Source organism: Eleutherodactylus coqui, chromosome 3 (genome assembly GCF_035609145.1).
Source record: "Eleutherodactylus coqui strain aEleCoq1 chromosome 3, aEleCoq1.hap1, whole genome shotgun sequence".
In the NCBI taxonomy this organism is placed as follows: Eukaryota; Metazoa; Chordata; class Amphibia; order Anura; family Eleutherodactylidae; genus Eleutherodactylus; species Eleutherodactylus coqui.
In genome coordinates, this window is record NC_089839.1 from 146,842,714 (window position 1) to 146,914,802 (window position 72,089).

The following is a 72,089-nucleotide window of genomic DNA, read 5'->3' on the forward strand; positions in this document are numbered from 1 at the left end:
AATGAGATGTATTTGTCTGCATCGTTTGTGCATCTCGCGACGCACAAAACTTGCACAATTTTCTCGCCTGTGTGAATACACTCATAGGCTGCCTTTATATGGGCATCAAATTTGCGCAAGATTTGGGCGTTCATGTTTTGAATGGGGTCATACACATGAGCGATGTTTTCCTGCATGGCACTGCGATGCAATGCTATACAGGAAACAAATCGCGGCATGTCCTATATCGTGATTTCACGGTAAATTGCGATTTTAACATTACAAGTCCCATAGACCCTTACAGAAAAAAAAAGCGCTGCGAATTTCGCAGTGAAAAAAAACTATAGTGGGTAGTCACCCTTAGGGTGCCTTTCCACTAGCCTTTTTTTATCGCTGCGTTGTTTTGTTTTTTTTCACGCGATTGTCAATGGGACTTTCTAATGTTAAAAACGCAACGCAACACAGTGCACCAAAAACTCAAGTTGTGCTGCGTTGCGTTTTTAACATTAAAGTCCCATTGACAATCGCGTGAAAAAAAATGCAATGATAAAAAAAGGCTAGTGGAAAGGCACCCTTACTGTTACAGATAAGGAGCAACTTGTGCCTGTAGCCTGGTGTTGTTGTCCAGCCTTAGGGCTTGAACACATGAATGTGTTGTAGTCCTGTTATGCGGCGGTGATTATTATGGCTGCATTACAGGACAAAGTGAAACCACTAATTTTAATTAATTTCAGTAACTTCATTTTGACTATTGGAATTTGCGCACGTAGTATTAAATATCTTCCTGTTATTTTTTTCAAACTCCTATGCTGTGGCGCGGAGTCTGAAAAGCCTGAGGAGGGGGGTGGGGGAAGCTGGAAAGGTGTCCACGCGCAACTGTGCTCCAAATCGGCGATGGGTAATTGCGCAGATGCCAACTGAAACCACCCTCAATCTCTCTGTATCTTGTATTATGTATCTGTTGTTAAATCTTACTGGGAAACACACAATGTGGATGCTGCCTGCACATCTGAACAAATTCAGCAAAACATGTGGGTGTCGAATTCCTGTTGTTGTCTCCCTATTGCAGAAGTCAAAAGTTAGCTGCTGAAATTGTCTACTGTGGCATTGACCTGAGGGGATACATGGACCTGGGGAGAACACAAGGTGTATTTGTGTGGGAAAAAACATCCAAAAGGCTGATTAAATTCGTGAGGATAGGCAAGAAATCTAGGGTGTATCTATCACCATGTCAAGGAAACTAGAAAACCATCTATATCTCTTCAGGGACTAAAGTCAAATTCCATTTCTGCCCATACATTCGTGGACAGTCGATGGAGCAGTTCCAGAATATAGTTGCATATAGCAGCTTTTCGATATATAATACAAAATCTGGTGGACTTACACCCCTATACTGCTTGCTCACTTCCTTTTATTCAACCTGGATTCCGTGGTAACTAATCAAAGCCACTCAAGACCTAAACAAATGAATTGCCCAGGGGACACTTCCTTCTTAATATAGGATTAGTCCTATTACTATAAAGCTGTCTGTCCACGGCCGTTATTGAATTGCGTTCCCCACGGCAATAAACCGGCCGCGGCGAACGCAATGCACGCTTTCCATAGCGTTGCTATAGAAAGCGCCACCCCCCTGTCAACGAGCGGAGAATCACTGTGATTCTCCGCTCGCGGCCAGCAATTTGCGGCGTGCTGCGAATTGCCACGATTCTCCGCGGTCTGACAGCGGAGATCCGTCTGGCAGCTCCTGCTCCCAGGCAGCGGCTCTCGCGGCGCAGATCTGTTGTGTGATACCGCAACACCCGTAGACAGGCAGCCTAACTTTAGCAATCCCTCCCCTACTCTCCTACCCCCATAATTTTCCTTCCGACCTTTTGTTTCATTCTTACAGTTAATGCAAATGTAAGTAACAAAATTTGATGTCTGTGAGCCTTCTGTATACTTGTTTACAAAACAATTGTCATATGCCCTTTTACTACCAAAAGAGTTCTGCTACAATTGCATAACATGCCTTGTCTTGCAAACTTTCAATAGAAACCTTTTGAACCAAAATGGAGACTGACTAATATTGTATGGCTGATTGGGCGATTGTGTAGAAATAATGCTGTGTGTAAAGCTTCTGAGGGCGATCACATCACAAAGGGGCCCCAACTGCCAGGCAGCCATTGCCCAGAATTAGTCAGTCAATTATACCGACAGACATACTTTGCAGCTGTGCCATCCTATGCAGGTGAAGAGTAATTGGCGGAGGATGCACAAGCAGGGCTATATTTACACCTCATGCTGCCCTGGATACTAACCTTATGCACCCCCAGTAAGGGTATGTTCACATGTGGCAGACTCTGCGCAGGGGATTTTAGTGCAAATCCGCATCAAAATCCACATCTAAATCTGTACCATTTAATGCAGATTTTGACGTGGATTTGTACCAGATTTCACCCTCTCAGTTTTAGGAGTGAAGTCTGCTGTAGATCCATGTCAAAATCTGCCCCAATGGTGCAGAATTTGACGTGGATTCTGATGCGCATTTTCCACTGTAGGTCCTTAAGGTTCATTTATTGAGCCCCCAGCAGCTCATAGTGTCCTTTCAAGTTCTTCCCTTCCCCACAAAATCATTGATTTCAACGGTTTTATTTTCACTTGCCCTATCTTTCTTGCACACTGTTAATACGATGTGCAAAAAAACTAGGGTAGGACCTATCTTCCCGCTTTTTTTTTTCAAACTCGTGTGGAATAGCGCGGATTTTGAAGGGTCAAAAAAAGATTTTTTTACCCCAAGGGGACTTCAAAGTAATGTAAAAAAAAAAAATCAATCAAGTTTTTTTAATTGTAAAAAAAAAAAAGTTGTAAAAGTTTAAATCACCCCCCTTTAGCCATATCTATTATTAAAAAATCTAAATCATACAATGAAAATATGTATTTGGTATCGCTGCGTCCGTAAGTAGCGCATTATTTTTCCCACACGGTGAACGTCGTCCGAAAAATAAAATAAAGAACGCCAGAAATGCACTTTTTTAGTTACCCTGTCTCCCAGAAAAAATGCAATAAAAAGTGATCAAAAAGTCGTATGTATTCCAAATTGGTACTATCAGAAACTACAGAACATCCCGAAAAAAATGAGCCCTTGCTCAACTACATCGACGGAAAAATAAAAAAGTTATTGTGCGTACAAAATGACCGCAGAAAATAATTGAAAAAAATTAAATGTCTTTGAAAAAAAAAGAGTTGTATAGTAAAAAAAAAACTATACAAGTTTGGTATCGTAGTAATCGTACCGACCCATAGAATAAAGTTATGTCGCTTTTGTTGCCATTTGTGCGCCGTAGAAACAAGACGCACTGAAAGATGGCGAAATGTGTTTTTTTTAATTTTACTCCACTTAGAATTTTTTTAAAGTTTTTCAGTACATTATATGGTACTTTAAATAGCACTATTGAAAAATACAACTCGTCCAGCAAAAAACAAGCCCTCATACAGCGACGTCGATGGATAAATAAAGGAGTTACGATTTTTTTTGAAGAGGGGAGGAAAAACGAAAATGGAAAAAGAAAAAGGGGGCGCATCATTAATAAAAAGCTGATGTGTGGTTTCTGTTAGTGCATGTGGTTGTATAGGAGAAGACCCTAGGTAACATAGAGATGGAACAGCCACAGTACAGCAGGCTCAAACTCAGCAATTGATTGCAGTGTTAAATTAGTAATGATGGATGATATTGCTTTGCTGTTAGCCATTTAGCAAGTAATATCTCATTTCAGTTAGGCCGCCTGCAGACGAGCGGAAATCCTGCCGCGGGATTGCCCGCGGGATTTCCGCCGCTGAAAGTCTGCATAGGAGTGCATTACAATACGCACTCCTATGCAGACGGCCGCGAAATCTCGCGCGGCAAACAAACCGCAGCATGTTCTAATTTTCTGCGGGGCACGCACTCACATGGCCGCCGGCTCCGGTCTGCGCATGCGCCGGCTGCGCGGCAGCCGGCACATCAAAGAGCCGGGGCCGCCAGGCGCGGGTGAGTACGCGCTCGTCCCTGCAGGCTCTGGGGTCGGATCGCGCGGCGAGATTTCTCGCTGCCGGATCCGACCCGCTCGTCTGCAGGCGGCCTTATGGAGATCAGTTTGCATTCATAACATTTCCCCCCCTTTAGCATCTTCAGCTTGTCAAGATAACACAAGCCTTCTTGTAAAGAGCTGCCATGTTGTTGATGATGACTGCTACTGTTCCTTTTTCATAAATTGACCTGTTACTGTAAAGTATATAAGTCTGTGCCCCCTAAATGCTGGTAAGGGCAACCCGTGCCTGGTGCAATGCGCCAATTTTCCTTGTTGCTTTATTAACTAGGGTGTGTGATATAAAGGGAGTGCCTGCCCTGTGCTACTGTGCTTCCCCAAAAAATAAGCCCAACCCTGATTTTTCACGATTTTTGGGGAAGCCTGAAATATAACCCCCACCCCCAAAATTAGACCTACCCCTAAAATAAGTCCTAGCTGCATTACAAAAGGAAAAAAGGAATACATTATCTTGAAGGCTCATCCAGGTCCCTTCCACTGCTCTCCGGAGCTCCACGCGGGTCCCGTAGTCCTCAGAGCTCATACAACCTCACTTCATCACTTTCTGGTGATGAAATTCATAAATCCCGCCTCCAGGAATTGATGGCTGTGATTGGTTCTTCAAGCTCAATCACAGCCATCACTTCATGCATTTACTGTATGAATTAGCTGAGCGGGGGTGAGTAATCGCTGCGGCTCAGCCAGTTCAAAAATCCCTCCCCCACACAGCGATGGCGGGCGATCAGCCAATAACAGCCATTGAACGCATACAAACCGGCGCTCAGTCAATGCAAAATAAGACATCCCCTGAAAATAAGCCTTAGCGCATCTTTCGGGGCTAAAATTAATATAAGACACTTATTGAGGGGGAAACAGGATATTAGGGGATTTAGGCCACCCTAAGGGCTCAGTCAGACAGGCTAATTTTTCACACATTATCGGCGCGGGAAACAAATGGCACATTGCGTGTACAAAAAAAGCACGTGACTGGGAACTCACATGTCCTAGATTTTGCAGGTGCGAATTTTATTTGCATGTAAAAAACGTACATGTGACCGCTTTCATTTGAAAGCATTGGTTCTTATAGATGCGAATCGCAAACGCGCCTAATATGCGTGCACAATAACGCTCGTCTGACTGAGCTCTAAGGCTTACCAAATTACACGTTCAAAACCGCAGCGTTCTATTGTGATTTTTGCAAAGTGTTTTCGAACACATTCTACTGCGTTTGACAGTGTTTTTTATCGCGTCCCATCATTGTGATGGGCGATGAAGTGCGTTAAAAAAACACTGTCAAATGCACAAAAATAGAGAAACCGGCGCTTGAAAATTGTGGCATTAGAAATGCTGTGTTCGAGGGCTCGTCTGTAAAGCCCCATTGAAATCAATGAGGGTGTTGTTCTGCGGGGCAGCGCTTGAAATCCCACGCTAAGGCTGCCTGCAGACGGCCGGGTCGGATCTGGCTGCGAGCGCCTGCAGAGAGCAGCACGGAACTCACCCGCTCCCGCAGCTCCGGCTCTTTCATGTGCCGGCTGCCGGGCAGAATTAGAGCATGCCGCGGTTAGTTTTCTGCACGTGATTTCACGCAGACAAACCGCGGCCGTCTGCATAGGATTGCGTGTTGTAATGCAATCCTATGCAGGCGTGTACGGGCGGAAATTCTGCGGGGAATCCCGCCCGTCTGCAGGCGGCCTAATTGTGGTAAAAAGGGCGCTGTGTGAGAGCCGCCTTACATTCACCGCTATTTACAGTGTTCAGGACGACGCTTCAAATGCCGCCCTAAAAGCTGTTAAATGCCTCCATTGATTTCATGATTTGACCTCTAAGACTAGCGATTGAACATGGCGTTTCTAACGCTGCGATTTTGAAACGCCGTTTGCTGTATTTTGGTGCGTTTTAGCGCTCCTCATCACCAATCACAATAATGGGGTGTGTTTTAAAAAACACGCTGTAGAATACGTTCAAAAACTTTCAAAATCACGGCGAAACGCAGCGTTTTACCAGCGGTTTTGCGCAGCTTGTCTATAAACACATAAGCTTTTATTATTTTTGAAGAAAAATCCTAAAAAACTGCTTTATTCTAGGAGGAGGGGGGGCAGGGCTTTGTGTGCTGCAAGTAGACTTGTGTTGCCACGAATATGGAAACCTTATTACTAAACAGTTTCCAAAAAGCCGTATAGTGTCCGCTGCGGGGAGAAGAGACGCGTGAGGTAACCTAGAGCGCGCGGGCTGCAGCACTACGGACAGCTGAGCGCGCGCATGACGCGGCGACAACCAATCAACTTCCTTTCCACGCAGAGCCTTTCCTCCAGATGCCCGCGATACAAGCTGCTCGCTGATTGGCTGTCGGCTTCCTGCGTCGCACCGACCCAGTCAGAAGTGTGCGGGCGCCAAAACATGACTGGAAAAGTCTGACAGACGTGCAGGCCGGACCCTGATCCACCGAGCCGGGGCGCTCTGACAGGTACCGGGGCCGTCCTGCAGCCATTCTGCCTCTGGCTATAGAGGGTTTTATTAAATATGTATTTTCAGTTCCTTCTGACAGGAAAGCATGTTGAGGGCCATGTGTGGAAGATATGAGGTGATGCTGTGGTGACCTGTGTGCGGCGCCAGGAGCACTGCCTGTACAGGCAGCTCTGGACCTACCGCAGTATGTGCCCACTGGTGCCCTAAACCCAACAGAAGACAGCCAGTTGTGTGCCCACCAGCTGCCCGCCCTGCCAGTAGATTGAATGGGATGCAGCCGCAAGTGTAGTTAGTGCGTAGTTCACTCACGTAATACACGGTGATGGCCGTCGTACATTGGGTGTCAGTGATGCAGTTACACTTGTGTTAGTGCCCCGTTGTTGTCTTTGGGTGCGTACGACATGCACAATGACATGTATGTCGTACAAGTAGATAGGGGAAAATAAGAATGTTAAAAAAACATGACATCAGGAACCCAATGCATGACCGGGTGCATGAGATACCGGCCGCGTGCGGTCTTTACTGTAAGAGCAGTGGGACCATGGAACTCTCTGCCTGAGGACGTGGTGATGGCAGAATGATACCCCCTGATCAGCTTTGGTGATGACCAGGGCAGATTTAAACGTGTATATCTCCAGAGGCACCGCACTCTTTTTACATCTAGGCCTCTTCCCCCCCCCCCCCCTAATTACTTTGAGGCCATCTTGCTCTTGGGGATCGTACCCTGAGAATGGTCCCTGATGAACCTTGTCATCTTAAAAGGGAAACTGAGTACAGCTCAAAATTCTTTTGGAATCCCAAAGGAACCTTGACGTCTTGAAATGTTACTGCATGGATTATGTATGTTGACAGATGGGGGGCTACCAGCGGCTTACTCAGTTCTGGTTCTGGTGTATTATGTCGCCACCAGAAGTAAGGGGTGGTGACATAATACAGCTGTCAAACAACATTTTCACACCCCTAACTTCTGATTGGCTGGGGGCGTGTTTAATTCCCCCGAATAAAGTTCTGATATGGCACGAGATAGTGGCGATACTGGGAGCCACAGTGCTGTTCAGAGGCTGCCAGCCGTGGCTCTTGAGCACAGCGGCCAATGCCATTTAAAGGCTGGGATCGGCGGCGCCAGAGGACAGTGCCATTCTGAGGCCTGGCAGAGGCGCCTGAGGACACCGATGAGGCTGGGGAGGATCGGCAGAGGCAGCGGAGCAGTGCGTGAGGCTGGAAGCAGCGTTCTGCTCCATTTCCCACGCAGGACAGCGCCCAGACTGTGAGCAATTGGAGGGCAGAAACGAGCAGACAGCTGCTACAGCGTCTGCAACAATGTGCTGGCACACAGCACTGAGGGAGTGCAAGGTCTATTACTTTTGTGGCTGCTCTGGAGGGTTAGGGCTCGTTTTCCTATTAGGCTTACATATGTAGCAAGGTATGCAAGCAAGTGGTATGCTTGCATACCTGCTCCAGGACCGAATCATCGCTCCTGTCAAATATGAACAGGTTTTCTTCATGGGACAGTCCCTTTAAGTGGAGAGTAGCAGTCTGCTGTCAGATAGCAGCAGCACAGCCAGCTATATTCAGGAGTTACAGACCCTACAACAGAAAAATAGTAGGAACGTTTTTAAAGCAAACCATTTAGAAAGTTGCATAATTTTCTATTAAGGCTGCCTGTCCACGGACAGGTTTTCATTGCGTTCCCCGCGGTGATAATCCTGCCGCAGGGAATGCAGTGAAAGCTCTCCATAGCATTGCTATGGAGAGTGCTTCCCCCCTGTCCATGAGCAGAGAATCATTGCTGCGAATTTACCACGATTCTCCGCGGTCAGCCTATCTGTCAGATAGGCTGATGGCGGAGATCCGCTGCCGACTCCTGCTACCGGGTGGCGGTATCCCGCGTCGGATCTCTGCCACGGAATACCGCAACGCCCGTGGACAGGCAGCAAAAATAAATTGGTGCAAAGGTGCCCAAAGTCTTTTGAAGAATTTTTACTTTGATCCAGTGTCTTCAGTAAAGTTGCACCAAAGTTGAATTTTTTTCAGATTTTTATAGTTTAAACTTTCTGCTCTGCTTATTCTTACAGGGGATCAGCTGGCACATTATGTCAATAAACCTCCTGCTTGCAGCAAAGAAAAGGGACCTCTCTGCGTTGTACCCTGTAAATAGGTTTAATGACAGCTCCCACCCTGCAGTATACCAATGTGTCCATTCTTCCTGCTGTGATCAAGGAAAATATCCTCCATCAAAGAGATACTGTTCAGTGAACATTACTGAGTCTAAAGCTATGGAGGACAGTTTTGCTGACGGGGAAGAATTCACAGCTGAGGATTTGGAGGAAATTGACATTATAGCTTCTCAGGCTTATACACAGGACCCTGGGACTCCAAACAGTCGTACAAATCATGTCCAAAGCAATGTGATGTTAAACAATCGACAAACCTTTCTACAGCCGCAAAGACCTGCACCGCCAAAGCGAGGAAGAGATACCTTGAGTATATAATTACAAATTGTTTATGTGCATGTTGATCTGGTGTAATCATCTGTTTTTTGTTTTTTTTTCCACGATGGGTTATAAATCCCCCCCTCCCCCACCCACCCATCGTTCTCTGTACATGTATAGTGGGTGTCGTATAGAGCAGACTTGGAACCTCAGACCACTCTGTGCTGTAGGTGTCAACTGTCCTTGAGCGCCAACACCCAGCCACAAGTGCCATAATCGGAGATAACACCTATCACAATTGTTAATCCTTAATATGCCACTGTAGTTCTGATTAAATGTCTGTGGTGAGAGTTGACAATGATTGCAGTTGTTGCACGTGGGTGTCAGCTGTTGAACATACACACACAGTATGGAGCGTGCTTTGCTCCTAAGCCCGCTTCATACATCCTCCACACACTCCATGATGATGTGTTTGTTATACAGTCACAAAGGGGTTAACCTTGTGACCTTTTCTCACAAACGTTGGGAAACCTATAAGAAATGGGCTGTGGTTGTATTAATTATATTGAAAGCATCCCATTATATTTAGGTGCTACAAATCCTGTTTTCATAGACTCGTGTAGTGATGATGACAACTCTGCTACTGATGTGTTACGGGCTCAACATGAAGATCTAAAACAGAAGGTAAGCATCCTTTTTTAACGATTGCTCTTCAAGTATTGCTTTACGGACACTTATTCTAGTGACATGATGTGCATAGGATCAGTTTACTGTTATATTAGCAGGAGATGCTAACGGCTTTGTTTAGAAATCTTTCTAAGGGCTCATGCCCACGGACGGAGCGGGATACGCCTGTGGATTTACACCAGGGGGAGTCCCCGATGGTGATCGCAGAAAAAACTTGCTTTTTTTTCTGCGGTCTCCATTAATACAACATCGATGGAGACCATTCGCAGCAGAATTGCGCATGTAAGCACAGACAGGCAGAAAAGCTATTGGGTTCAATAGAACCTAATAGCTGCGTTATTCCGCCGCGAGGATTGTGGCAGAAATTCGTCTGTGGGCATTAGCCCTAAAGGAGAACAAGCAGAAGAAAATTAAAAAGCTGCTCCTTTTTGCTAAATGAGTGTAAGGCCAGGCTCAATTTTACTGCTTATTACAGTGTAATGGAGTCAATGAAATTATATTGAATTTTATTGATCCATTCACACTTGCGAATATTCATTGAATATACTACGCATGTAGAAAAGAACGCAGCATGTCTTATTTCGCCGTGTATTACGTTCCGTAGAACCAATTGTTCTCTTGGCGCTCAATCAACACTGTACATACGCGCATAATTACATTGCACATGGGCAGCGTTTATACATGCCGTTGCAAAGCGACAGTGGGAAATTTAAACAAAAAAAGAAACCAGCAAGACTGCACACGAGAGGCTGGTATTGGGCTTAGTGGTTGGTGTAAAAACTGCAGGATATTAGTTGTTTTTTTAAATCATGTTTACAATACATTATTTGCACCAAAAATTAGAAAAAAGTCAACAATAATTCTTAAAAAATGTTTAACATTCAGGCCCAATGTCCACGTGCAGATTTTATTTATAAAATTTGCACGTTTTGCTGCCTATAGGGATGCATTAGCAGCTAAAAGCATGCGAATGTGATTTCTTCCCGGTGTGTGGGTCGCACGCACGGGAAGAAATTGCAGCATGCTCCATTTTCCTGAGGATCTCCAGAGAGATCGAGAGAGCAGGAGTTTAAAAAAAAAAAAAAAAAGTGTGCACGGCACACTGTCGGAGTGCCGAGCAAATCCGCCGGCCAGAAAAAAGAAGATCCGTCAGCGACTGAGTGGAGAGCCGCAGCATCCAGACAGGTGAGTATAATTACCTTTTGCTCCCCCTGTTCCCATGCACGCAGGGATTCTGCTGCGGAAATTCATCCTCGGATTTTCTGTGTGCAAGTGGACTTTAGGCCTTATACTTGATTTACCGTATATACCGGCGTATAAGACGACTTTTGAACCGCGAAAAATCTGCTCTGCAGTCGGGGGTCGTCTTATGCGCCGGTAACACAAAAAAATAAAAGTGTAAAAAAAAAAAATTTATTACTCACCTCCCACGGCGTTCTGTCGCGCTCCGGCAGGATGTCGCTCGCTCCTCGTCCCCGGCGCAGCATAGCTTTCTGAATGCGGGGCTTGAAATCCCCGCTTCCAGAAAGCTAATACACACGCCGGCAGCCATGACATCATTGAATGGCTGTGATTGGCTAAAGCACACGTGGCTTCAGCCAATCACACTATTCAATGACATCATTGAATGGCTGTGATTGGCTGAAGGCGCACGTGTTAGCAATCACACCCATTCAATGATGTCATTGAATAGTGTGATTGGCTGAAGCCACGTGTGCTTTAGCCAATCACAGCCATTCAATGATGTCATGGCTGCCGGCGTGTGTATTAGCTTTCTGGAAGCGGGGATTTCAAGCCCCGCATTCAGAAAGCTATGCTGCGCCGGGGCGAGGAGCGAGCGACAGCCTGCCGGAGCGCGACAGAACGCCGGGGGAGGTGAGTAATGATTTTTTTTTTTTTCTCCACTGTATACCGGCGTATAAGGTGACAGTTGGGGGGTCGTCTTATACGCCCCGTCGCCTTATACGCCGGTATATACGGTATACAGTTGGTCATCTTCTGATAAATTTCCTTTAAAGAAGTTCAGGACTTTCTCAATGCCTGTCTTGAGCTTTTTCTACAAACTGGACATGGATTGTGGGAAGAAGGCAGCCTGAGTTTTGTTCTTTGTTTTCTTTGTTAGTTTTATTTATTTTTTTACTTGCAGTTGAAGGTGCTGCAGGATGAGATTATACTCAGGAATGGAGAGATTAAAGTTTTGCGCGATGTCTTGCGTCAGACAGAGTCTAGTCTTGAACAGCAAAGAATTGCTCATGCGGTGTTAGAAAAAGAGAAGACTCAAATGCAATGTGAGAAAAACAAAGAAACGTTGAAAAAGGTAAGTGTTTTCTTTAGAAAGTAACAATGATGTGCTCATATCTTTTGTATTTAAAAAGTACTAAACCCATTGTAAATAAAATAAAAAGCACCTAGAAGGAGTTGTCGGAATTAAATAGAACTTTGTATGTGTGATTGTAACGTTAATATAAGTGATTACTATAATGTTAGAGCAAAAACATAATTTATAGCCGCAAACGGAACACTTAAAGAGAGGCTCTAGGACCCTGTTGGGACTGCCTTTAGCTTGGATTCAAGATGTGATATGGGCCAGCATGGAGGCATACAGGTTCCGTATGGTATCCTGCCGTGTATCGGTCTGCATTGACTGTAACTGAGCCTGTAGATCACACAAACTCATAGGCTGTCGAAGTTGGTCTCATACATGTTCTATTGGCAATAAATTTGGTCACCGGGCAGGCCATGGAAGCGTGGCAATTCTGTGGGGCATTCATTTAAGTAAGACTTGCACATGAAGTTAAAAGCGCTGGTTACTACACTGAAGTCGGAGCAGAGACTTCTGCTCCGATCCCTGTGTAATTGAGGTGCTGACTGCGGGTGCAATCAGCTAATCAGTCAGAGTCCTGAGCGACAGACCCCAGCCAATCAATGATTGATGGCCTATTTTCCTCGGTAAACCTTTAAAATTGATCCAGTGATTGGCTGCAGCAGTCACATGTCCTGGTCAGCAACAATCAGGAAGTAATGGGGAAAACCCATTTTAAACAGTTTTGTGTTTTGTTTTTTTTAAATTTTGATACCATTGCAAGTAATTTTTGCTCATGTTGTCAGGCATAGTCCACATTTTGTTTTTTTGAATATTAATCATTTTATATTGACTTAATTTAATATTACAGTGTTTAGCTTTTTTTTTTTTTTCTTACAGATTCAGTCTTTGCAATCGGAGCTGGAATTTAAAGATGCAGAGATGATTGAATTAAAGACAAAACTGCAGAGCTGTGAGCAGCGAACAGTGCTAACACAGATTAGGTATGTACATTTTAATACCATATGTTAAGGTAAGAAATGTGATTGACACTGTGTTTAATAGTTAAAAAGAACATTTCTCTTCTAAAGATACTTTTACACTGGCAGACGATTTTCTTGTTTGTCAGATGATCAGCGGCGCCTTCAAACAGGCAGATCAATAGAATGAACATTCAGACGAAGGTTCTGTATCTTCTCTTCATATAAAAGGACCATTATTCAGTACAATGCACACTAGCCTGGGTTAGTATTGCAGGCTGAGTCCTATTGAAGTAAATGACTTGGCCTGCAGTGCCAACCCAGGCCAGTGTGCAGTGTACAGAGGTGTCTGCTTCCTGCAGAAAAAGTAGCGCAACCCTTCTAAGCAGAAGACAAATCCATTGGTCTAATGAATATCTGTATTATTGGTCCGTTTTGGATGGAGACATAATATGACTGCTATAATGGTCCATGAGTCCTCTGTTGTATGAATTGGAGAAAAAAGCTGCTCTGCTCCTTCACACCTTGTATGTACACAAGTATACTTTTCTAGCAGCATTGCTTTTATGGGAAAATATTTCAGTACACACAGCCTATATGTTGGAGCTGAGACTGTGTGGCTTTGTACCAAGGAGCCATGCAAATTCCTTGCACTGAGCTCTGATCTGATGTGTATGAACCCTTATTTATAAGAACCAACAACTGGCCATGTTTCTTGTACCAATTGCTGTACAGCTTAATGTTTTTTAACTAGTTCAAGAAATGAAAGCTGAGCTCTGGTTGCTAGTATTCCTGTTTTTTGTTCTGTTTTTTTATTGATACTCGCTGTGCCTGAGCCTTTGGTTTGAAACTATGGTATGCTAGTGCATTGAAATATATTTTGCACTGTCTCAAGGTACCGTATTTTCCTGCATATAAGACGACCCCTGACTTTTTGTTTTATATGCCGGGAATACAGTGTGAGGGGGGGGGGGGATCAATACTCCCCTCCCGTGGCGGTGAATGGCTGTGATTCACTAACGGCAGACTAAATTAGCCAATCAGAGCAATAGCTTTCTGGAGGCGGGGCATTCAAGCCCCACTTGCATAAAGCAATGCTCTGCCGGCGTGCACGAGTGAGCAACAGCCTGCAGCAGCGCTGCGGGAGGTGAGTATTGATTTTTATTTTTTTTTCTCACACTGTATGCCCGGCGTGTAAGACGACCCCCTCCAACAGCAGAGCAGATTTTTCGTAATTTATTTTACCTTGTAAGCTTCATCACAATGATTATTTCTGCCGCTCATCCTCTAAAGATAGCATGTAGAAAATGCTGATCATTATTGTTTGCTCATTGTTGATTTCATGCAAGCACGAAAGTCATCGTTGGCTCGTTTGCTAAACGTTCGATTCAAACACCGATCATTTAGTCATTCTAATTCACTGGTACAGTAAACTATTTAAAAAGAAAATAAACAATTGATCTTTTGTGTTTAAACTGAATGCACGGGCAAACTGTCATGATTTGCTTATTTGTTCAGGCAAATTATTTCTTGCTCCATGTAAAAGTACCCTAGGCAAGCGTGCATGTTCATGGTGGCTGACAGCTCAACTATATGACCAGCTATTAGTGATTTCATTTGCAGACTGCACCCTAAAATGTAAGTAGGGGATGCAAAGCCTTGTACCAGGGGCGTACCTAAAGGCTAAGGGGCTCGGGTGCAAAAGTTCCGCTGGGCCCCCCCTCCATCTGTACCCGTACCTATGCCTAAACCATGCTAATTTACAAACCTGATGTAGCCCCTTGGTGTGCAAGCCTTCTCATCATGACTCCTTTCCTTGACTACGTAAAAATCTGTTGGTAATGTCCTAGGCCGCTTTCACACAGCCGCGTAAATTGTGCGAGATTTGTGCGTTGCAAGACACACAAATCACACATGAATATGACCCCATTGTTTTGAATGCGATCATACACAGGAGCGTTTTTTTTTTTTTTTTTCCCCATCTGCATTGCACGAGAATATGATGATGTGATGTAAGCTGGTTTTAACACAACAACCCCTCACATCCGTGTGCACAGAACACGTTGGCGAGTGTGATATGGGCATAGTTTCACGGCCCAATATCAGACTCACTCGTGTGAAAGTAGCCTAAGGCCGGCTGCACACGACTGGATTTGCATTGCGGAATATGGAGCGGGCATCTGCCTACGGATTCTGCAGAATCTACTGCCTATAGTATGCTATGGAAAAGCATTTTTCCTCTACACGAGCAGAAATCAATTGCGGTTTTCCGCTCACGGAGGAAAAATCATGGCATGCTCTATTTCAGTGCAAATTCTGCACGGACGGCCTCTGTTGAACTCAATGTAAGCCGTGCGACACACCGCCCTGACATTGCGGAAAAGTCGCAGGCACCCGCGTCATCTCCTAGCGACTGCAATGGAAAGTCAGTGATTAAAAGAAAAAAAACTGTACTGCGCGGGTCCGACGGCTCACCTTGCGGACCATTCGCAGTACAGAAAAAAGAAAGAAATTACAGCTATGCGCGGATGCCAGCGGGGCATAGGGTTGGATTCCGCTGCGGGCTCCCGCATGCAGAATCCGACCCGGTTGTGTGCAGCCGGCCTAAGACTGTGTGCATGGATTTTGTTGCATTTCTGAACCACAATTAAAATCCCATCCAAAAACCGCATGCAGTATTATAAACCGCGCGTGGATTCAAGCAATACATGTGGTTTTTAAACGGCATGCAGGTTTATGATGAGTTTTTCCGTTGTGTGTAAAGTGTTAAAATATACAGTATATACCAAAGCTATACCAGCTGTACATATATAATTATATACGGTATATACCCAGGTTATACCAGCTGTACATATATAATTATATACGGTATATACCCAGGTTATACCAGCTGTACATATATAATTATATACAGTATATACCCAGGTTATACCAGCTGTACATATATAATTATATACAGGAGATCTCCAGGTTACACCAGCATGGGACATACAGGAGATGTATAAGTATATACATCTCCTGTATACAGTGATATCGGCCATGCTGGTGTAAGGCCGGTCTCACGTCTGCGTCGGGATCACAGATCCGGCACCAAATATGGAGTCTTTCCGGCGCTATTCGGTTCTGTCCACAGACGGATCGTTCTTCCGCAGGGATTCTCCTTTCCTGCTCCCCAAACGGAACAGGAAAGCGGACTTCCCCAGTGCAGATGTGAAACCTCCCAAGATTGGATATCTTCTCTATATATTTATACATGTACAGCTGATATAAGTTATACATTCTGTATATAGTAATATAGAGCATGCTGATATAAACTGGGCCAGGTTACACCAGCATGGTCTATATCACTATATACAGGGGATGTATAACTTATACCAGCTGCACATATATAATTATATACAGCAGACACCCAGGTTATACCAGCATGCTCTATATCACTATATACAGTAGATGTATAACTTACACCAGGTGCACATATATAATTATTTACAGGTTACACCAGCATGGTACATATCACTATATACAGGATGTATATCCCCCTGTATATAGTGGTATGTTCCATACTGGTTGTGTGTGTGTGTATATATATGTGTGTGTATATATATATATATATATATATATATATATATATATATATATATATATATATATATATATATATATATATATATATATACACACACATTATACATACACACAGCTGCTATAACTTATACAAGCTATACATATATAATTACAAATCCTCCTCTACTCGCCTCTGCAGCAGTGTCCGGGCAGCCTATAATGGAAAGTCCCGACTTTTGATCACATGACCAGAGCCTGGTCATGTGATCTGCAGCCACAGGTCCTACTGAAGTGTCTTGTCCCGACTGCATGGATCGCTCGTGAGGCGAGTAGAGCCGCACTAGCCCCTCCCCCTGGTAATCGCTGGTCGGCAGAGACTGATAGACTGCAGCTGTGACCACTCACAGCTGCAGCTGTGACCACTCGCAGCTGTGACCACTCACAGCTGCAGCCTATCAGTGGGAGGGCCGCGCGCCGTGGGAGTCTGCAGCCTGTAATTGGCTGCCGACTCCACGTGTAACAGCTCTCCCCTCTGCTCTTGCCGACCTGCGGCGCTGCCTCCCGTCTCTCCTATGCTCTCCCTTCTCAGCCATCATGCGGCCGACAGCGCCGCACTGTGCACGTTGAATATGGCGGGGCCCCTGGGGCCCCCTCAGTGCAAGGGCCGGTTCGCCGTTGCGACCCCTGCTTCCCCTCACCGTACGCCAGTGACTTGTACTTCTGCAGCTAAAAAGCTATCACCAGTGTCTGCAGAACGGTAATGCAAGTAACAAAACAAAATTGAGAAAATCTAAACATAAATGAAAACGCATTTTTAAGCTGGCTGTTAGCAACCCAAAGACTGTCCATTCCTTGGATTTATGGCTTCTCCTATTTTGTGCTGATGATGTGATCCACAATGAAACCCTGCAACATGTAAGTTGATGCGGTTTCAAATTGAGTGCGATGCGATATCGCTGCAATTTTATAGCAGCGATGCCATGTCGTTCATGTGAACGAGGCCTTGGAAACATGGTGTTGCAAGTATGTAGCAGTCAACTAGCAAACTGCTTTTAACTGCACCCAATTTAGAAACTGTGCCAACTTGCATGTTGGTGCAGTTTCTGCTGTAATGTGTGAACCCAGCCTGAAAGCAGTACTTTGCTAAAATGTGCTACATAAAAGAAAATTCTTTTTAAATCCTCTCTTAAGGGATTGATAGAGTAAAAAAAAAATTTACATTGCCAGGCATGCGATAAAATAACAAAAGAAACAGTACTCGCCTCTCCTCTTCTCCCCCTGAGAAACTGCAGCAGCTCTGACAACACAAACCAGAAGTCAGTTGCCACAGTCAGTTGCCACAGTCAGTTGCCACAGTCAGTTGCCACAGTCAGTTGCCACAGTCAGTTGCCACAGTCAGTTGCCACAGTCAGTTGCCACAGTCAGTTGCCACAGTCAGTTGCCACGGCATTGCTCACATCCTGGGCACTTTCATCTCAGGAGTTCTGAAAAGTAGCATTGCTGCCTCTAACTGGCTGCAGCAGTCACCTAGCTTCTGGTCTGTGCTAGTTTCCGTTTGATTCCAGTATACGGTAGTGTTGTATCTTGTCTCCACCATGAAGAACGGATGGAGACAAGATGAACACCCACAGGGCGCCCACTATTTGATTGGCTGCAGCTGCTGATGGGCGCTACTGCGGACCCTGGGCTCAGCTAGGGAGTGCTGGTGCCTTATTCCACTTAGCTGCTGCTGGGTGCTAATGGAAGGTGCTTCGGCTCATCCCACTGGGCTGGCACCCTGCAGCGCTGTGCCGTTGAAAACAGGCAGTACTACGGGAAGCCGCTCCTCCGTAAACCTCACTCAGGTAGGGAGGTTCACTGCTTTGTACCACTCTACTGCTGAGTCGGCTGGAAAGCCTGTGGGACTGCCAAAGCCTCACCGCATTGTGCCTCCTCGTCCTCTTTCTCCTTTTGAAATCCGCCGTACGGTACTGCACGCTGCGGCTACTCCCACGTACCACCTACTCTTTTGCGGCCCCCTTGTATGGCTGCCTCCTCCTGCCCCACTAAGTTGCGGAGTGCCAGCGCCTTGTACCGAAGTCACTGCTCCGCTCCCATCCCCTCCACAGTGGTGCTGATGATGGGGTTTCCTGCAGAACATCAGCAGCTGCAGTCAATCAAATTGTGGGCGTTCATCTTGTGTCCACCCATTCTTCATGGTGGAGACAAGATATGACAGTACCCCAATTTCCCTCTATCCTTTAACCCCTTCCCGCCCCAGGACGTACCGGTACGTCCTGGGAGCCTGGTACTTCCCGCAACAGGACGTACCGGTACGTCCCGGGGATAGTGCGGGATCATACGTGATCTCGCGCTATCCCGCAGCGGGAGCCGGCTGTCAGTCACAGCCGGCTTCCCGCTGCAACAGCGGGCGGGGGGGGGGGGGGGGGGGGGGTGGCATCGGAGATGGCCCCCCCCTTCCCTGCCGCGATCTAAGTAGATTGCGGCAGGGAAAGAGTTCACAGAGGGAGCGCACTCCCTCTGTGTCTCCGGCCGGCACTCGCGATGTCATCGCGAGAGCCCGGCCTGTCACCATGGCAACAGGACACCAGGCTCTGGCGTCCTGTATTGCCTATGCCTATGATCGCTGTATAAGCGATAAGGCATGGCAGAGCAGTAGCTCTGCCATGCCTTATGACAGCGATCATAGGCATAGTGCTGCAAGTCCCTCAGAGGGACTCAAATAGTGTAAAAAAAAAAAAAGAAAAGAAAAATGTTAAAAAAAACATTCTAATAGCATAAAAAAAAAAAAAAATTAAAACCCCACATATTCGGTATTGACGCGTCCGTAGCGACGTGTGCAAAAAGTTGAAGACGCTTTTTATTTTGTACAACAAAAACGCTAAAAAACAGAGGCAAAATACTAACTTTTAGCATTTTGCCTCCCAAAAAATGCAATAAAAGTGATCAAAAACGCCGTACATTCCCCAAAATGGAACCAACAAAAAATACAGATCGTCCCGCAAAAAATAAGCCCTTATAGAGCTCCGTACATAGAAAAATAAAAGAGTTACAGGACTTTGAATGCAGCTATAGAGAAAAAAAAAAAAGATTACCAAAAAAAAGGGTTTTTATTGCAAAAAAGTGTAAAAACCTAAAAAAAAATAAGAATTTTGGTATTGTGTAACCATACCGACCTGCAGAAAAAATGTAGTGTGTCATTTATGGTGCATGATTAACACTGTAAAAAAAAATTCTATGGCAGAATTGATGCATTTTCTCTCCCTGTTATCATAAAAAAAATAATAAAAGTTTTACGATATAGCCTATGTACCCAAAAGTGGCACCGATTAAAAACTACAGCTCGCCACGCAAAAAACAAGCCCTTATAAGTCCGCGTCGACGGAAAAATAAAGTTATGGCTTTTGAAAAATGGAGATGGAAAAATACCAAAAATCGCTTGGTCCTCAACGCCAAAATAGGCCGTGTCATTAAAGGGGTTGTCCCGCGGCAGCAAGTGGGTCTATACACTTCTGTATGGCCATAATAATGCACTTTGTAATGTACATTGTGCATTAATTATGAGCCATACAGAAGTTATAAGAAGTTTTTCACTTACCTGCTCCGTTGCTAGCGTCCCCGTCTCCATGGTGCCGTCTAATTTTCGGCGTCTAATGGCCAAATTAGACGCGCTTGCGCAGTCCGGGTCTTCTTCTTTTCTCAATGGGGCCACTCGTGCAGGATGCCGGCTCCGTGTAGCTCCGCCCCGTCACGTGCCGATTCCAGCCAATCAGGAGGCTGGAATCGGCAATGGACCGCACAGAAGCCCTGCGGTCCACCGAGGGAGAAGATCCCGGCGGCCAGCTTCAACCGGTAAGTAAGAAGTCACCGGAGCGCGGGGATTCAGGTAAGCGCTGTGCGTTTTTTTTTTTTAAGTCCCTGCATCGGGGTTGTCTCGTGCCGAACGGGGGGGGGGGTTTGAAAAAAAAAAACCCCGTTTCGGCGCGGGACAACCCCTTTAAGGGCCACACCAGCGAAAACACACTTTTCTATCCCTGTCTCCCTCATTTGATTTCCTGTCACAATCTGGACATCTCCTCGTATTGTTGCAGAGTTTTTAGCAGATTTGATGAAGATTTGGATGTGACATCCACACCTAAATCCTTATCAAATATAGAATATGTACCGTGCACCATATTATTCTCTTATGTGCTCATAGAAGATCTGTGATGGACACCAAGTATAATTGAAGAATCCACAGCACTTCAAGGGGTTCATCCTCCAATATTATTTACACACCTATCCAAAAGCTAGGGAATAAATGATTGATTGCTGGTACTTCCAGGGATCAAGAGAACAGTGCCCCCCCCCCCGACTCCCCAGAGTGAATGGAATGGTGGTATGCATGTGCAATCGCTACTGTTTTTACTTTATGGAACTCGCAGAGAGCGCATTTCTCTGCTATCTCCATAGAAGAGGATAAAGCGGTGGTCAGACTTGTGCACAATTGCTACTTTCACTGAGGGAAATTGGAGTGTGCTGTTCTCGTGATTCCTGAAGTTCCTAGGAATGGACCTCCAGCGGTCCTATACTTATCACCTACCCTGTTGCTAGGTGATATACGATTTTGGAATGATAGCCCCCTTAAATTCTTATTAAATCCTGAATGTGTAAGCATGGCCTCCTCTTGACTTTCACATTGAACAGCTGTGTATTCTTTATTTTTTTGCAATTCAGCCCCAAGAAGAGTTGTTCTGTGACTGTAAAGCTTGAATCGTGTCCTTCACCACAACCAGGAAAGTTGAGCTTCCCCACCAAAGAGTCTTTTAGGGCCAATACCAGTTTTAAAGCACACGTGCCTGTGTCTCCTCTGCATATGCATCTTTCGGTTAAATCAGGTAAGATTATTTACTGGTTCATGAAATATTTTTAATTGTTTATCTGTCTTTAGTATTAACCCCTTAGTGACGGAGCATTTTTGCTTTTTTCCATTTTTGTTTTTTCCTACTCCCTTTTACAAAATCGTAGCTCCTTAATCTATCCATCGACGTCGCTGTATGTGGGCTTGTTTTTTGCGGGACGAGTTGTATTTTTCAATGGCACTACTTATTGTACCATATAATTTACTGAAAAACGTTTTAAAAATTCTTAGCGGAGAGAAATGGAAAAAAAAACCGACATTCCACCATCTTTCTGTGCGTCCTGTTTCTACAGCACACAAATTGCAATAAAACCGACCTGATATTTTTATTCTATGGGGCAGTACGATTGCTACTATACCAAACTTGCATAGTATTTTTTTTGCTGTAGTACTTTTATTTATTTATTTTTTTTAAAGATATTTAATTTATTTCAATTATTTTCTGCGGTCATTTTGTGCGCGCAATACCTTTTTTATTTTTTCGTCGACGTAGTTGAGCAAGTGCTCATTTTTTGCGGGATGTCCTGAAGTTTCCGTTAGTATCAATTTGGAATACATACGACTTTTTGATCGCTTTTTATTGCGTTTTTTTCTGGGAGATACAGGGTAACTAAAAAAAAGTGTATTTCTGGCGTTCTTTATTTATTTATTTTTTTTCAGACGACGTTCACCGTGCAGGAAAAATAATGCACTACTTTGATAGATCGGACTTTTACGGACGCGGGGATACCAAATACATATTTTTATTTTATGATTTTGATTTTTTAATAATGGATATGGCAAAAGGGGGGTGATTTAAACTTTTATAACTTTTTAACTTTTTAACAATTAAAAAAACTTTATTGATTATTTTTTTTACATTACTTTGAAGTCCCCCTGGGGGACTTTAACATGCGATGCTTTGATCGCTCCTGCAGTATGATGTAATGCTATAGCGTTACGTCATACTGCTTTTTTACAGGCAGTCTTTTAAGCCACCCTGTGTGGATGGCTTGATAGGCAGTCTGCTAAGGCAGCCCTGGGGCCATTCATTAGGCCCCCGGCTGCCATGACACCTGCACGGCTCCCCCGATCTCACCGCGGGGGGGCCGTGCGGGACCCCCGAACATCGTTCGGGGGATTTAAATGCCGCTGTCAGAATTGACAGCGGCATTTATGGTCTTCAGTGTTCTATTATCTAGTTCATCCTTTGCTGCCTCTATACTGAGGACATGTTCCCTTATTCTTTTCTTAAACTCACTTGTCTTGGCCAGAATAGATAATCCCTGTGGTATTGCATGTAATGGTGTGGGTGATTTTGAACATCCTGTCTCCACTAGAACTACGAAACGTATCTGTGTCCTCTATATTGGAATAAGCCAAGCGTCTCCCACAGGCCTTATTGCCCCATTTGGGGCCCCTATTTCCAAAGATATAGCATTGTTTATGACCACCATAATGACTTTTAACCAGTCTCTCTTTCAAATTGGGGGATCTCCAATATGTCACAGAGGGCTTCTCAGATAACGTCTGGGAAAACAGTGGATCAACAGTTAAAATGTTCCAGTGCCTGTTCGGGGGATTTAAATGCCGCTGTCAGAATTGACAGCGGCATTTAAAGGGTTAATAGCCACGAACGGCCGAGCGCAGCTATTGCCCGTGGGTGTCAGCTGTAACAAACAGCTGATGCCCGTGCTGTACGGAGGGAGATAGCGGCGCTACCTCCCTCCATACACGTCCTGCAACAGCAGGACGTAGTTTTACGATAGGGCTGTCACTAAGGGGTTAAATATTCATGTTTTATAATGAGAAAAATACCCCCAGCTATAATATATTCAGCATGATGGAGATTAGTGATCCAAATTGATATTACCATTGCTAAGATTTACTGGTGCATTTCTCATGAATGCTATTCCATTAAAATCATAGGACCGTCTTCATGTCTCCTTAATGAAGATAAATTACACTTTGCAGCCCTTTTTTTACATCTATCAATGGGGATGAGGGATGTAATTGGTCAGTCTTCCACCAATGTGAATTTCTTGACACTTTTGTATAATGTATTAGGATAGACATTAATGGGGTTCCACTTCAAAGATTAGTGGCCTAATCTCCTACAGTTCTTCTTATGTTGTCCTGTGGCCTGGCTTAGTACTGCAGACTGATTGCCTTTAAGAAAAGGGTCCTTTCAGACATGCTGATTATCGTTTGAACGAGTAAGTGATGTCACCGCTAGCTCGTTCGCTTTTGTGCAGCCTGTTTAGACAGACAGATACATCGTTGGCTTGTTTTAAATGAGAAATGTTCAATTTTTCACACTCGCTGTATAAAGGCTCATTTACACGTAAGAATTATTGCTCAAAATTCAAACAAGCGAAAGTGAGTGAAAAAAACGCTTCCTTGTCAATTATCATTCAAAACGAGTAAAGTGAATGTTATTTTTCTAAGAACACCTAACGTCATCAATAACCTGCATCAATTCCATATGTTATTTATAGGACCTTTTGTGACCCACTATCACATGGCGACAGGTTCTCTTTACATTCTGTTTTAGTTTGCAAATTTGATTGTACTGTAGCAAGTAATTTACCGTATATACTCTAGTATTAGCCGACCCAAGTATAAGCATAGTCAATAAGTTTTACCACAAAAAACTGGTAAAACTTATTGACTCGAGTATAATCCTAGCTATACTAGAGTATATACCAGGTTTAAAAAAAACCCCTCAATGCTCACCTCCCAGCCGGCGTCTGTGTCCCTGCCGCTCAAATAACCCATCCCAGCCATTCAGTGATGTCATTCACTGAATGGCTGTGAATAATCGAGCGCCGGCTGTAAATGGCTGGCACTCTATCCAATCAGAGTGCTGATGGCGGGGGAATTCAAAGCCGAGCAGGGAGATGACAGCAGGGAAAATTCTCAAGCAGCTTGCCGCACCTTTGGGGAGACTATTGCATTGGGGACACAGACGCTGGCTGGGAGGTGAGTATTGCAGGTTTTTTTTGTTTTTTTTACCTCACTCGATTATAAGCCGAGGGGGGCTTTTTCAGCATGGAAAATGTGCTGAAAAACTCTGCTTATACTCTAATATGTACGGTAATCACTAAAACCAGATAATGTTGTTTTTCTTTGCAGACACTGAAGCTTTAAATGCAACAGTGAAACAAGCAACAGTGTTTTCTACTTCATACTGCAAGCAAAGCATGAACAGACAAGGTTTGTACCTAGCATCTTGGCAAAATGAAAATGTGCCCACCTTTTGAATGCCACTCTATAGCTTGTATACAGAAATCTATGTAAAACCAGCTGAGTAGAATTGTAAATGCACTTCATTACTTGTACTGATTCTGAGTTACAGATTACATTATGGCCCACAGCGGCACTCACAGATCTGCTTGTTGCATAAGGGAAGTGTTTACGAGCTTGTTTTCAAACAGATCTCAAGACTTAAGGCCCTTTTACACGAAACAATTATTCAAAAAATCGTTCAAACAAGCAAAAAGGAACTATAATCCTTCAGTGTAAACTCCGCAAACAATTGAACAAAGAACGATAAATCGTTTTTGCCTTTCATTCATGGTTCATGTTTATGCAGGTATTAAAATAATCGCCGGATCATTCACTACTTGTTTAACTGCTTGGTGACCACCCATGCGTATTTTCTTAGCCTGTGTGTCTGGGCTTTAATCTGCAGGGCCGTAAAAACACGTTGGCTCTGTAGCGTAAAGCCCCAGGGTCTGTGCGGGTGACTGCTCCCTGCTATCGGCTGCCGCAGGTTGCTACCCCCAGTGTCGCGATCACCATTATCCATAAAAGTTTTCAAAAAAAGCTAGTTTCATGGATCCGACTCAAGCTGAAACTGCTCGACTCCGCGATGTCCCGCGGCGATCTGGTCCTGCAAAGACCTGTCACCGCCTTCTGCGCATGTGTAGAAGGCCGGGAGATTTTAAATCTCCTGGCTACCAAGATTATCCAAGAGCAGGGAGATGTCACTGGGGGCCGTGGTCCCCGGTCACGTGATCGCTGTTATCTAATGGATAACATTGTAAAGTTTTATCTCCCCTTCACTGATTCTATCCGTGAAGGGTGATGAAATTAATTACCTAAGCCCCCTGGATTTGTCCCGCGATAGGATCTTTATCTGCGGACCTTTCCCCAGCTTCTGTGCATGCGCCCACCAGCAAAATGGTGGATGCATATGCAAAAGTTGTAAATTGCCTGGGAAATTTAAAATCTTCTTGCTACCAAAGCTAGCTGAGAGCCTGGAGATTTTACAGGGGGCTACGGTATGCAGTTACCAGTTACGTAATCATGTAAAAGTAAAAAAGAAAATTAGTTTTTACCTCCATTCACAGATCATTTCTGTGAGGGGAGGTGAAATTACTTACCCAAGGCCTCCAGCGATGTTCCCCCAACGGGATTACACAATTCCGCTCGCATTAGCAATGCTATACTCCACTTGCAGAAAACAGAATGCAGCAAGTTCTATTTTACTGCAGATATCCACGACATAGAGCCCATTGTGCATAAGCTGCGGGTAACCATGTCATCGTTAAGCGATGGCACAGAAAATGTAAACAAAAAGTGTACTGCGCATGACCGCCTGCAGGAGTACGCAGTTATGCGCACTATGTTACGCAGCCGTATGCAGGGCCTCGACAAGCTAATTCAACATACTGCCCTGTGAGCCCGGCATTATTCAGATTGCTACCTGTAATGCTTACGAAATTTACAAGAAGCCCCTGGAACACTCACTTTTCTGCAATTTCAGGAGCAGCTTGTTGAGAGCCTTCTGTATGAGACCGCCGCACCTCAGCAAGCTTACGAAGCCTCACATAGCGCCACATTTTACACCCATCCCTGCCACTGAGATCAAGAGATTACCCCTACTTTTTTTTCTGCACAAGTGTGTGCAATGGGGCCTGGAATTTAATTCAGTTGTGCCGTGAAATCCAGGTTTAGATTCCTGACAAGTGTCCAGTGGGCCTGAATCACCTTCAAGTAAAATTTCGGTTCTGAAAGTCACCGGCTGCTTCTTTCGGTTTGGGCCCCGTTGTGCATACAGACATAAGATTAGGGCCACACTGGTTATGTTTCTGAACACAGACTAAACAGGGAATCTATTTTGGGGTGTAACTTTTCATTTTCATGTGCACTATAGAAAAAAAACTCTGTCTTTAAAAATGACATTTGCAAAACTATGAAATTTATTTTTTTTTCTCCTATAAATTGCATTAGCTCCTGAAAAAAAAACTGTGGGGTCAAAATAGTCATGACACCCTTCAGTGAATATGTTATGGGATGTATTTTTTAAATGGAGTCATTTGTGGGGCTGTCTATCAATCTGACACCAATGAGCCTTTGCAATCTTGGCTTTGTGTAGGAAAACAAAATGTTCCTCAAAATGTTAAATTTGTATGTCTCCTAAAAGTTTTTCAAATGTTCTTCCAGAATAAAGTAAACAAATGTATATCTAATCAAACATTTGTACAGTATGTTTGCACACATTTGACACATTGCAGTTAAAAATGTGAAAAAGTACAATTTTTTTTTCCAAAATTTTTCCAATATTGGCTTTTTTAATAAATATCCACAAATTCTATGTGTCTATTTTTACCATCTAGATGAAGTACAATATGTGGCAAAAAAACAATGTTAGAATCACTTGGATAAGCAAAACCTTTAAAGGAGATGTCCCGAGGCAGCAAGTGGGTCTATACACTTCTGTATGGCCATAATAATGCACTTTGTAATGTACATTGTGCATTAATTATGAGCCATACAGAAGTTATAAAAAGTTTTATACTTACCTGCTCCGTTGCTGGCGTCCTCGTCTCCATGGTGCCGACTAATTTTCGCCCTCCGATGGCCAAATTAGCCGCGCTTGCGCAGTCCGGGTCTTCTCCTCTTCTCTATGGGGCTCCGTGTAGCTCCGCCCCGTCACGTGCCGATTCCAGCCAATCAGGAGGCTGGAATCGGCAATGGACCGCACAGAAGCCCTGCGGTCCATGAAGACAGAGGATCCCGGCGGCCATCTTCAGCAGGTGAGTATGAAGACGCCGGACCGCCGGGATTCAGGTAAGCGCTGTGCGGGTGGTTTTTTTAACCCCTTCATCGGGGTTGTCTCGCGCCGAACGGGGGGGGGTTTAAAAAAAAAAAAAAACCCGTTTCGGCGCGGGACATCTCCTTTAAGGAGGTATTCTATATGTCAAAATGACACATGTTTGGATTTCCAAAATTTGGCCTGGTCATTAAAGAGGTTTTGTCATCTGATTTTTCTCAAGTCCCTCGAGTCAGCTCACTGCAAGCCATCTGGTTCCTCTTCTCTTTGTTATGAAGTGGGCATTCCTCGTATTCTTCCTGCAGGTCACTGAAGATCACTTCACTGTGACGTAGGGTTCCCTGGCTAGGAAGGAATGCTGATCTATTGCAGAAACAGCAGGCATGCGCAGTTTCTGCAATAGCTCGTCACTCCCTACTAGGCTGTTAACTAGTGACGTAGCGTACATTGCCGGGTAGGAAGAAGACTGCCTGTGAATCTACGCAACGTCACAGGAAGCAGAAGAATCAGCCAGCTGGAGGTGAGGTGACCCGGGGGGACTGCAGGAGACGGGAGAAGATGAGGTAAGTAGACTGCCTGGGGAGGAATAGGGGAGTATAGACTTTTTTTCTATGACAGAACCCCTTTAAGGTGCAAACAGGCTTGGTCACTAAGAGGTTAAATATCGATCATTCAGTCGTTCTCATTCACTTATACAGCGAATGTGAACGACTGAACAATTTTTCATTTGATTGAGCTAATGATGTATCTGCCAATATAAAAATAGGCTGCCCAAGCAAACTGACATTTTGCTCGTTCAAACGATAAATCGTTGATGTAAACGAACGCTTAGTTGACCTAAATCCTACATCATCAGGCAGATAAAAACATTGCAAATTATCAACATTGAGTGATTACTACTTTGTATGCTTCCTCTGACATTTGGAAGGTGTAAACGAGAAGAGCAACAGAAATTAAAGTGTGACTCCACATTGTATTTACACTTTCTTGTATACAGTAATTCTTTGATCAATGCACTTTGATAAATTGCTTCATTTAGCAAAGAGAGCAGTGTGGTTGTAAAGACCTCACTTTAGAAGCATTTCATTCTCCTATGCTGCCCGCACAACACAGGAAGCGGACTGTGCAGCAGACCGTAGTCTAAAGTCTGTTAGCTTCTTGCAGACGCCCATAAAACATGTGCATCAATCTAGTGTATAATACACGTTTTATGATGATCCTGTGTAAGCAGTCGAGTATACACTTTTAAAAAGTGGAGCTTCATTTTAAGGAACAAAAGTCAAAAGAAAATCTGTTTGCTCTAACTATTGTAGATCCAAACTTCTGTCGTTAGAGAAAAGCTAACCTGTAAAGAATGGTTACATGGTTTTTATTTTTTTTTCCTTCCCCCTCTTATTAGGTTCTGTTTTACTGAGCACTTTAATGCAGCAGTCGGAGCCTCTTGGTACTCCCGGTCTATACCACCTTCTCAGCAGTAATCTGGGTGGTCTGCCAGTGTCTTCTATACAGAGAGACCAATCAAACAAGTGAGTAGAGATCAGTGATATTCTGTATTGCCTATTAGCAGGAGTGCTGTCACAGAAATATGATTCAGTTTCTTTGATAGTAGTTATGATCTGAATCTAATGACCAGTTTCCAGTGATATGACTTATAGAGGAAATTAATATACATAGTTAATTTGATCTGTCCTGGTGATTTCTCTTTTAAGTAAAAAAAAAATAATAATAAAAAAAATAAAATATATATATAATATATATATATATATATATATATATATAGACAGATGTGGAATTACATATTTTTAATTTTGTTTAACCAACCTTTAACATGATGTGTCATACTAATATGTTACATAAAGTATGCCTTGCCCACAAACTGATGTAATAGTACACCACAGTGATGGCACTGGCGCTGTATGTGCATCGTCACTTGGTTCAGTTGTATTGCATCTTTTTACAACCAGCTTTAACATCCAAGACAATAGATGACGCCAGTTCCAGTCGTTTAAAGGAACCTGTCACATTCTATAAGCACCACAAACTACGTTACGGTGTTTATAGGACAGGCTGTGGCATCTGCGGATGTACTTTTTATACTTACCAAGCTCCCCATCCCCACGCTGTCGCCCCAGAAAGATTGCACTCCGTCTAGGAGCGTGACCCTTAGGCCTCATATACATGGGCGGGTCGGATTCCGCATATGGGAGCCTGCAGCGGAATCTGACCCTACCCGCAGCCAAGAATCGTGCTTACCTCTCCTGGTCTTCACTGCGGATGTGTGCGGAAGGGCTGATGTGCAGTAGATATTTTTTCTTTTTTAAATCTTCTACTTTCACGCAAAATCTGTAGCCCGTCTGCAATTGAATTTCGGACGGGCCACGGATCGGACGGCTTCCATTGACTTCAATGGAAGCCGTCCGTGTGGGAAACACAGCAAAATGGAACGTACTGCAATATGTTTTCCGGGCCAGAAGGTCCGCAAAACAAATCCGCAGGCTTTAATTAAGCTGCGGATGCCCATGTCTTCTATGGGTGGTTTGAATTGCAGGTCACCTGCAGGGGGTCCTTTGGTGGATGTGCTTGTACACGGACAGAAGAACACAGTCACACTCATAGACCGAACGCTGACTTCTCCAAGTGACGGTAAAGGTTTGCGTTTGCTTTTGTTATGTTTCCTTTTTTTAAATGTAATAAATAGCGCCACAGGCTGCATTATTTGTTCCGTTATAAAAACATATAAATATATAAAAACACTAAACAGAAGCAAACGGAAACCTTTTGGAGTTTTTTTTTTTTTTTTTTGTAAGCACGTTGAAATCAATGGGAAAGAAAACTGAAATATCCCATTTTATGTCTGTTTCTCTGCTCCAAAAATGAAACAAATTCAGGTCAATTTCTAATGCTAGTGTGAACAGAGCCGTAGTGAAATGTCTTTATTGTGCAAAAGTAGAAGAACATTAAACTATATGAACTGGAGCCATTAAAAAGCGCAACTCATTACACAAAAATAAAGTGCTCATATGGATGCATTGATAGAAAAATAAAGTAATGGTTTTCGAAATGTGAAAATGAAAAAACAAGGAAAAGAAATCAATATGTCATTAAGTGCTAAACTATGCTGTATTCTTGAAGGGGTTGTCCAACTCTGAACAATTCATAGACTTCTCCTTGGAATAGGTTACTGGTGGAGGTCTGACACTCATGACCCAGGACGGTCAGGTGTATGGAGCTGCCTGCTTCAAGCTCTATACACTAGAATATCAGTGTGATCAGCCAGGGTCCCGGGCAACAGACCCCTAAAGATCAGCTGTTTGTGACCAGTTCTAAGAATAGTTCATTAGTCTTTCAGAGCTGGTCACCGCTTTTAAAGGCGTTTTCTGAGGGATTTTTTTTTTTGCTGTTTTTTTTTTTTATAGTTTTGGGCTCACCATGCCCTAAATTCTATAAAAGAAAAATACCCACCACAGGGCAGGGCCACCATTTTGGGTCTGGTGACATCCTGTATCATGTTGCTTGGGCTTCTGCATTAATGTCCCTGCTGGTCTCCTGTTGGCTGCAGCAGTCACATGGGTAAACAAGTCGCGTTTACCATTGCTGCCCATGTAAACAGAGGACTGGAATAGTGGTAAACAGCGGCAGGGGAGCAGTGGGAGGGGAGTGTGTGTTTTTATTTTACACACACCTAGGCCCACCACTACAACCTATGCTAAAACATGTCAGAAAACCCCTTTTAACATTAGAAAACCAAAAGTGAAAGCTCTTAAAAATATTATATCACTGGTGAAAGTGTGTGTGTCATATCTCCATACTAGATTGTATGTATTCATGTCTGTGTCATATTGTGTTACTAAGCACTACAGGCACATCAAGTTCCAGTGTTGTCTCTTCACCACAGTGTGCAGCCCTAAAAGACTGTCAAAAACTGGCTATTTCTGGACTAAATGCAATTGCCTTGGGTGAGGAAGGCATGGAAAAGAAGGGTGCACAATGCCAGAGAGGAACAGAGCATCTCGTGAAAATGTGTCGGCTGTCTGGGGCTCTGCGTATATTGCCTCTTGTTGAATATCATATTACAGCGTACTACCAGGCCCTGCAATCTCTGGAGAAATCAGAAGTTGGCTCTTCTGAGAATTCATCTATGTCCGCCTCCGGCAGTACGATGGCCAATGCTGAGGACACCATCTCAAGATTTACAGACCCTGCACTGGCCTCGCTGGAGATTCTGTATCATCTGGTGTTTCATAGTCTAGATGTTGTAGAGACTTTGTTGCAGAGGAGTACAGCGGGAATGACGCTATCAGAAACTGAAAGAGAGTCTAATACTGTGATAAATAGAGATTTGGAAAATAATGAACAAATATTGCATCCTTTAATTGAAAAAATTGTACTGCTCTTATCACCTACTCTTGTCACCTTAAAGAGGGACATTGTCAGAGAGCAGGTGCTGTGTGTGCTGGTGAAATTGGCTGAAAATTCTTCAAGTGAGCACTTGACCAGGTAATATATGTATATATATATTTTTTTCAAAACATTTTTAGAGATTGAGTTAAATGGGTTGTCTCAGAATAGAAGTACAAAGTACCTGCAGAAAGTGTTTAATGAACCAACTGTTACTGACTATCCTGTGTCAATACTCCAATGGTTCCCATGAGTTTTTGTTTACTTGTCCTGCAGCAATGTCGTGGTGTATATACACGTGGCTATTGCAACCAATTGCTGGTCTCAGCAGTGATGCTAGAAGGTACAGCACTTAACCGCTGCATTGGTTACGTGGAGGTACTTGATGTCATCATTGTAGAGCAAATAAACATAGAGGTGGCGAGCATCGGCGCTGGAGTGAGTGTATGAGACTGTGCTTGCATTACCTTTTCGGACCACTGCACATTGTACGGAGCTGTGCTAGTTTTAGTGCTCAGCGCCTCCAATAAACAACTAATCCCCACTATTTAATATTGATAATCTACTCTACAAATGGGTCTTTGATGGGGGAAAAAAAAACCCCAAAAACTTAAAAAGGGTATTCCCACACCAGACACTCATCCCCTATCCACAGGGACCAACTCGTAGACCTCCCATCCATCCCAAGATTTCAGCCTTTGTGTGTCCCAAAATTCTGGCTGCATTAGACACACATGCCCGCCTCTGCTGGATTCACTTCAGGACCATAGAATATTGACAAGCACTTAATCTCTGCGCTATATCCAACTGTCCCATTGAAGTGAATGGAATGGAATACGCAGCCACCTCTACCAGAATTTTGGCACATACCAGGGCTAAAATCTCATGATCAGTGGTGGTCCCATCAATTAAGCTCCACCAAACAGCAAGTTGTTCCTTAACCTGTGGTCACTTAATGTTTCCAGTTGCTTTTTGTAGCCTTCAGTACTGTTATTTCTTTAGCATAACTTGAATATAAGATTAACAGATGTTTTCTGCTATTAAAATAATTATTGTTCCTTTTCCTAAATGCTTTTTCAATACTGCCAAAGCTCATAGTACTTGTTTTTAGGTTTCAGGGATTACTCAACTCTCCTGTGTTGCTCCAGTGCTTATCTCCAGATGCTTCTCCCTCTGTTGTTCTCAAGACTGTCCATTTGCTGGCTCTTCTTGCAGACGATGAAAAGCTAGCTAGTCTCTTGTGCTCGTGTTCAGGTCAGTAATATTGTTTTATGCTTGAAAAAAAGTAGCCTTTTGCAGGGAAAGGGGTTAATGCGTATTTATTGTACTTCAAGGATGTATGCAATTTGTGTTTTAAAATCACTATAAAGGGATTTTCCCATATAATTTTTATTTTAACAGCTAGGTATGGCATAAAATAACAAGAGGTAATACTCTCCTCTCTTCAACCCCACCCCCACCCACCCACCCACCCACCTACCTAGGAAACTACTAAGCAGCTAGGTGACTATCCCAGTATATACGTCTGGTGGAAGTCAAATGATATTTGTAGCCAATTGGGCTGCAGGATCACCGTCCTGAACTCCTAGCATCATGGCGCCCAGGATGTGAATGCTGATGGCTGGAGAACGGTTGGTGACACTGCAGCCTATGATTGGACGTATGGGGAAAAAAGCTAGTACATTATTTAACCCACACTGTGGGGGAAAAAATAAACATGCCAAAATTCCATATTTGCTATATCTGGCGACACAAAAAACTAAATGGGAAGCAATCAAAAAATTATATAGATCACCCAATGCTACCAATAAAAAGTTCAAATTGTCCTGCTATAAAGCCCATCAAACAGCACCATTGGCGGGGGAAAAAATGTTAGGGGTCTTTTGAATGCGATTACAAAAAAAACCTTCTACAAAAGTGTGAAAAATTAGGTAGATATTTATACAATAAACTATATACATTTGGTATTGACGTAATCCTACTGATCTGCAGAATTAATTTAACTTCTAATTTATATCACATACTGAACACCTGGAAAAAATAAATAAGAACAACACGTTAGAATTGCAGACTTTGTTTATCTTTTCTCTGGAAAATGCGGACTGAAAGGTGATCAAAATGTTATATGTTCCCAAAAATGGGATAAATGAAGACTAAAAATCACGCAAAAAACGGGTCTATCAATGGAAAAATGTAAATGTTATGGCTCTTGGAATGTGGCGACACTAACAAATCTTAAAAATAAAACTTAAAAACAATTGTATAAACTTGGTATTGCCAGGATCATGCAAACCTAGAGAATAATGTTGTCACCATCAATCAAAGTGCTAACGACCACTTTTCTGTCTGTGTGTTCTATGTGAGTTACATGCAGAGCCTGACAGCACCTGTGGTGATACTATCATGTAATCGGTTACTGGCTCTTAGCTTCACCCACTGATCACATGAAGGTGATGTCGTCACAGTTCGTTTATTCTTGTACACTGAATGAGGGATTATGGGTGGACTACATCCCCCCCCACAAATCCCTGTGACCTTGGTTGCTATGGATACAGCAGTACTCAGTCTGGAGGTTTGCACCTGGTTGTGAGACAGCTGTACACCTGTGTGTAAACTCCAATAAATGACACCTCACAAATTTACACATACATAGCTCTTGTGCTGACACGACCCGTGATGATCTTGATAAAGACCACAGCAAGTTGGTCGAAACGTCGCTTGTGAACATGTCTGACATTTGACAATAAAAATATGTGATTTTCTTCAACCTCTATTGGAATGACTCATTGATTCCCTGGTGCTGCCGGTTCCTCTTTTTGCTGGACTGTATTGTTGGAATCCTTGTGTTCGGATTCTGGATGAGGCGTGCACAAGTTAAGTACTCCCACACTCATTTTTTTTTTGTGCTGCTGAAACTTCTCACTTTGTGGACGGCCCGTGATGATGTCATTGTCAGCTACAACCTTTTTCAAAACAGAAGAGACCAAGTAGCTCATGCAATTACTCCGAAAAAAGTGCCATATTTTCGTATGTCGAGGAGAAGGCAGATCCCGCTAAGTCCTCTGACAAAGACCACTATAAAAATTTCCTCTTTAACCCAGAGGACGTTTCTGAGCTTATCAAAGCAGTCAGGGCTACCCTCAATATGGAGGAGCCCAGAAAAACACGGACCATCCAAGACGAGTCTTCGGGGGCTTAGGGAAAAGGCGCAAGCATACCTTCCCTGTCCATGGTAATGTACAAAAGCTGATCAGGAAGGAATGGAGCAAACCAAATAAGGGGTTGTTTACTTCCAAAGGCGTCAAAAGACGCTATCGCTTCTCGGAAGGAGACTGCATAGATTGGGAAGAAATGCATAGGGTGGACGTCCCACAAGCAAAGGTGGCAAAACGTACGACCTTGCCCTTCAAGGAAGCCACCCAAGTAAAAGATTCCATGGACCGTAAAGCCTCCTGAAAAAGAGCTGGGAGGCGGCAGCTTCTAGCTTGCTCAGGCTTGGAGTCACTAACACCTGTGTCACTAGAACACTACGTTTGGTTGCACCAATTGGAGTTGCACATCTCTAACAAAACTTAGAGAGCGTAGATCCTTGACTCTCTCCCAGTTTTGGCAACCAGCTTCTTGGCAGACTATTCAGCTGAAACTGTTAAGCTGTTAGCACGCACAGCAGCACTATCAAACTTCACACGGAGGGTGCTGTTACTTTAATTCTGGTTGAGAGACTTGGCCTCCAAGAACAAGTAATGCTCCATACCATGGGCAGTTCTTTTTTGGTCCAGATCTGGACATTTCCTGGATAAGGCGGACTATTAAAAACAGTGGTTTTCCCAAGGAGAGACAACAGAGGCGAAGAAACTTTTTTCGGGCTTCAACCCAACAATCAGAAGGGAATGTGTCTTTACATTGGTGGCTATCCACCGCAAGCCTCTCAAGGAGGGGGTCCAGTGCTTACAAGATCCAGTGGAGTGCATCACAACAGATGCCATTACTGGGGTGCCCATGTAGCAGATCTATACCTCCAGGAGTCCTGGCACCGGTGGATCAGTAACCAGTCTTCAAACTACAGGGAGCTTCTGGGAGGCCCTCCAACGGTCAGAAGGGGTTACCCAGAACAAACACCTGAAAACTCAGTCAGACAATATTACAGCAATAGCCCATATTCGACAGGGGAAAACTAGGTACCCGTCATGACAGAACATCTCTCAAAAGATCTTTAATTGGCCAGAATGATTCCTTATCAATTTCAGCAACCCACTTGAGGGGAGCTCTAAATCAGAAGACAATACCTTGATCCAGGGAAATGGTCCCTTTCCTAGGACGCTTTCAGGGCTTTGACAGACATGTGGGGAACCCGCAGGCGGTTTTTATTTGATGCAAAAAGGTCCGTACGATGAAAAGGTTCTTTTCCCTCAGCTCAGGGGACCACCTGACGGCAATAGATGCACTAATGCAAAACTGGGTCAGGGGGTTAGTCTATTCCCCTGATACTAATACCAAGGGTCTTTTAAAAATTCTGTCATCAAGAGGGCACCCTCATACTAGTGGCACCCTTCTGACCAAGAAGAAGTTGGTTTGGCCTACTGAAAAGCCTAAGTCTGCAGGACCCAGTCCTACTAGCAGCCCAGCCAGCCCTTCTAATACAAGGTCCCCTAAATCATCCAGACATGGCGAACCTTCACCTGTCAGCATGGATATTGAGAAGTCCATGCTACTAGGAGAGGCTTCTCCAAAAAAAATAATGAGGACACTCTTATCCAGCAGGAAAATAATCAATAAAATATATCACAAGGTCTGGAAAAAGTTCTCATCATGGTGCCAGAAGAAAATTTCCATTTTTTTTCCTGACATACCTTCAATCCTTGCTTTCCTTCAGGTGGGCTTGGACAAGGGTCCAAGTAGTGGCTCTTGGTGCCTTTTACAATACTAGACTCTTTGAAATCAGTTGAGTTTTTAGGTTTTCTAAAGCAGCAAACAGGTTAAAACCCAGAATGGAATCTAAACTGGGTGCTTAGAGCTCTATCCTCCGCTCCATTAGAACTTGAAGATTTAATCCCTATTAGGGCTCTGACAATAAAAACAATTTTCCTGGTGGTCATCACTTCAGCGAGAAGCATAAGCGAGTTGCAGGCCCTATCCATTCGCCATCCATTTTTCAGAATTACAGATAAGGTAATTAAACTAGATCCATCCTTCGTATATAAGGTAGCATCACCCTTTCATAGGTCCCAGGACATAATTCCCTCATTCTGCAACAATCCTAAAAATGATCGTGAACAAAAGTTTTACTGCCTGGATGTTAGGAGAGCGGCCCTGCAATGTGTCAGCTCCACAAGCCATTGGAGGCAGGATGATAATCTATTTGTCGAGTTCTTTGGCCCCAGTCATAGCCAGATGGATCCTCTTAGCCATCACAGAAGCCTATGCAGCAATGAATAAAACGTCCCTGGAAAGGCTAAGGCTGGGTTCACACAGGGCAGATTTGCTGCGGAAATTCCATGCGGAATTTTGTTGTGGCACATCTGCCTGCGGCCGCTAATCCTGTGTTTAGCCAGCCATGTGGATGAGATTTGTCAAAAATCTCTTCCACCCGGGACGGCCAATCCATTGTGGCAAAGTCGGCACTTCGGCACGGATTCCCCGGCTGCAGCATGTCTATTTTTTTTTTTTTTTTTCCCCCCCTCTATAGGAGCACCAGCCGCAACGGAAAAGCATGCGGACAAGTCGCTCCAAAACCTGCGGCTAAGTGCCGTGGGTTTTAGAGCTGAGCTTATCCCGCGAAAATCTCACAATTTTTTTCGCTGCAGAAAAACCGAGAGATTCTGCCCTGTGAGAACTCGGCCTTAATGACCATTCTACTAGGGCAGTATCCATCCACATCTTGGGCAGAACGAGCCTCTGCATCGGTGGAGCAGATATGCAAAGCAGCGGTCTGTTGGTTTGTTATAAAACACTGAGGAAGGTGGGAAAGAGGGGATCTTTAAATATCTGTGTGGTACTGTCCTGTCGGGATGAGGCGATCTCAGGTGGTGCTGTCATGGACACTCCCTGATTACCGTCAAGTCTCATCTAACGTTCAAATGATGGTGCCCTTGTTTTGCTTAGGTTTCTTAAGTGTGCATTTCAGCATCTAGGTGTGGAGGAGTTTGTGGTTTATGCCTGTGGCTTTTTTTTTTTTTTTTTGGTCGCTTTGTGGTAGAAACCTGTTTACTTGCTGCTTTGTAAATCCTCAGAGTTGATTCTTAAAGGGAACCTGTTATCCCTGAACAGCATCCTAAATAAACTTATGGTGCTGTTTGGTGAGGTGACTGGGAGCCTGGGGATGTTTTTCTATTCGCCTGCTGTATCATTCCCACACGGTCCTAGAATCTAACGTTTTTTCAGGCTGCTGTGTGCTCGCTTCCACGTAGAAGGGTTTGGGAGAGTGCGCACACAGCGGTCTGATAATCAGATTTCAGACTGGGATGCAGACTTCACCAGTGGACAGCATGGGAGCGAGTAGGTATAAATAATGCATCTCTCGGCTGGCGGTCACCTCCCCAAACAGCAATGTACTTTAGTTTACAGTGCTGTTTTGATGTGACAAATACCTTTTATCAATTCAAGTTTTCATTTTATTTCCTCATAGAAAATTGCCTCCTCCTTGCCTTGTATACATACATTATTTCCAGGCCGGATAAACAAGCATCAGAGAAGCTGTGGCTGCAATTAGAGCATGAGGTACATGGCTTTATATCGAAATTGCAGTCTAAATGTAAAAAATTTTAAAAAACAAATTTTTTTTTACCTAATTGACTAGTTGGTCTAGTGCCATTAGTTTTCTGTTCTGCCATTACTAAAGAATTCAGATTGCAAAACGTCTAAGTCGGCCATAGGCCAGGCCTATGCAAATCCTACTTGGTTCTAGTAGATTTCTCCTAAAAAGAGCTTGCAAAGACGCTCTCTGCAGACCCTCTAAGAGCTTTGCTTTTCTCCTCAGTACAAGCAGCTGGGTTGCCCCTTCCTTCTACTTTTTTGTAGTAATGACAAGAGTCCCCTCTCTGCTCTCATGAGTAGAACTTGTAGGGTCATTTCTAGTTTGTTTTCTAATGCACTCTTTATTGAAAGGAGTTGTCACAATTAAATATTTCTTTTGTTACTTCAGGCCAGACGACTGTTTGATTGCAATATTTTTCTGGTTGTTTTCATTCATTGATTCACTCATGTATTTACAGGTAGCTACTAGAGATGAGCGAGCATACTCGCTAAGGGCAATTACTCGATCTAGCATTGCCCTTAGCGAGTACCTGCCCGCTCGAAAGAAAAGATTCAGCTCCTCCTCTCCCCCCCCCCCCCCCCCATCATCCCTGCTCACTGCCGCAGCTCACCACTCACCCGCGCTGGCAGCCAAACCTTTTCTTCCGAGTGGGGAGATACTCGCTAAGGACAATGCTCGCTCAAGCAATTGTCCTTAGCGAGTATGCTCGCTCATCTCTAGTAGCTACCCTTTAATTAAAAGTTCAACCCATTATAGAGCCTTCGAACATTACTAGGGATATCAGCCATGCCAGAGGCAGCACTGTTCCAGGATTTGTGACTTCATCAGCACAGAGTAGTATCTGCATAATACTAACGAAAAAATTGCTTTGTGTCCTCTATCAGAAATTCAGTATTCAAATTGTGGGACAAACTCTGTAGAATATTATTAGACCTTTTAGAATATTACACTTTGCTGTACTGTATACATGCTATAATGTTTATTGTGCAAATTGTTTAAATTACCTGTTTAACTTGTAGACTTTTTTTTTAAATTTTATTTTGATCCTTTTTTTATTTTATCTTTTTTACCAATCTCGTTACTAGGTGGTAAGATTTCTAAACAAATTGATTACCTATGGCTGGAGCTCTCCCTCTGTCAGCTCTGAAGCTACATGTCTGTGCAACAGAGAGGTATTTTTGCTTACAAATGTTCTGCTTTTGAAACAGATACACTATTGTATCCTTCAAAAATATGGAAACAAAACTATGTCAAACTGAGATCAAAGTTTGTACACTTGGCCTTCCTTTCCCTCATTAAAGTCCATGGTTTGGATTTGAATACAGTTTTGCAGTACTGAAATGGAAGCCCAGGATAGAAAGGCTCAATGTAGACCAAAACATTCTGTAAATGTAGCCTTGGAGGAGTTTACTTGGTATGTAATAGGATCTTTATTGGCAGCTGCAGACAGCCATACTTTCTCATTGAACTTTATATATCGCACATTTCTTGCTAATGCATTTTTTTTGTACCTGTAACTTGTGTAGGTTTGCAGTACCTGAAATTCACATCTATACCTTTGGTTAAATTAGTCATTCTTGGCCCTCCCATGTTTAACCTTGGACTAAACCTTGGCATTTTGATTTCTTGCATTTTTAGTACATGTGCATAAATGGTGTTTTTTGATTAATTAAAAGTATAAAAATAATGCTACATTTTAGCTCTTGAGTTAATGTATATTTACAATGTAAAGTATTAGTCCTTTCTTATATGGGAACAAAGCTATAAATTATTCTTGTGAATAGTATTGCAAGGTATAATGACTGTTGTGTGTTCTTTGTCTAGGTTGTGAAGGCTCTGGTTCTCGCTCTTCATCACGAGTGGCTCAGTGTGCGGCGCTTAACCATCCTTTTGCCCACCCCAAACCACAACAAATCAGTTCTGTTTTTAAAAGAAGCGGTTATGGTTCTACACAGCCTCTACCAGAAGGACAAAAGTTTTAGCGAACATTGTTTGGAGGTCTTCCACCAGTATGACCAAGCAGTGCCTGGAGTCCGAGCATTATTTAGAAAATTCAACACCTTGAATGAGAATGAAGGTCAGAGTCTGCAATATGCTAGCTATGAGACTGATTTACACCGATCAGTCATTAAACTAAAATTACCTGCCTAATATTGTGTAGGTCTACTTTGCTCTGCTAAAACAGCTCTGACGTGTCTAGGTGTGGATTCGACAAGAGTTCTAAAGGTGTCTGAGTTATTTTGTAGACGTTAGCAGCAGATCGTTTGTCCTGTAATTTGTAAGGTTCGGCCTCTGTGGTTTAGATTTGGTTTTCGATGATATCCTACAAATGTTTGCTTCTAAATTCCCCAGATTTCAATCCAATCAAAGTCAACACATTAACCTCTTTGCCATGTTCCTAAACAATTCCCAAAAAATGTTTGCAGTGTTGCAAGGCGCAGTATCCAGGTGAAAGAAGCAACTGTCTGTAGGGAATACTGTTGCCATGAAGGAGTTTTTTTTGTTGTTTTTTTTTGCAATGTATAGGTAGGTGGTACATGTCAAAGTAACATCTACATAAATGTCAGGACAAGTTTCCCAACAGAACATTGCCCAATGCGTCACATGGCCTCTGCTGTCTTGCCTTTTTCCTATAGTGCATCCTGATAAAGTCTCTTAACCAAGAAAGCAATGCATATTCACTTGGTCGTCCGTTATGATCTAAAAGAAAATGTGACTCCTAAGATGAGTCCAGATCTCATGCTGACATGCCCATTGTTGGTGCTTTCAGAAATAGATGGGTCAAAGTGGACACCAACTTGTCTGCAGCTATACAACCCCATACACCGCAAGCTGTGATGCATTTTGTGTTCTCACACCGCTCTATGATGGACAGAATTAACTTTTGTTCTACGGTAGCTCTTCTGTGGGATCAGACCACATGGGCTAACCTTTTCTCCCCACACAGATCTATGAGCCTTGGGCACCCATGACTCAGCGGTTCACTAGTTGTCCTTCCTTGGATCACTTTTGGTAGTTACTAACCACTTTATACCCGACACCCCAGGAAACCTGCTATTTTGGAGATTCTCTGACCCAGTTGTCTAGCCATCATATGTCTGCCCTTGTCAGAGTCCCTCAGAATCTAACACTTGCCTATTTTGCTTCCAACACATCAACTTCAAGAACTGACTGTTCACTTGCTGCCTAATATATCCCACTCATGGATGGGGTACCATTATAAGTATTACTGAATTCAGTTTTTGGTGGTTTAAATGTTATGGCTGATCAGTTGTACGTACTAAGCTTAGAGACTCTATTGCCACAACAGACGACCTTAACATTTTAGGTGCTACTGGATCTCTTCCACAGTATCACAACAAGGAGGCTTCTAAATAGAGTGGGAACATTTGATGGTTTCTATAGCACGAGGCCAGTCAGCCAAGAGAGTCCTTATTTACATACAATAGAAGCTTTACTTTAGTTCCCCAAATGGAGTAAAAGCTGCTGGCTTGGGTTACTTAAGGCCTTTTTACACGTAATGATTATTGCTCAAAATTCGTTCAAAAGAACTAATTTGAGCAAGTTCAGTGTAAAAGCACAAAAATAGCTCACTATTCGTTTGCGGCTTGTTAAGCTGACTTTTCAGACAGCTTTAAAAAACGCTGGATCGTGGGCTTCTCACCCCGTGTAAATGCTCCATGCTCAGCGCTTCACCTAGAAGGTGAAGCACTGAGCGAGAAGTGGACGAGAAGCCCACGATCCCGCTGCAAGTCTCGCTTTGTAAACGCTCTGCACAAACGCTGGCCATAGTGGTGATGTCAGCCTTCATGCGGTCATTTAAATGATTGTCGGCTTGTGTGAAAGGGCCTTTAATGCAGCTTTTCTAAACTCTCAAATCAAAGTAATTATCCATAACTAAACACAACCTGTTGAATAAAAATGCAGTATATATGTTCTTGTGAGGAGTACTATAACTTTGTTCACGTTCGGATCTTGACATTATAATCTCTTCCCTTGGCTCCCTTCCTCTCCCGTTTCCTATGTTAATCTATATAGGATCCTGTACTAGAGCTGCATCTCACACATAGTAGTAGCAGTCTAGGCTTTTGAAAGCACTTCAGCTGATGCACTTCCAGGACTGCCACCCAAAACAATCCGACATATATTACTAGTTGAGAAGTAAGAGGGATAGAGAAAGTGAAATAGAAAAATGCTAATAACATTCTTAGTAAATCCATTGTCTTATTGTCTGTTTTTGGTAGCATTTTTTTTTCTTGCAAAAGTGACCTGCAAAACTGAATAAGCGCGTTTTGTTTTGTGGTTTTTTTTAATTTTAAGGAGCTTTGTCAACATTAAAAGTTACTCCATATTCATAGGTTAGATGATAACTTTTAGATCGCTGAAGTTCCCCGCATGCTTGCCACTGCTACATTCATATAAGTGGGACTGATAAAGATGACCAAGTGTTTGTACTTGGCTATCTCCGGCAGGCCAGTTGAAATGAATGGAGCAGCGGTATGCATGCTCAAATACCACTCCATTCATGTTGAGACCTTTTAGGACCCCCATTTTCGTGATTAATTGGCTTCCTGTAGTCAGACCCCCCCCCCCCCCCAAAATCTGAAAGTTTTCCCCTAACTTGTACATAGGGGATAACTCTCATTGTCGGCGCAACCCCTTTTAAAGAGAAACGAACAACAATGTTGATTTGAATTATGATTTATTATTTATTTGGTTATTGTTACATTTTAAGGGGAAAATCTGCTTCGAGATAAAACTGGTTATACATTAGAGTTCTAAATGTTTTTCTTGTTCTCTTCTAGAGTTTGCACTTGATGAATTGTGTCCACCAGAAGTAGAGACAGAACATGAGAACATGGACTGCACATAATTCTGGATATGTTGCTTTCTATATGCCTTGCTCTCTAATGCCGCACATATTTTAAGCATTATATTTGTGTAACAATTTTTGTAAGATTGGACAAAATTCCTCACTGTAATTCTGTCGCATTTTAGATCTCTTGCCTGTGGAATTCTGATAGTGCTTTAATGAATTATACTGTATTTTTAAACCTAAAATTTATTTACTTACAAAAAATACATGTTGATTTTTCTTTTCCTCTACATACATTTTTTCATACTTTATTCTTTCACTTAGAATAAAGTATTTAGTAGACACCACTACAGCAGTGAAGGATGAAGCTGTATTCTTTTAGGCAGAGTTGGGCTTCTTTCTCACCGCAATATTTTTAATCAGTATTTTGCATCTGTATTTGTAAGCCAAAATCAGGAGTGGAGCCTACAGAGGAAAAGCAAGTTCCAAGATTTGCACCTCCTTATTTTTAAGACTGAATCCTGGTTTGGCTTAAAAAATATTTGTCACAGTGGCAGTAATGTCTATATCTCATTAACTAAAGCCCTTCACAGTTATAGACACCTTTTAGAATTAATATTTAATAGAATTTGATTAAAATAGACTCGGGCTTAGCACCAACAAAAAACACACTAACTTTTTTGTTACTGTGTCCCATCAATAAAGGTGGAGCCCAGCAAACAAAAATAAATACAAGCTAGCCAATTTCAGTTCGGTCCAATTTATAGGACTTCAATGGAACAATGTGGCTCATAGCTCAATCAAAGCTGCTTCAAAGGATATATTTGGCAGGATGATGAGGACGAATAGGTCAAGGTCTTATATATGACCTAAATGTGTAGGTTACAACGCTTTAATTCCCTAATCTGTTCCAAAGGAAAAGGCGAGCTAGAAAATGAAGTGTTCCCCTCTGATTTATTGCAAGCTCAATTGTTGAGCAAAGGCTCTTCGCTTAGCGTTATCGAACACTTTTGGCTGAATATAGGTAAAATTGAAGAATAGGTTCTAGATAGAAATTCTGATTGTAGAGAAGGCTCGACGCGTTTCTACGTCAGATGTCAACGTTTCATCAGAAACCTTTTACATTTAGTTGCTGACACCCAAGATATTGTCAGTGTGCAGCTTATACCACACTCGGGCTAATTTTTAGTATATTAGCTGTGGTAACTGAATATGATGCTGATTTTTAGGTACTCTCTATGGACACTGAATATAAGGCCTTTAGCATGCTGATCAGGCTGAACACTTCTTTGAAAGTGTTAGGATAGAGCCAGTTAGACAACCCTTGTAGGCTATGGTTATATCAGGACAATATAGTCGGTATCTTAGACTTAAATCACATCTGAAGCCTCTGCTGTTCAATATTAATATATGCTGCAGCCATTAGTAGTTCCAGGGTGATATCAAAGTCCCCATTCATAAATTCACCCCCTAACCAGCTTTGTCCCTAAGTAAAATGCTCAGACAGAGACAGTCATAGGAGTAGAGAAATGAATTAGCAGCCGTAGTCTACTAAAGTGGTGTAAAACAAGAAAGCGATAGCACCTGTGGCCTTGATGGTAGACCGGAGGTTATGCTGCTCTAATGGACTTGCCAGGAATAAATAGAGATGTTACTTCTCCCAGCGGGACACCCGCTTGTCTTCTGCATCCTCCGCTCACAGTGCAAGGTGATCGCTCATCTTGAGCGATTATCTTGCGCTGTAAATAAAACAAGCTTGAGCGTCCTCTTTTGAGCGATAATCGTTGTCTAAATGGGCCTTTATTCAATTCAATTCTGGCATTCACCAGAACAGGAATAAAGTTAAAAAATAAACAATGTGTTTATTTATTTGTGACTTGAGCAGAAGCATCAAAGAATCTAGTTTATAAGTCAAAGAAAACAGCTGAATGGTAGTCTCATTTAGACCCTTGGGGGATAGGGAGTTCAAATAATAAAGCCAGAAGGATTCTTTTTGAAGAAGGCGTTGGTCAACATTGCCTCTCCGATTTGATGTCCGTAGAATTTCCACACCAACTTCATTTGGGGCGCAGGAAACGGCTCAATTTTAGGGCGAAACCAAAGGGACCCCATTGACTATAATGGAGTCAGTTTGCTTTCCACTCAGCTGCTCGGCTTTTGGACAGAAGAAAAAGTGCTGCCCAACAACACTGTCATTTGTAATGGCAGTAGCTCTGGAGCGACACCACTGCAAGCATTCACGACGATGGTGTGGTGTGAGGAGCAGTTTTTGCAGCAACATGAAACCTGCCTCAGTCTTCAAGAAGCTGTAATCCTTGATATAGGAGCATCCAAATCTGTCCAATTGCTCTGCTTATTGCTGCAAGATCTGGATTGCGGAGCCACTAATTAGGGTGACCAGATTTTTCCAGGTACAGAGAGGTGTGGTCAGTGGGCAGGGCTTATCAAGACATGATCTATCTTCTGTCATTGTAAAAAGGACAGCGAGGTTTCAAAAAAGACTGGGAGCAAATTCCGCAACATTTCCACATCCAAAACACAGTCAAGATATGTACCATTGGTGCAGATTTTGATTGGAAATCAACTGTGTACCTACAGTTGATTCCATTCCATGCGGCGCTGCCCCTCACCACCTCTGACGGTTTCCTGCTGTTTGTGGTCCCCGGCTACTGATTCCCAGTGGCCTGCAGTGGCCTCCCTTGACCAGTGGCGCTGCACCTGACCAGGCCACTCAGAACTTGAAGACAGGGAAGCCTTTGGAGGAGGTGAACGAAGTGCTGCATAGTTTGAAATCCGCTGTGGATACGTGGTTAATTTCCAGTCAAAATCCACACCAATGGTCTGGATTTTTACAGCTTTTTGGCTGAGGAAATGCATGATTTGCTGCAGACATTCCGCAGCATTTCCCACACATGTAAATATACTATAGACCAGATTGAGGTATGCTGCCACGTGCAGAGTGGCCTCAGCAGTAATTGTGATTCCATACAGTGGCCTCAGTAGTAGCGCTCATACAAGAATTCTCTAGAATGCAATTCTTTCTATAGGGGACAAGAAACAGGCTTCTCTAGACAAAGAGCTGGTAATAGGGAATACTAGTAGTTATTAGGAAATTAGAGTAGCAGCGTTTCTGGTGGTGCGGGGAGCTACATAGTCTCACACACAGCACTGCTACATGTTTTGTTTATACCATAAAAAAGGGATCAGAAGCAGCACAGCACTGGGGATGAAAGATCACATGCCAGTGACAACGTCAAAGGTCCTTCATCAGCAGTGAGGGAGTTACATGCTCTGCACCTTATCACATGACGGTGACGTCATCAAAGTTCCTGCATCCTTGTGCAGATTTCTGGCAGACTACAAACCTCCTCTGGCCTCAGTTGCTATGGAATACTAACAAACACCTAGCCAGACAGCAGCCTTGTGCATACCGAACCTGTGATGTCACAGTCATGTGATTGGGGCGGAGCATTTAATGCCCTCACTAGAGATGAAGGAACCTTTGATGTCACTGTCATGTAATCAGGGGCGGAGCATGTAAGTCACTCACAAACCCACTCGTGCACGGACGGACAGGTTGTTGTTATAAGTTTGTCTAGTAATTATTAGGAAATTATAGTACCAGTGTTTTTGGTAGCACGATGTGCCACTTACTGATATAATATAGTGAAAGGGATTGGAGATGTAAGCATGTGGCTGCTGTTTTAGGACCTGTGATGACGTCATCGTCATTGCGCCTCCAGGGTGTTTGATAGAAAAATAGCTCTGCGACATGCACGTCACATGCACAGCGCTGCTGAATGCGGGCGGTTCACACACAGAGCTCTGTTACATACATTCTTAATCCCATACAACAGGGATCACAACTGGCACAGAAGACTGCTGGATGCAATGATCACCACCTGCTCATCTGACCCACAGACTCCTCCCACACAGGTGAGTGATCACATGACAGTGACATAATCACAGGTCCTGTAAGCACACAGCTGCTGTTCGGCTCTGCAGGTTTTTAATAAAGTGAAACACTTGTGATGACGTCACCATTATGTGATCAGGGTGAAGGTCAGAGCCCAGGTGACTGATCACATGATGGTGAGATCATTACAGGTCCTGTATAAGCTAATGGCTGCTGCCAGGCTCTGCGTGTTTTATGGGTTAGGACCAGTGATGATGTCACCGTCATGTCATCAGGGGCGGAGCATGTAAGTCACTCACAAACACACTCACTACTCACGTACGCACGGACAGGTCGTCGTTAGTAATTTGATAGTAAAATCTTCTTTACATTGGTGGTTATTGAACAATAAGGGGGTCAGTTGGCTTCAAGATCCTGTGATTCAGATCACAACAGATACCAGTTTTTCGTTTGGGGACTTAAAGAGATGATCTTATAAAGAAATTTGATTTTGGAACACCAAACCTCAATCCTCAAATTTCTGAGAATTTTATGCGATATGAAAATCCCTTTGGAAGTACGCAGACATTACCAGTAATTGGTATCTAAAAATATTCTCAGACAATATCACATTGGTAACCTATGTTCAGCAGCAGGGCGGACCAAGGCATACTTCTCTACAGTGCCTTGCACAAGAAATATTCATAGTAACATAGTATATAAGGCTGAAAAAAGACATAGGTCCATCCAGTTCAGCCTATTACCCCCCCACCCCCCAAAGTTGATCCAGAGGAAGGCAAAAAAAAACCCATCAGGAAGCAGCCAATTTTCCCCATATAGGGGAAAATTTCTTCCTGACTCCAATCTGGCAATTAGAATAATCCCTGGATCAACAACCTTTTGAAGTTATTAATGATTATATAATATAATATTATATCGTTCAAGAAAGACAGCCAGCTCCCTCTTGAACTCTTTTATCAAATTTGCCATCATCACGTCCTCAGGCATTCAGTTGGGTAGAGCAGCATGTTCTTTCCAGCTCAGTAATTTACCTGAAAGCAACCCTAAGTACAAAGGTGAATTTCCTCAGTCGACAAGCCTGATAAATAAACATGGAGTCCCTAAGATAGATCTCTTTGTAACAGGAAAAGAAAGACCACAAAGTGAACAAATTTCTCTCACTCTATCCACAAGATCATCCTACTGCCGTGGATATATTAACACAGAATTGTGGGCATAGCTAGTGTATGCATTACCTCCAATTCCTCTAATTCACAGAGTTCTCCAGAATAATAATCTTTACTCGTTTAGCACCAATTTATTCAGCAGCGCTTTCAAGCACAGGGGTATACAAACAATGCAACAATTACATATAGTGTACAATTATTTGGCAACAAACAGGGTTGGGTGACGCAAGGGGAAACACAAGCAGTACGATAATTACATGTGATATTCAGTAATTTGAAAACAAATGGGGATGGAATGAGAAGGAGGTACAGGGGCAGGAGCTGTATATGATAGGCAAAGTGGAAAGAGTGGGGAGCCAATAGGGAGGGGCAGGGGGCATATAGTGGATGTGGGGTGGGTTGGGGAATTAGATTAAGAGATTTGGTATGCTTATTTGAAGAGGTCCATTTTTAGGGCTTTTCGGGGATTGTCCAGAGGTTTTGGAGTAGCACTTTCCAGAGGACTGGTGCTACTCTAGAGAGGTCCTGGAGTAGAGCATGAGAGGTTTGTATTAGAGGGGTGTTTAGTCGGAGTGTGTTAGCAGATCAGAGTGCGCAGGATGGGTGATGTATGGACAGGAGGGAGACGATGCAGGATGGCAATGTGCATGGAGACCTTTGTGGGTGAGGGTGATGAGTTTGAATTTAGTTCTGTAGTGGATGGGCAACCAGTGCAGCAGAGGCGTCTGAGAAAGCGGCTGGATAGGAAAATGAGTCTAGCTGCCACATTTAATATGCGGGAAAGATTAATGAATGGGTGGCAACAAGTGTCTTTAGTGTGTCCGTGGTAAGAAACAGATGGATTTTAGCAATATTCCTGAGGTGCAGGTAGCATGCTTGGGCCAGAGATTGGATTTGGGGAGTGAAGGAGAGGCCAGAATCAAGTGTAACCCCAAGACAGCAGGCAGGAGGTTATGATGGTGGCAGATACTGGTTATGATGTCTGGAGGTTATGATGGTGGCAGATACTGATATGGAGCTGTTGGGTCGAGGTTGGCTGGAAGATGGAAAGATGAGAAGGTCAGTTTTTGAGATGTTAAGTTTGAGAAAGAGGGAGGACATGGTTTTAGAGACAACAGACAGACAGTCGGTGATATTTTGTAGGAATGGTGCTGAAATGGACCCCAACAGAGAGAGGAAGTGGACAGGAGGTAAGCCAGTGAAAGAGACGCTGAATGAGCAATCAGACAAATAGGAGGAGAACCAGGAGAGAGCAGTGTCCTTTATAACGATAGAGCGAAGCATAGCAAGAAAGAGCTCAGGGTCAACTGTGTCAAACGCAGCGAAGAGATCAAGGAGGATTAGGAGGGACTAATCACCCTTAGACTTCGCTGTCATCAGGTCGTTAGAAACTTTTGTGAGGGTGGTTTCAGTTGAGTGTATGGGGCAGAAGCTGGACTGGAGGGGGTCGAGGAGAGAGTTATCAGAGAGAAAGCATGTGAGACGGGAGTAGACCAGGCTTTCTAGAAGTTTGGAGATGATTGAGAGATTTGAGATGTGTCGGATAATTTTTTTTTTAGCAGAGGGGATATGATTGAATGCTTGCATGAGGAGGGAAAATGCCAGAGGTCAGGGAGAGGTTGAAGATGGTGGTGAGGTAGGTAATAACAGCCAGAGAATAAATTTAAAATGGGGGAAAGCTACGGGCTGCTTTGATTTCCTTCACAGCCATTCAGCACACCTAGAACACCGCCGGATGTTTGGGGCGTGAGCCAAGGTTGCCATGGTCTGCGGCGATGACTCGGGTCACGGGGGGTGCCGCTTCACCCAGGGTGCATCTGAGAGTGGGGATGTAGTGCTCGGCAGCCAGGTTAGGGCATGAGAAGGGAGAGATGGGGGACAAGGAGGACTCCTAGAGGTTCCTAGAGGTGCGATTGTTAGGCAGGTACGGAGATAAGACTGGGAGTCCCTAAAAACCACCCAGACCTCTGACCCTACCTACTTGCCTCGCCCTGGCTAAACCCAGGGGAGCAACTGGGCGACAGTCCCTATACTATCTAGGGATACCCTGATACAACGAGGGAAAAATGGAGCACAAAACTACAGAAGAAACTAACACGGAGATACACAAAGACTGAAAGAAACTACAGCAAAGGAAAGTCAGGATTGAAGCACGAGGACTAAGAGACCAGAGAGACCTAGTTAACCTCACTAGATACAAGCAAACACTGGCAATGAAACTTGACAGCTGCTGCCTCTTATCCCTAGAACAGGGGCAGAGCCAATGTCATGCTGGTGGGTGGAGGAAGAAGACCCGCCCACTCACATCAGAAAAGGCTCTCAGAGCCGCGCGGCCGCCCTAAGGGAAACGCCGCCAGACCTGGTAGGAAGAACACCGTGCCTAGATCCCCACAGCTGGACTGGCCTACTGCCGAGATCCAACTGCGCTCCTGGTAAGTTTCCTCCTAACAGCCATAGGTGGAAGGCAAAGCAGAGGCAGAGTAAAATTAGATTGAGAGTGTTGCTGTCTCTGTGAGTGCGGGAGTCTAAGAGTTGTGATAGGCCAAGGGCAGAGGTTAGTGTTAAAAGCTGGGAGACGGATGGAGGGGGCGTGGTCATTAGTGGGGATGTTACAGTCACCAAGGATGAAGGTTGGGATTTCACAGGATAGGAATTGGGGTAGCAAGGCGGCAAAGTGATCTAGGAACAGGCGGGTGGGACTTGTGGGCCAGTAAATAACTGCAACGCACAGGGACAGTGGGCGGAAAAATCGTTGTGTGGACTACGATCAACAGGAAGTTGAGGGAGAATGACCTGGAAGGTGCAATTTGGCAAGAGGAGAATGACTACTTTGCGGGTCATCTAATCTGAGCGTGTGGGAGAACTGCAGGCCATCATAGGCAAATGCAGCGGGGTAGGTGCAATAATGCTGTATTCATGTCTCGGTCAGGGTGAGTAGGTTGAGATGTTTGGTGGTGAAGAGGTCATGGATGGTTGGGTGTTTATGAACTGCCACGTGGACTGTAAGTTCCATAGGGTGCATTTGAAGGAGACGGGGATGTTGGTAGGGACCAGTACAGGGTGGGCCTGGGTTTGGGGAGATGTGCCCCCAGCCAGATGTAATAGGGTAGCAAGGTGAGCAGGTGGTTGGGGAATTTGTGAGGGTGGCAATGGTGTTTATTGGCGGTGTGAGGGGGATGGAGGCATTTGAGGAAGGTGAGGAGTGTATGTGAGCTGTGCATGGGTGAGGATAGGAGAGAGGGGCTGAAGTGGATGGAGTGTATTGGGGTGGGCGTAGGAAGAAAGCATTAAAGCTGGCAGTGAGGATGGTGATGGAGGCTATAGCAAACATGAAGTTGTTGAGGTGCAGGGTGTTAGTGTTAGTGGATTCTTCTGCTCCACTGGACAGATAAACTGGGTTATGTGGAGAAGGCTATTGCAGGTGATGAGGCGAGGGAGGAGGGGAGCTGTCAATACAGAGAATGAAGCAAAGCGTAAGCATGAGCGAAGCAGTGGAGCAGAGATACAGTCTTTGTAGATGATGATGAATGAGGGATGATGATGATAAAGATGAATGGATCCAGCATACGCAAAAGTAGTGTAGTGTAAATGCAATCTTTGCAGAAGCAGTCTATGTGGGTTAGTTAGGGTGGAGGAGTCTGCAGAGCTTCTGCCGGTTGGAGGGGTCTCAGAGCCGGGGCGCAGGGGTCAGATCATCTGTGGCAGGGTGTGGGTTTTAGGAAAATTGTCCTTTGATTATTGTAGCCCTGTTTTGACCTGGCAGAAGCTGGCTCTCTCTTACGCAATACGCAGTACATAGAACCCATTGATTAATGGTCTCAGGAAGAAAAATATGACCTGTCATATCTTGTTGCGTATTACATACCATAGGAACCCATTGAAATCAATGTAGAAAGCCTGCATATTCGCTCCATATTTGCACAGCATTTCAATTAGCCCAACTGCATTTTTTTTGTGTTTGCAAAAAACAGGAGCGCCCAATAATGCAGGTGTAAGCAATATTTGGTGGCACAAATATGCATCATATTTGCGCAACCAAAATGCATTTACACCCGTATAAATGAGCGCTGAGGGTATATACACATGGACAAATAGAAAGTTGTGCCTAAGATTCTCTGGCACAACTCGGACAAGTAAGTGGTGAGAAAAGATAAGTAGCAAATCTTTTGCAGAAATATAGCCTGCACTAAGATTTGTTACTTTTGGGCTTTTTGCACCCCACTCCACACTTGTAGAAAAGCAGGTGGGGGCACTCACTATATTTAGTATAATTTACACCAGAGAACTGCCTCATAGCTGGTAAAAGTATTAAAGGGGTTGGTACACAAGTATTAAAGGGGTTGTCTCGAGGAAGCAGTGAATTTTTTTTTTTGCTCAGTCCCCCTAATTAAGCATACATTACTAAGCCCCCCTGTAAATGACTTTTCTAGCTGGTTTGTACTTACAGTTCCAGCGTTTCAGCAACTTATAAAAATTTTCCCAAGATGGCCGCCAGCTCTTTTCCCATCGCTTGCTGTAGCCCGACGTGCGCGCTCCCGAGACGCTACCAGCTGTGTCTCCCTGACAACCAGACGCCCCGCAGCCGCCGACCGGACCCCTGGATTGAACGCGGCCGACCACGGCAGACAGTCACCCACCGCCAGGCAGCAGGTAACCGGCGCAGCCCCCCCCCGGCACAGCGACAGCCCCCCCGGCACAGCGACAGACCCCCCGGCACAGCGACAGACCCCCCGGCACAGCGACAGCCCCCCCCGGCACAGCGACAGACCCCCCGACACAGCGGCAGCCCCCCGGCCCATCACTTACCTGGGCGGCAGGACGGCAGGACGGCGGGACAGCTGGGCGGCTTCTCGGGACAGCTGGGCGGCTCTGCACCTTCCTCTAACAGCGGATGGTACAGAATGGCTGCTCCAGCGCGCTCCCGAGCAGTGACAGCTCGTCTGCGCATGCGCAGAAGAGCTGTAGCGGCGAGCACACTGAAGCGGCTCGTGCTGAAAGGAGAAGACCGGACTGCGCAAGCGCGTCTAAAAAAGCAAGCTGCCAGCGAATTTAGACGGAACCATGGAGACGAGGACGCTAGCAACGGAGCAGGTAAGTGAATAACTTCTGTATGGCTCATATTTAATGCACGATGTATATTACAAAGTGCATTAATATGGCCATATAGAAGTGTATAACCCCACTTGATTTCGCGAGACAACCCCTTTAAGTGGCAGACATCTCTTAACCCTTAATGCCACAGGATGTAAAGTTGCATTACTGGTTACAGTTACTGGTCTTAATAAATCAGCCCCATACATTGAAAAAAAACATGTTGTGTCCCACTCCAGCATTGAAAGTGTCTAGGAGCCGGTTGGGGAAGAGTTAGGAGGGTCCCCAACCCTTATTCCATCCCATGAATTAAGGTCCCTTTACACGGGATGACTGTTGGGCAAACGATGCCCAGCACTCGTCCCTGTGTCTCCGCGCTTCCGCCTCTCTCCACTGAGATTACACAGCGGCCATTCGCTATTCAACAGCCGCTGTTTAAACTGAAGAATGAGCGATGAGCTGCGCGGAGACACAGGGACGAGTGTTGGGCCGTGTAAAAGGACCTTTACACCTGCTGCTCTGATTGACAAGGTTAGAAAATCTGACTCTTTATATAGGAGTACTAGAAGCAGAAACCAAAAAGTGGCAACAGCACTCAAAATACATTTACTACATAAACATACCTATAATAAATACTCTAACCACATTAAATAATGCAAGGTTCTTGGTATATAATTTGATCAAATCATATTGGCCCATCTACCAACGTCCAGGTGACCAAGCTTTCAGATGGGTCCTAACGCTAATACCAGGTGGTTTGAACTTAACCTGGGGAAGATGGGTACCTACCTTTAAAAATGCTCCTCTCTTGGGACTAAGCCTACAAATAAATCAAGGGAAGATAGGATACCATTTAGATGGTCCAATAGGAGGGACCATATAGGAGTACTAGTGATTGATGCTTGTAAGACTGGAGCAGACAAGAGGGGTAAGAACAGGGCAGAGACAGCTGTCTATGCTGCTAGTATGACCCTGCTATCACTGGGGAGGTTTTTGGGTTGCTGGGAGAAATGTCCCCTCCATACAGCTGGATCATATACTGCAACAAAAGAGAAGAACCTCTGCTGGGCTGTAGAACCCTTTAGATGGGAACACTGGAAATGCTGTGGATTCCTCCCAAATACTTTGGCAATGCTGGCTTTACTATTCAGCAACTCTGTCTCTGCCTGCTAGCCTTTGTAGGAACAAATAGTCTCTTAAGCTATAGGGCGGCCTCTGTCTTGGGTGGAGCGTGGGGTGGCCTCTGTCTTGGGTGGATCGTGGGGCGGCACAATTATTTGTCCTGTAACACCTAGCTATGGGGTCATAGGAGACATTGAAGGTGCTGTACATCAGAAAAATTCTATTTTCCCCTTTCTTCACAAGCTAGAGCTCACTGCTTGGCAACAGCTGGCTGCTTATTGGCTGCTTGTCATGCAAACCCTGATTGGTGGAGGGGGATGGTGTGATAGTCGAGAGTGGGAAAATATCAGGGTGAGGCAGGATGTTAGGGTGAGGGATATACAGAAAGTGCAGGAGTTAAGACACAAAGTGAAGGAGGAGTTAGCCAGTTGGTGGAGAGAGTCAGGAGGAGGTAGTCGTTGGAGGAGGACGTACAGGAGGAGTTCCGCAGTGTGAGCAGAGATAACGCATTTGGAAGTGGGAAACAAGCTTTCTATTAGAGAGAGAGTGTTGAAGGTTAACGTGTGCTATACTGAATTCAACTGTGCACCAACATTGAATGTGTTCTAAAGTAATATCTCTGCCGATTACTGCAAGACTGATGTTTGTTTTGTAGTTAAATTGAAATTCAAGCTTAAGTAAAACTGTGCACCTCCAGTTTACAAATCAAAACTACCAGGACTTATCTCAGTTATTTTGCCATTAACTCTTGGAGTCCCGGATGAGGTGCTGACATCATGTGACAAACCACCGTTTAGTATTTAGAGACTGTCAAAACCCTTTTGCCATTGTGCGATGACCAAGTAAGGCACCTTTGCCGCGATTGCTGGGAGAGATCACAGAGCCACCCGTGACATCCATCTTGCTTCCCCGTGGTCTCCCAGTTCTTTTTATTAACATTGTGGAGGGATTGTATAGTAAGATAATCAATATTTGCAGATGATATAAAACTATGTAAAGTAATTAAAATGAGAGAACAGTATGAATCTAGATAAACATTCTTGGGCAGAAAAGTAGCAAATGAGGTTTAGCACTGATAAATGTAAGGTTCTGCACATGGGCAGAGGAAATACATTTCACCATTACACACTAAATGGGAAACCACTGGGGAACACGAACATGGAAAAGGACTTGAGGAAACTGAGGAGGATGCCAGCAGCACAATTTTGAATGCTGTATTCAGCAGGGCAAAGTGCAGGGCACTTTATTATACAGGTGCAAAGTCACAAACAGGACCAGATCCAAAATCCAAATAGATATGTACATAAAGGAAGACATGACAGCATCAGCGGTGCGGTAATAGCTTCTTTTATTCCTCTCAGATGAAAAACAACGTTTTGACTCCACGAGTCTTTGTCAAGTATTATCCGCACCACTGATGCTGTCATGTCTTCCTTTATGGAAAAGGACTTGGGGATTTTAATTAACTGTTAACACAATTGGAGCAACCAGTGTCGGGCAGCTGCTGCCAAGGCAGATAGGATGATGGGGTGCATGAAAAGAGGTTTAGGGGGGCATGACCAAAACCTTGTTCTTCCCCTTTACAAGTCACTGGTCCGACCACACATGGAATATCGTGGACAGTTTTGGGCACCGGTACTCGTGAAGGACATATCAGAGCTTGAGTGGGTACAAAGGGGCAACTAAAGTAAAAAATGGTGACCGAATAACTATGTATAGATTGTGAGGTACTGAGGGGCATAATAGTGGATGGTCGTTACATCACCCCTAGATTCCGTTATTATGCCTAGTGGGGCTGGAGGAAGTTCATGTCCCACTGTTTGAGACATGAAAATCCAGGAGTGCAATGTAATCTCCAGTAAGTAGTTGCTGGAGATCTTTTCTTTAAAAGTCTTTGGGCCTGGATTTTTGGAATGGATGACAGGTTGGTAGTGGGGTCATCCATTCCACTTCTTCCACTCCAGGTTATGTGCAAGGTCAATCAGCACAGGTGCTGAGGCTGGGCCAGGAAGAGGTGTATATAAATAGCAGTGTGCACTGACACAGGGGGAGACTGGATGGCTGATGGACCCAGGCAGCTTGATATACCTCCTTGAGGTAAAAGCCCGGCTGTTTGGTGCACCTGCAGCAAGTGACCTGTACAGGCAGGGACTGCCTATTATCCTAATGCTGGACTGTTGTTTTCATGCCTGAAGCCAAGGCTGAATTTGCTTTTGATTTGTTGAACTGAAATAAACGCAGGTCATGCCTGTACTTGGACTTTAAATACTTGTCTTCGTCTCTGACTGCCGAAAACCTGCACTCTACTGAGCTGTCTTCCTACAAGATATATCATGGGACAATACAGGGATCTCTCCCATCATCTATTTATACACAGGACTGTAACAAGGGGGTGCTCTAATAACTATATATAATATATCGGGGTACAATAGAGATTTCTCCGATCATCTATTTGAGTGTGGCTGTAACAAGGGAGCGCCCTCTAAATCTAGGGGAAAGAAGGTTTCTACACAGACATAGAAGGGGGCTCTTTAATGTAAGAGCAGTGAGACTATGAAACTCTCTGCCAGAGGACGTGGTGGTGGCAAATTCTAAAAAAATAGTTTAAGAGGGGCTGGACACCTTTCTTGAGCGATACAATATTATGTGTTATAGTCACTGATTACTCCAGAAGGGTCTGTGATCCAGGAATTATTCTGATTGTCAGACTTGGAGTGAGGAAGGAATTTCCCCCCTAAAATTAGAAAAGTTGTCTTCTACCTCATTGGGTTTTTGGCCTTCTTCTGGATCAACATTGGGGGGTGATAGGCTGGACTGGATGGACATAGGTCTCTTTTCAGCACTATACTCTGTTACTATGAGCAGTCCTCAAATTCAACACTGGTTCGTGTCATTCCGTTGAGTTTTTGACTCTTTACGATGCAAAGATCAACTGGCTGTATGTAAAGGGGTGACATTGCCTCTTTAAGTAGCTGCAGTTCATCAGCTACTGTTTCACCGAAAATGAGACCTACTCAGATAATAAGCCCTATCCAGTTTTATTTTATTTATTTATTTTTTTTGGGGGGTCGGGGGTTAAATATAAACCCTCCCCCCAAAATAAGCCCTATCTAAGGTACATGAAAAAGAACAGCAATACTCATATAGCCGGTGGCGTCTAGGTCCCTCGCTCTGGTCCTTGGCGCTGCGGCAGGCTGCAGTGTAATCCTCAGTATTGACAAAGCACTCTCTGCCGGGTAACTGGGCTTTGAATACCCCGCTTCCAGCAAGCGAGGTCACTCACAGCCATTCAGTGAATATCATCACTGATTGGCTGTGATTAGTTCATCACAGCCATTGTCAAGTAAGATTGCCTGAGCAATTGCGTTCGTGATCTAATCACAGCTTTCGCTTGCTGAAGATAGGGTATTCAAAGCCCCGTTACCAGGAACAGAGTTCTGTGTCAACGCTGAGAATTACACTGTAGCCTGCCACAGTGTCGGGGACCAGCGCGAGGTAACCAGACGACGCCTGTTAAGTGAGTATAAGACACACTCTGAAAATAAGACACTGTGTCTCTTTTGCGGCAAATGTTAATATAAGACATTCGGACCCCGTATACCAGTTGGAGATGGGGGTCGCCCTCACTGAAGAGCTAATGGGCAGGAAGTGACAGATGGTTGCAGGACCTACAGAGTTGTAAGGATGGGTTCACATGGGCTGGAATTGCCGTGGAATTTCTGTGCGGAAAGTCTCCACGGCAATTGCGCCTGCGGCTCCTAATTCTGGGATTAGCCAGCAAAGTGGACGAGATTTTGCAAAAATCTCGTCCACACACTGCGGCCAAGCCACATTAAAACTAACATGCGGCACTGAATTCGATTACGCATCATGTCAATTCTTTTCTCGTTTCTACAGCAGCCTCTCTCCTCTCTTTGGTGGGAGAAAGCTGCAGAGGAATGCTGACAGCGAAACCGCTCCAACACCCGTGGCTAAAGGCTGCGGATTTTGAAGCTGCGCTTATCCTGCAGAAATCTTGGAGTTTTTCAGTGTGGCCATTTAGCGATTTTTTTCCGTGTAACCCCACCCTAAGAAGGAAGACAGCTTAGGAGCTGAAATTAAAAGTGGGCAATATATAGTGACAGGAGCTATATCGCCTTATTTCTGAATAGAGAAAAGTGAGGAAAGAAAATGTTGTAGCCGCTGTGGCAGAGTTCTCTGGCAATAAGTTTATTATCAAGGTTTATTGTTATATCTCCTGAGAATGAATTGAAAAACGTTTCTGACAGACTCAGAAAAACAAACCATCTTCTTTTATTAATTGTTGAATCAACGTATTTTCTGAAGAAAAGATCTTTATTACTATACGTGGCCGCTCTTACATGTACACAGCCCTATAATGAAACCTTTCATAAACCTGTTCGTAGTGTCCCAGAACATCATTCTTGACCCCCCCCCCATAACTGTCATACATGTCTCTCTTAGGCCTCATGTCCACGGGGAAAATCAGATCCGCTGCGGATTTGTAACGTGGATTTGGGCTGCGGATGCACTGTAATTGTCTTTTATTTGTCATGCAGGAGATCAATTGAGCTATGTGCTCTATGAGCTTCCGCACGCGTGATCCGCACTAAAATGGAGCATGTCCATTTTTTTCATGCTCCAGAAATTTTTTCATTACCATCCACGGGTATTTATCTACCCGCGGGTGGTCAATGCATTGGGGCACGGATCCGCGTGCGGGAAAAACGCTGCGGATTTTAATTCTTATTTTCCCCGTGGACATGAGGCCTTAGGACTCTTGCACACTTGCGTTTTTCTTGTGTGTTTTTTTAATGCGATATCGCTGCGTTTTTTTCATGCAATTGTCAATGGGACTTTCTATTGTTAAAAACACATCGCACAAAAATTGCAAAGCACCAACTTGCGATGTGTTTTTAACATTAGAAAGTCTCATTGACTGTTGTGTTAAAAAAACGCAGCAATATCGCAGCGTTAAAAAAACGCAAGTGGGTGCGAGCCCTTATGTGGATGCACTGTGCAAATCTGTCATGTCTATTTTCTGTTTGTGTTGCACAGCTGCAGCGTCTGAAGCAGGGGCGTAACTATAGGGGGTGCAGGGGATGCGGTTGCACCCGGGCCCAGTTGCTTTAGTGGGCCCATAAGGCCTTTCTTCTCTATATAGGGAGCCCAGTACTATGAATAAAGCATTATAGTTGGGGGCTCTGTTACAGGTTTTGCACTGGGGGCCAGAAGTCTCAAGTTATGCCTCCGTGCAGCATGGTTTAGGTATGGGTAGGGGTAAAGATACAGATAGAGGGGGCCCCAGCTCACCTTTTGCATCAGGGCCCCAGAGCCTTTAGTTACGCCCCTGGTCTGAAGGGTTAACTCCCTTAAAATCATTGCCTGTCTGCTGAATGTAGCTTTCTACTGTGTCATGTCACGTGGTACGGAATGGAATGAATCTATAAGGGCTCCTGCAACCTCGTGTTTTTATTGCGCGTATTTTTTACGCAAATCGCAGCGTTTTTTTCACGCGTTTGTGAATGGGACTTTCTAATGTTAAAAACGCATCGCAAGTTGGTGCTTTGGGGGAAAACACTCAGGCTCAATCACTCCCATTTTCAGTTTTTTTTTTTAAAGATGCAGTCTTTCCTTCTCCTCCATCTTCAGCAACATAAGGGCTAATGTTGCCCTCATGCGCCTCTGTGGTAGCAAACCCTCAGGTGGAAGATGAGTTTTCCTCAGCAAACAAGATGGATCTCCTTTCTGGAACCCAATCACTTATACTTAGGGCTCCTGCACACTTGCGGGTTTTTTTGCACGTTTTTTTCACGTGATATCGCTGTTTTTTTCACGCGAATGTCAATGGGACTTTCTAATGTTAAAAACACATCGCAAGTTTGTGCTTTGTGATTTTTTTGCGATGCGTTTTTAACATTAGAAAGTCCCATTGACAATCACGTGATAAAAACACAGCGATATCGCGTCAAAAGAACGTGCAAGTAAAACACGAATGTGCAGGAGCCCTACACAACTAAATTTGTCTTTTATGATTTTCGCTAGTTCAGATTAAAGGAGTGGCATAAAGCGGTGCACAGCTGTTTCTTATCTGAAGGCTACAGTGTCAAGTTGTACCACACCCAAGGACCACTTCTGGAGTTTCCTCTTTCTGGCAGAATGGGAATCCCCTGCTTCTCTGTTCAAAATTCCTGACAATATGAGGTGGCTGCACATGCAGACAACCATGTCTGTTGAGGTTGGCAGTCGTGAAATCCTTTGTTCTTTCTGTAATTCCTATTATAAGGGAGAACCACACATTTGCTTGAGCTTCATCTCTGAAATGCCAAACCCATGAGACATTTTTGATACACAAAATGCCATAAAGATATGAAACAATCTGGGTAAAACTGATGTGCCTCATGCCGTGCCCGAGGGAGCAGTGTATGACACAAGATTTCAAAGAACACCGGAGAGAGAATGCCAGCCATTGTCTGCCACTAGCCATAACACAGTAGCTTTGTCTGGATTGCACTTTTCAAAGGGAATCTGTTAGCTATTTTGAGCCCTGTAAGTTAAGTTAAGAAGAGCTCAAAGTAACTAACGGCTTCTAGAAGTAACTCAAACTAGAACTTGTACAGCACCCCACCCCTTAATTCTTATGATCAGAGGCCCAACCGAAAGACATTGCAAGGCAAGACTTAGGTTAGACTATTTTCATACTGCATGTAAACGTAGGTACAAACACCAGTTCCTTGCAGTATCACTCAAACTAGCGAAAATGAATGATAATTGTTCAGTGTAAATGCAGCCAGTGATCGGATGACAAACTGCATGAGTTCCTGACACTAGAAGAACTGGAAAAACCACTAAATCCAATACATGGGCAATCAGTTTTGGCACATCTTGCACTACCAACAGTGAATGTGTGTCCTAGTTCCTCGTATGGCATCTCCAGTTCCTTGAACCCCCTCATCGCCATAAGGAAATAAAGGGAGAAAACAGAGTGCTTAGGAGGTGATAATTTATGGTCAGAAGTAGTGGTAATTAATGGCAAATGTGCATGCACTCAAAAGGGGACTGCACATGTTTAGCATTGAATTGCCAACTACTTCTGACCATCGAATATTACCTTAGGTCAGTCCATGAGTGCCGTTTGTTTCCCTTTACTTCCTGGCATTCCATGCAACCATTGTATTGTAGTTGTGGACAGAGGCTGCTGATTCCAAGTGGGAGAAGAATTCTTCGGGTGGAGTGATTTTTGTGGTTGGATGCGTTGTTCGATTGCATCTGGTATGGCACAAACAGGTGCCACACATCTGGTGGGTGCATTTCCCATAACTTCCACTGATCTCTGGCGCCTGAGAGGAATTGTTCTCTAGTCTCATGCCTCTTTGTTAGAGACCGCAGCACATCATCTATGCACTGTAGAACTCCTCACACTAGTCAGAACCCGGATATGCCATACTCCGAGAGATGCTCTGATCACAGCAATTTACACCATATTTCCAACTGCTAGGGTAAGTGCAATTAGAAAGCTGAGTTATAGATAACTAATGATATGGTCGGAAACTGGGAAAGTTGGTAATACTTTTGATACAGAGATAATACGTTTGAGACTGGAAAAGCTGGGTTATAGCTCAGTGACGTAACGTTCAGATTTTTTACAATTAGAGTAATAATGAACAGTAGGTGATAAATTTCAGTGCGTTGCTGAAGAATAGTGCATGTTACGCGATTGTTAGATTTAGGCCTCTTGTACACAAGCGATTCTGCATTGCGTTATCTGCGGCATTAATCTACACGCAGGTAATGCAATGAACGCTTTCCATAGGATAATTATGAAAAGCGCAGCCCGATGTATACAAGCGGAAATCCGCCGCAATTTTCCATGATGAACCTATCATGATAGGTTCATTGCCGAAAATCGCGGTGACTTCATGGTTCTCCCGCGGCGGGAATCAGTGGCGTTAAAACGCTACACCCGTGGACAGGCAGCCTTACTAAAGCTGCACATATGAGTCTTCCTCATTCTGTTAAAGAATTCCGCTTTGGAGGCAGAAAAAGAGCGTCTTATAAAGCGAAACATACGGTAGTTTTATAGGGAAGGATTCAATCCCCGTTACCAGCAAGAGATGCTCTGTTGGCGCTGACAACTTCAGCAAAGCCTGCATGAATGCCGGAGAGCAGTGGGAAGGACTCAGACAGCGCCTGCTAGGTGAGTATTGCCCTTTTCTTTTTCGCTTTCTGCGCTGTGTCTGCCGCTCCATTGAAAACAATGGGAGTGTTGTACCATGATTAGAGCGGTTCTAAGTGCCTGTATGAGGCCTAAGTCTCAAGCTTAATTAGCAGTGAAATTGCCAGTTGACACAATCGGGAGCTGCGTGTTGCGTGTTATCCAGCTCCCGCTGGAGTCTATGGAAACTCCCGCACATAATACACCAAAAATGGGTCAGGTCCTATCTTTTTGTGAAGCAAGGACCTTAGATGTGCGCATTGCAGTCGCATTTCTTATCTTTGTCAGGTGTGATTTTTTTTTGGCGCATCTAAAATTCCTTCATCTGAACGGTTCTATAGGAAACCATTGGTTCTAAAAGAGGTGATCTTTTCATGCACCTATACTGCGCTAAAACCTGGTTCGTTTGAACGAGGCCTAAAGCAGAATCCTGATTGGGGCTATAATTTTCTGCACATCCATGGGCTGTTCAGTACGAGGGGGGGGTTGAAACCACTAAACAAATGTGGTTATGGGGGTTTTAATTGTAGATTTTCCCTGATATGGTAACTGCCAGAGAGGATCTTCTGCTATGAGGGAGGGGTGATGGACACTTAGGGTGAAGTCACAAGAACGTATATTGGCTCGGTTTTTACGCCGAGCCGATATACGTTGTCCTCGTGTGCAGGGGGGGGGGGGGAGGGAGGAAGAGCCAGGAGCAGGAACTGAGCTCCCACCCCCCTCTCCGCCCCTCTGCACTATTTGCAATGGGAAGAGGTGGGGCGGGGGCGGGGCTAAGTTCCGAGAATTAGCCCCGCCCCCGTCAACCTCTCCCCATTGCAAATAGTGCAGAGGGGCGGAGAGGAGGCGGAGAGGGGGGCGGGAGCTCAGTTCTTGCTCCTGGTTCTTCCATACTCCCCTGCACACGAGGACAACGTATATCGGCTCGGCGTGAAAACCGAGCTGATATACGTTCGTGTGACTTCACCCTTACTCAGGAAGCTGTGTTGAGGCCACCTACCATGTTATCATTGTTATTTTGGATTATCAATAAAGAGTTTAGCTCCGTCTGTATTGTCTGGCTGCTGTAGAAAGGACCCTCATATTATACCCCGTCACATGGTATAACAAAGATACAAAGTATAATGTTTCTACAACATCTCAAATAAAATAGTTGTGAAACTGGAAATACATTTTTATTTAACATTTAAAGTATAACAAACAAAGCTTATTGCATCAAATGTATAAAAGATAAGATGTAACAGAAAAATAGTTTAAAATATACTTTACTACAATTTAAAGAATCTAAAATGAATAATGAACATCGTAAAGGTAGAAACAAACAGGAGAAATACATCCGGTATGCACATATTTATGTCAGCATCATTTCCACTGGCCCAAAATACCCATTTCTATGCCACCGCAGATGTGCTTCTAAGTAGCTGGTGCATTCCTTGTAACATGTATAGTATGCCATCAGCTGCATCCAATAAAAGGATTTGCTTTCATAGTTGGTTTACTATTATACCGATTGAAAGGAAAAAATAAACTATATGATGGATTCTTACATTTCTACCTGGGATCAGAGATTTTATAGATCCAAAATCTGGAAAGCCTCATCATTCCCTCAGATTGTCACCAGTTTACTTGCCAGGAGAAAATTAGCATATTTTGGTCCAAGTATAGATTTGGGGCCCTTTTAGATGGAACAATTGTTCACTTTCACTCATTTTAATAATTATTTGCAACGATGATCGTTCAGTGTAAACTCAGCCAATGATGAATGATAACCGCTCACTTTTCGTTCGTCGTTCATTTTATGCAGGCATACAAATCATGGTTGGCTCGCTCACTAATAGCTCAGTTTAAATAGTGCTTGTTCAGTCGTTCTCAGCCACTTATACAGTAATGTGAACGACTGAACGATTTCTCGTTTGAATGAACCAACGATGTGTCTGCCTGTATAAACAGGCTGCCTGAGCGAACAAGCAAACTCTGACGTCATTTGCTTGTTCGCTCATTCAAGCGATAAATCGCTCGTCTAAACGGACCCTCTAGTCTAGTCTAGTCTAGTCTTATAGGATGAGCTTTTAATTACAATGGATAATATAGTTTTTGCTATTTATTTAGAGCCAGAATTCAAAATATGATTATGACTTTTTTCCAACAACTGGTACAGTTTAGTGTCCTTGCACAAAATGCATAGGCTAACATGGAGATTGATATCAGTTGTGTCCTTTTCATGAAGGTCCTCTTGTTTACAGCGATGTTCTCTTTATCTTCTTTAGGTATGAACTTCTATTAGATTATAGCTGGGGGAACAAAAACAACATGCATTGATATCCAAAGTACCTGTAGGTAACAATCTCTTTATAACGTGTTCCCTCAAAAATAAGACCTACCCTGATAATAAGCACTACCCTGATTTTTTGGGGGGTGGTGGCCCCGTTGCCAGCAAGCAATGCTCTATCAGCGCTGAGGACTGCATGGAAGCCTGCCAGAGACCAGCGGGAGGGGCTCCGGATTGCACCTGCTAGGTGAACATTAGACACCCCCCGAAAATAAGACGCTGTGTCTTTTTTGGGGCAAAAATTAATATAGGACAGTCTTACTTTTGGAGAAACACTTTATATTAACAGACTCATAAATGAAAGTCTAGGTAAATATATACTCCTATCACAGATTTGACGCCACTATAGTAATGTATGGCTGTAGTATCAGAATCTAAACAACTTTTTGTCACACAATTTATGTGGTAAAATGTAAGACAACATTTTGTAATGAGGAGTAATGTCAAATCAGGAATAAAGCAAGACAATCAAAGTGAATAAGAAGCACGTACTCATTAAAAAAAACAGCAGCAATGAATAAACTTTAGGCCATTATTAATCCCATTTTGATACCCTTAATTCTTCCTTATTACTTCTATGTACCCACTTTTGTTTACACTGAATAACTGCACCATCCAACGTATCTGAGGAAGAGGCATAAACCTCAAAACACTTTATATACTTGCTGGTCTTTCTATAAGGTTGGTCTCACATGGACATATTGTCATTGCGCATCGAAGCTGCAATTTTCCTAAGAGTGACACACAATGCCAATAGCCCATTGACTTGTGTCGGGCCAATCACACCTGCATGTTTTTTCCCACGCACGTACTACTCACGAGCAAAAATGGGCGATAGAAAGAAAATCATAGCATGTTCTATCTTGGCAGGTATTACACACACATACACACCAAGATAGCGCATGGGGATTGGCAGAACACAGCAAGTATGCATGTCCTTGTGGACTTGTGTGCTCGTGTGCAAGAGATTCACATGTGAACTCGGACTAAAAGAAAAGTCAGGTTTACCCCTCGACTCAAATTCCCCTAAACGTAAGAGGTCATGTCATATCTCAGGTTTATCAGTTAGGCCGCCTGCATACGAGCGGGTCGGATCCGGCGGCGAGAATTCTCGCCGCGGGACCCGACCCGAGAGCCTGCAGGGACAAGCGCGTACTCACCCGCGCCTGGCGGCCCCGGCTCTTTCGTGTGCCGGCTGCCGGCGCATGCGCAGACCGGAGCCGGCGGCCGGGTGAGTGACGTTTCTGTGCGAAGCTCTGCGAGCCCCGCACAGAAATAGGACATGCCGCGATATCTCGCGCGGCCAAACCGCGGCCGTCTGCATAGGAGTGCGTATTGTAATTCAGTGGCGGAAATCCCGCGGGAAATACCGCCGCAGGATTTCCGCCCGTGTGCAGGCGGCCTTACTCTCATAGATGGCCCTGCACGCTGCAATAATCTGTATGATTCTGTAATCTGACTGCCCACTTCCCTGTCTAATCATGAAGGAGGCGTATGATATGTATTAATGGCAGAGCTTATTCAATTTTGCTATCTACTCTAAACATATCAAAATGTGTGTTTCCTTCTGCTGTTCCCTCACGTCCTACACTTTGCGCAGTGAGAGAGCAGGTGCGCAGTATAGCTTCAGCACTATCTGGTCAATGGCACGTAAAGGGGACCTATCCCCTCTCCTGACTTGTCCGTTTTCACCCGGGATCACATGAGCAGATTTGTATTATGGATTCCGCAATCATCGTCTGCGCGAATGATCCGCAGTAAGAAGCGGGCATTGAAAGGCATGGATTTTCACTTTTTCATTCACACTCACACATACGAATTGCGCATTCTACGAGTGGAAGAAAAATCGCACCATGCTCTATTTTGCCACGGAATCTGGGGCGGACAACCTCCATTGAGGTATGGTATCCACATCATCGCTAAACGACTGCGTGCGAAATACAAAAACAAAACTGTACTGTGCATAACTGCCTGCGGGCCTCCGCAGTCATGTGCAATACAATTAATTGCCAGCACAGGGTCACCTGCTGGGCTCACAGCTGGAATCTGCTGCTTGTGCCCCGTATGTGGAATCCGATCTATCCGTCCGTTTGTGTAATACCTGGCCTTTAAAATGATTGCATTCCCTTGAAATACTAATTCTGGATTATATTTTATAATAATTCTGTGATGTGCCATTCATGTGACGTACGTTTCCTCCTAGAAATGTATGACTATATTGACCATTGGGTGTTACCATTTGGAACATGTTGCTACACAGTACAATCACCAGAGAGAGCAATGACTAATACTCCATTATCTAGTAAAAATATGAGATGTGTACTGTACTGACCTGCACTGATAAAGAAGAATTGTTATTAATTTTCCACTGGTCCTGGAGTATTACTATAGCTTAGGCCTCATTCACATGGGCGTCGTTTTCACACATAATATACGCGTGAAAAAAATCCCCAAAACGCCTCTACTAGAACCAATGGTTTACTATAAAAGCGTTTAGATGAAAGAATTTTAGACATGCAAAAAAAATGGCACCTTCCAAAGATAGGACATGCGTGGCTACAATGCTCGCATCTAAGGTCCGTGCTGCGCGAAAAGATAGAACCTGACCTATCTCTATTGCATGATGCGCAGGAGTCTCCATAGACTCCTATGGGAGCAGGAGTCTTTGGAAACTCCTGCGCAGGAAAAGAAGATAAGTCATTTTAGGAGGATTTCTGCCGACCAAAGAAATTCCCAACTGCAGCTGCGATGGTATACCCAGAAGCACATTTTAATGTCCTGCTGTAAACTCCAGTTAGTCCCCGTGGGGATGAGGGGAACCCCCGAGGGTTCCCTTAATGCCCATGGGGACTAACAGGAATTTACAGCGGAACATTTAAAATGTGCTTCTGGGCAGCAAATTTTAAAAGTACTGCTGTAAGCATCGGGAAATTTCTCCAGCCCTGCTGCTGGGCAATTCCCCAGCAAATTGGGGCAGGAAGGGACTCACTCCACCTCTCCCCAGCAGCAGGTTCCCCATGGAATATCCCTATAGTGGGGGGAGAAAGGAGGATGGGGTTACAGGGCTTCCCCGAGAGCGTTGTACAAGAGTGATCCGCCCTCTAGCCCTGCCCCCTCTTTGCTTTGGGGGACCCCTTTCTATAGCCCAGCACCCTCTCTCTAGCCCCACCCCTTTCTCTACGCTCTGGGGATATCCTTCAGGGATCCCTATAGCAGGGAGAGAGACAAAGCGGGGCTATGGAAAATGAACCTATAACAGGGAGACAGAGCGGGGCTATAGGAGATTTAACCCATAACCCCGCTCTCTCTCTCCCTACTATGGGAAAATCCCAATGCCCCGCAGGGCTTTATCTTACCGGTCTCCTTCACACTGGCAAGAGCAATATCGCGTCATGATTCACAGCCTGAAATCGCCCTCACCATCCTTCTGAAAACCGCCGGATACGAGGTGTTTTCACATGGAAACAGCCTCGCATTCTTGTGGGGGTTCCCTTCATGTCACAGCCTCTGCAGGCGATCGTGATGTCCTTCCACTGCTTTCAATGGGGCCAGCACTGCATCCCTGCAGGGCTGAAGGAATCCCCCAGTGCAGCTGTCACAGCCGCGGCAGGGAATCGTAATCGTCTCCTGGAGCAGCTACACTTTTTTTAAGCAACAGGCTGCTCCAGTGAATGGAAAGGCTCGGGTCTTCTGTGAAAAATTGCTCATTGATGTGATTTTTTATTGCATGCTAAAGCTGTAACAGCTGTGGCAGAGAAGAACGATGTTAGCCCATTGAATTCAATGGAGCAGGCAATACAGCCAGCTCCATTGAAAGCAATGGGCTGCCGGCGAGCGTGGGATGAATTTTCGGGAAGGGCTTAAAAATATAAGCCCTTACCTGAAAATCATCCTAAAATGTGTAAAAATAAAAAATAAATGTATACTCACCTTTCCGCTGCAGCCGGAGTTCAGCCGCGTCTGGCCGGCAGTTCTCCTGAACTGCTTTCTGTAGTAATCAGCAGGTGGGGATTTAAAATCCCCGCCTGCTGAATGAGCTGCCTCTGATTGGTGAGGCTGTGACCAATCAGAGGCAGCTCTCAGTAACCCATTAATGAATTCATGTATTGCCGGCTCCATTGAATTCAATGGTCAGTGCTCGTTTAATCGAGACGAGTACCGCGTGGTGCTCGTCTCGAGTAACGAGCATCTCGAGCACCCTAATACTCGAACGAGCATCAAGCTCGGACGAGTAATCTCGCTCATCTCTAGTAATTTTTCCTAAAATCTCTATGTGTCAAATCAGCCTTTGGGCATACACAAACACACTCTGCTGCGAGTTGTCTGCAGTGGAGAACCCATAGGAAATCCACAGCTAAATAATGTGGACTTGGCTACTTTTTTTTCATTGAGGATCTGCTGCAGATTTCAACCATTGTATTTCAAGGGTTAAAACCAACAGCACAAATAAGCAGACTACAGATTTAGAACCCTCAGCAGTTAAGAATACTGCACATTCGTTATGGAAATGTTTTGCTCCATGTGCAGGAGATTTTATACATTTCTTCCATGAGGCTTGAACTATAAATGTTGTGGACATTCTGCAGCATTTATGGTGTATGTGAAGCCACCCTTAAGTAGCTTTCAACAAATACCATAAATATGATAAGTAATCGCAGTACAGTGAAACAATCTAATAATTTATCTAGTTATATTCTAAAGGGATTTTATGAGATTAGTAAAAGCATGCTGCTCTCTTTCAGGAACAGTGCCACCCTTGTTCATGGGTTGAGTGTAATATTACAGCGCAGCCCCATTTGATTTCATGAGGTGCAATACTTCACATGCTATAGACAAGAGAGAGCTACAACTAGATACATTGTATCAGTTTTTATTTATAAACATTCCCAGATGCATTACTGTACTTACAGTCACGTGAGCATAACGAGCAGGCAAAACAGCAACATTTACAGCAACATGCAACGATGCCACCAACCACAGATAGCAAGATAACGATGCTTACTCCAATGATGACATAAAGGCTGTTGGAGAAGCAGAAGTAAATATAATAATTACAGATGTGCAATCAGATTATTCTGTGATAGTCGCTGCAATTATGCGAAAAAAAAGAAAACACAGAAATGTAGTCATGAAATAAAGTTGTAGAATATTACATTGTGTCACACCCCTGGATGAAGCTGGCCCTCCTTGTACATACTGTGCTTTTGTGTGGTCTAACATATCCATGCTCTCCTTGGAACTTGAACCTAGTTGGTGAGCTGGTTCTTTTGTACACAAGAGTCTGAACACACCAGTTTAATTGATGAAATAAAGAGAAAATTGACTTGCAATGCGTGAAAGTATTAATTGAGAAGGCGGCTACATTGTTTTGGTGGAGGAGACATTTTTTGACGGTCATTTTTACCTCCACTATATTAAAATCAGCTCAGATTTTTCAAATGGGAAAGGGGGTCATGGGATATATCAGTCTTTACTGAAAGTCACTCTGAAAATACACTGAAGTGTCCATTTTTCCTTATCTTTACTTCCTTAGGAGTTAATTGAGGGCATATTTTCACAAAGTGCTTTCCATGACATGTTTGGCGTGTCCGCCATACTGCCAGATGTACAGGGTTAAATGTTTAATCTATTCTTTGTGAGCACCTAAAGAACTGCAGGTGATATATCTATACAGCACTGTAAGATTTGCCGATTCAGGTGAACCATATTGCATACACAAGGGACTTTAAATGGGTCCAGAGATAAAAGTCCAAAGGTGTTAATTCTAGCGACCTTTGCAGCCATTCTACAGGACCTCAACACCCAATCAAGTGCCCAGTGAATTGCACATCCAGCCATAGCAAAATGCGGTGGTGCGCCATCCTGTTGAAAGCAGTGTGGGAACTACCTTTATCATTGAGCACACATAAGTATATGGTATCTTGAAACATCTGGAGGTTCTTCTCATTGTGAAATCAAAGAAAAATGGCTCTGGAGATCAGACTCAATTTACCAAATTTGTAACTCCTAAAGAAATAACGACAGAACAAAACTGACACTTCCTGTGTGTTTCTGAGTAAATTCTAACCAAGACTGATATATCACATGACCGCTTTCCATTTGAAAAGCTTGAGCTCGATTCAATATGGTGAAGTTTAGAATAGCTACTGAAAACGTCTCCTCCACCAAAAAAAAAATAAAAAAATTCAACTTCCTTCCCAATGAATACTTTCACACATCTGAAGTCGATTTCCTCATTATTACACCAATTAAACTGGTGTGTCCACACTTATGTCCATTTTAATGCTTTTTTCATTTGCTATTCACCATGCTTATTTTTTTTTATCTTCAATTCAGGTAATAAAAATAGTATGGACATGATTTATGTTAACTAGTGCAAACAAATAGTGAAGTGGTTGCTTGTACAAATCATGGAAACGAGATTTTCATAGCAGATTGTTCTGTCCCTTGTTTCTTTTGCAACCTTTTTACTTGCATTGTACAGCCTAGTAAATAAGTCTAACTACAATGAGAATCTATGACTACTGCATTCTGCTGACTGCCCTTGTTTGAACAAAGGGTGAGGAGGCACCTGGGACTTCACAGGTGATTGTGTGATAAGCTGCTACTTCTAATCATATCTTTAAGTTCAGCTATTAATATACAGTGCCACTTCGTTCAAACTGCTAAAAGATAGGCGCAGATCTCTTCTTTTTACATTTTGAAATCCAACAACGCAGAATTTCGTAACAATTTAGACAAAAAACCAAACATCCTCATCGGATATGCCTGTTGCATTACGACAAAGCTTGCTGGGTGGCTCACCATAGTCAAATATTGCAAGTCAAATATCAAACAACAGTGTAGTTCTGCGTAATTCTATTGTTTCAAATCTCCCATAAAGCAAGAG

At 43.9% G+C, this 72,089-nt stretch overlaps 2 protein-coding genes across 4 annotated transcripts in view; one reads left to right on the forward strand and one right to left on the reverse strand.

Moving 5' to 3' along the window:
* Positions 1-6,369: 6,369 nt before the first annotated feature.
* Positions 6,370-45,153, forward strand: ATRIP (ATR interacting protein). 3 transcript variants are annotated; one of them, XM_066596271.1, is made up of 14 exons: positions 6,370-6,486; positions 8,564-8,972; positions 9,510-9,604; positions 11,754-11,924; positions 12,810-12,913; positions 21,170-21,330; positions 24,468-24,548; positions 28,793-28,919; positions 31,246-31,890; positions 32,903-33,045; positions 38,417-38,508; positions 39,631-39,717; positions 40,370-40,622; positions 43,351-45,153. In XM_066596271.1, exons 2-14 carry the CDS (start codon positions 8,582-8,584, stop codon positions 43,416-43,418), a joined length of 2,418 nt encoding a protein of 805 aa, XP_066452368.1. In that variant the 5' UTR covers positions 6,370-6,486; positions 8,564-8,581; the 3' UTR covers positions 43,419-45,153. The 3 variants fall into 3 exon arrangements, with proteins under 3 accessions (XP_066452368.1, XP_066452369.1, XP_066452370.1); XM_066596272.1 differs by having other exon boundaries at positions 9,534-9,604; XM_066596273.1 differs by lacking the exon at positions 31,246-31,890.
* An 18,877-nt stretch (positions 45,154-64,030) lies between these two features.
* The window catches only part of LOC136621066 (protein shisa-4-like), an 18,651-nt gene continuing 10,592 nt past the window's right edge, over positions 64,031-72,089 (reverse strand). Inside the window, exons 3-4 of the mRNA XM_066596274.1 lie at positions 70,109-70,221; positions 64,031-65,162 (exon numbers count right to left, since the gene is read on the reverse strand). Coding sequence (XP_066452371.1) covers positions 65,152-65,162; positions 70,109-70,221 — 124 coding nt within the window. The 3' untranslated portion in view covers positions 64,031-65,151. The remainder of the gene's footprint in view (positions 65,163-70,108; positions 70,222-72,089) is intronic.

Coding starts and splice junctions, on each gene's coding strand:
- ATRIP (XM_066596271.1), top strand. CDS start 8,582: ATGTCAATAAACCTCCTGCTTGCAGCAAAGAAAAGGGACCTCTCTGCG. Junction 38,509..39,630: donor GGCTGCAATTAGAGCATGAG/GTACATGGCTTT, acceptor TCTCGTTACTAG/GTGGTAAGATTTCTAAACAA. Junction 39,718..40,369: donor CATGTCTGTGCAACAGAGAG/GTATTTTTGCTT, acceptor TTCTTTGTCTAG/GTTGTGAAGGCTCTGGTTCT.